The sequence below is a fragment of the Zea mays genome, chromosome 10 (assembly GCF_902167145.1).
Source record: "Zea mays cultivar B73 chromosome 10, Zm-B73-REFERENCE-NAM-5.0, whole genome shotgun sequence".
NCBI classification, from domain to species: Eukaryota; Viridiplantae; Streptophyta; class Magnoliopsida; order Poales; family Poaceae; genus Zea; species Zea mays.
In genome coordinates, this window is record NC_050105.1 from 21,691,944 (window position 1) to 21,764,032 (window position 72,089).

Sequence of the window (72,089 nt, forward strand, 5' to 3'; positions counted from 1 at the left end):
TGAACGTACTAAACACATACCGAGAAATATGGTAAATCGGTAAGCCTAGTACCTGATTGAACCTGGCAGTAGACTTTGCCCCTCACGCGACCTGAGATGTGGTCTCCCATTCCGGTTATGGTGGGTACAAGTGCGGTCACTGCACGACGGCAGTCGGGGTCAGTGAGGCATTGTACGCCAAGGCGGTGAGCCCTGATCTGCTGATGGGGAATCGATGGGGACGGTTGATGTGTGTGGGGATGGAGTGCCCCTACATGTCGTGTGTTTAGGTTTACCTTGCAAGGTTTAAAAACTCGATTCGAATCGTCTGCTTCTCGCAGCTAATGAGACTAATTGATCCATGCTGCTACATTGAGTAACAAGTGGAAATATGATGAGTTGATATAAGATGTTGATTGCTAATAATGTTTGCTACTATGTATGAGTAGATAGTACACTTTTAGCCTTAAGAGAGTCACACTTAAATTTGACAAAGTTAAAACTTGACTTAGAAACTCAGCTAGTGCTTTTGGCAACCAAACCCCACAGCCAAACAGCTGCATGTCTAGAGGTAGAGGAGTAGACTCCTCACACCGGGTAAGTCTAGCTGAGTATTAGTATACTCAGCCTTGCTTGTGGCATAATTTTACAGGTTCTCTGGAGGACATGGTTGCTGGAGTGACTTGGCCGTCCATCTTGCCACTGGGATGGACTGTCGAGTGGGACCCTACCTCGGCTGAGGAGGAGCATGAGGAGTGATGGGACAGGCTTCCCCATCTCTCTGTTTATTTACCGTTAGTTTTATTCCGCTGCACTTCGAACAATGATGACTACTTTTGCAAAACTCCAATGATGATGTAATAATTTAATACTCTTTAATGCATGGTTTTATGCTTTATTGTATTTGCTCTGTGACTCACCATCGAGTGAGATTGTGGTACTTGATCCTGTCAGTGGCCTTGTCGGACTAGATCCGAGGGATTGACAGGTTATTCCCATTTAAGTGTGGTCTAGCCTCTAAGGCGGGACTTAGGCACTTAAGTTGGAATAATTCGGGCAGTTGCGCCACAGCTGGTATCGGAGCTTGTACCACCACAGAGGAATCAATAAAATATAAATACCATCCTTTTCCAAAGTAAAACTTGATAGAAACAAATGTTGGATAGGTCGTAGGACGATCAGGATAGACCTAGGACATGAAGCCTTAGGATGGTAGAGGGGTAGTTAGGTGGCTAAGTGATTAGGCCCTACAGGCCACTTTAAAGGATGGGAGTTCTTCCCTATTCCCTCTTACATTGTTGTGAGGTCGTTCAGGACGAGCATGCATGCATTTTTAATTAAACAAATGGAAAAATTTAGTAAGGACTTAAATTATGACCAACTAAGTTCCCTAGTACCATTTTGTTTTAATTAGAGAGAAGCTGAGTCTTATTTTTCTTGTTCTTTTTATAATTCTTTTATTTTACTTACGCTTAACCGTACACAGATGGCTTCCCACGGATCCTCAGACGACGGAAATGCACTATCCCACACTGACGGGCTTGCACATGAGGGCTTTCCCCGCATTTTGTGGGAAGTACTTCAGGGGGCCGGATACACGACGCCTCCTCAGTACGCGGTGCAGCAGTTCGAGAAGCACCGAGTGCCCCGTTGTAGGGTGAGGATGACTCTGGAGCCTCATCCCCTACAGCCAGGCTGGCGTTCGTTGGACTCTGAGTCTTTTGGATACCGGGCTGAGGACACGATAGAGGCGATTGCTCTGCACGGGTTGACCACTTTCCGCGGATTCCATCCCTTGGAGCTGGCTACCTGTCACACCCGGGTTTCAAGGGCACCAAGACCCGGGCGCGAACATAACCACCAGGTGTGCTGGGACCAAGTCTCACACATATGATGAATCATGGCACATGATCGAATGTCACATCTTTACTACATAATAGGAGTTCTATACAAAATAAATAAATAATTACATTATAAGGAGACAACGGTCTAGCAACCCAAAGTTGACTGGGAGACGACGGCCTAGACCTCTCACGAACTCATCACAGCATCCTCCATGCGCCTTATCCTGTGGTACCTGTTCTTGACCTGTGGGGGGGGTGTGAGACAGCAAGAGTGAGCTCACATACGTTCATCGCTCAACAAGTTGTGGGGAATAATGTGCATGAACTCGCCAAAGGTGGGAGCTCACGTGAAGTGTAAGGCTTACCAAAGAGGATGGTTAGAGCTGAGCATTGCTTTTAAAGTTGGTCAAAATTTTATTAGCAATTACTAAGTATAAGTAAATACCAACCCAATTAAGTAGTAGAACAAAAGTAACAACCTCACCTGCGATGCAATGCATATGACAAATTGAGTTTAGGTTCCATAATTTAATCATGTGAGGGTCCGAGCTGCTCATGACCGTGAGCACGGCTAGTATACCAGTTTTACACTCTGCAGAGGTTGCGCATCTTTACCCACAAGTCATGTTACCCATCTGCCAAGGGATCGCGACTTCCCATACACCTCTACCGAGGAGGCGAGGCAGGGTAACACTACGAGGTCTTTACAAAGTTCCACTAGCTTCAGAAAACCCGCTACAGTTTATAGGAAGCTCCAATGCAGGGTTCTTGTCTGACCGCCATCGCAGCAAAATCAACCAAGGACCTCCCTACACTGACCACTCCCCTACTGCCCTTGCCCCTTTCGGGTAAGGTAGTCCTCCACTAGCTTTCCTAATTAATCAGCTAAGGGCGTCCATAAACCCTTGTGGTAGCACTGTTTTCCCGGGTGGTCGCTCCATGTTCCAATTAACATAATGATCTTATCATGAACAGTAAATAACAACGGATAACAAAAGTATAATCATGAATAATGTATCTTCATACCCAAAACCACATAAAGCACTAGCAAGTACTACCCAAAAAGTTCAGTGGTAAACAAGGTATAAAGATAATCAAACTAGGGTAACCTATTGGGTCCCATCAAAATTAACCTATGCAGATCATTATGATTAATTAGAACATGAGTGGGTAAAAAGAAGTGATCAAGGGCACAACTTGCCTGGGACTTGAGATTCCAGGTACCAACTTGCTCTTCAGATGACACGTGTCCTCACTGCTAAACGTAGCAATACATACAAACATGTATAGGCAAAATTAACATCACACCAAACATAAAAATAAACTACGTAATAATAATCTACGCGAAGCTACGAGATCGTGGATTCGAGAATCGCTAAATTCGGAGCTACGATTATTGGGTTATGAACTTCTGAGTTATTTAGCACCTAAAATAGATTAATTCAAATGAACAATTTTAAGTCAAGTTTCATGGTTAAAAAAAGTACTAGGTGATAGACAATATTAAAATAAAATTATTGCAACTAAAACAGATTAAAAAGGAATTAAAATGGAATTTCTATGAATTAAATAAGATCATAGAATTATTTCTATATTAAAAACTGATTTCCATATTTAGTTTGCAATTTCTGGGTAACTTGTGGATTGCGCCATTAATTTCAGGAAGCACAGGGTCTTTCACGTAAATACTTGGACCTGGTTGTAATGATCTGAACATCGCCGAGGATGGCGGGTTTATTATCTAAATCCTTGGGGGCTCTAATGTAAAACACGCGCACTGAAAGGTCTCGATCCATATGATCCGTAGGATCGAGATCCTGCGCCTGTGATCAAACAAGGGTTTTGATGAAGCGGTATGCACTCCAGTCCACCCGATCTGGATCCAAGGATCTAGATTCCATCAAGCGAATGGGTTCGCGAGGCTCTAATCTGAGTCGTCCACATTTCGATCGACAGTCACGACATCATTTAATCCTCGTCGTCCACCATAAATCAACGGCATCCGGGTCTTCTCCCACCTCCCCGTCGGTCCGACCGCGGCGATGTCCACATGCCCCACCACGGAGGTTTGCCAGCGCGAACCCAACATCAATAGCCAGATGCATATACGCGAATCCATCTGGTGCGAAACGAAGCAGGGACAAGCGCGAACTGATTTGGGCACCACATACCTGGGTTGGCGACGGTGATGGCGACCTCCCTTCTGAGCGGAAGCCGGCGTGTGTATCTAGACTTCGCCGCCATCTCAAGGAGCTTGCGACGTAGAGGCAAACCACAGAACCGGAGATATGCGGTGCGAAGTGCGAACAGCAAGTTCGTAGTGTAGCGCGGCCAGCACCGTCGGGGCTTCTGCGGCGTACCAAAGCTACATCGAGCGATTGCTCCAGCTCTGGCAACTCTGCCCTGCTTGGCGTTGCAACACCCGAGACCCCCAGCCTATGGGGCCATTGCCAGATCGATCCCCGAACCTCGCACGCAAGTTTAGACAGCCGTCGCAGACGGCGGATCTCGTGCTCCCCTGCCCGATTCTCTCTCTCCGGTGAGGGCTAAGCAATGGTGCAGTGCAACGTTGTCGACGGCAGCAACATATATATATATCTCTCTCTCTTAGTTCAGGGGTTACGACTAGAAATCCTGGTGCAGCACAGGCTTTCAGAGGAGAAGGCGACTAGGTTCTTATATCGGAAGCATCGATGGTCTAGCTGGCGCACGGCTGGCAAGATCCCTACGAGTTTGTTACGATGCACCAGCGAGTTTGTTACGAAGAGATTTGAATTCAGCGCTGGTTGTTACGAACAGGATGATGAAGATGATGTCATCATGAGGTTAAGTATAAAATGCAATGTCCGATTAATGGAATAATAAAAAAATGATAGAATGCAAGGGGATGTGGGCTTGTGCGGTGGGAACCTTGGGCCGGGATCGAACAAGTATTTTTCTTCTTTTTTTTGTCTTGTTTTTTTTATTTTCTTTTCCATATTTCCTTTTCTCTATTCCTTTTTCAGATTTGCAAATTTTCAAATTCAGTCTTGAGTTGGGTTTCCAAATTCAAATTAAATGCACAATTCAAAATCTAGCATGATATGCAATATATTTTATTTTGTTTAGTTATTTATAATAGGTGTTTCTCAACATATAGTTTATGGAGATGCAATTCATTCATCAAATAAAATTCTTTATTTATTTATCCTAGAATTCAGATTCAAAAGTTCAATTATCCAAATCTAAATTTGTAACGACCAAAATCTCCACCATGAATGTGAAAATATATTTTATGTGTATTTATTCCTTTCCCTTTACTCATGTATTTATTTTCATGTATGACATTCAATAAGCGAGAAGTTCACATTATTATATAATGAAATAGGTATTATTATGGTGAAATAATTCACTACCTATTGATTTAAAAGGAACACATCACAACACTTAGACACATACTAAAATAACTCTAATACTTTTTCTTGATTAACTAAAGTGTTATAGTTCCTTACAACCAGCTAAAATTCCTTAAAGCATTATTCAGGGTTTACACTACCCACCCCATTGGCTTGTTCCTCGCCAAAAGGGAGGACGACCCAATGTGGAAGGATCGGGTGGAGCATGCCAAGGACATCTGGGCCATCTACTCAGGTCAGACTGCGCACTTGATTGTACGGTGCATGAATGCTCTGTACCGTCTGCAAGTGATGCGCGTTGAGGCGATGTCCCATCTGATGGCATTGTTGGAGGCAACAAAGATCACCCTGGACAACAGAGAGGAGCTCATGGTTGATTTGTCCACTGAGATGGTGGAAAAGGACTTGCAGGTGGAGCAGCTATCCAATGATATCCAAGAGTTGGAGGAATTAGTGGGGACCAGGGAGAACACCATTGAGGTCCTCGAGGATAAGCTTATTAACACTCAGCAGCAGCTGGCTGAGGCTAATGAGCACCTGGATATGCATCACCAGGAGATCCAGGATATGGAGGCCAACGAGGACGTCGACATCGAGGAAGGAGATGAGCCTGCCTCCAGCGTGGACACTGCTGGCTCTGGGAGACCACCTTCCCCCGAGTCGAGTGTTGCCTCGTTCGCTCACTAGATATCAGGGATAGAGTTAGAAGTTGGTGATGGTAGGACTCCTCGCAGCTAGCTTAGCTTTTGCACCCTTAGGGTACTAGGCTAGGTAGAGTCGAGTCTTTTTGGGACCATTGATGTAGCCGTGATAAACTCTTTTGGATGCATGGTTGATGATGTTGTTAGTTTTAAATTTGGAAGGAAAGTTATGCCTCTTGAAATCCTTTTTGTTTATGTCGGAATCTAAAAATTGCTTTTGACTCCTTCACCGCGATTAAACCTTGAACTTGAAGATATGGTATTAAGAATATATGTGATTTTTCAGATGGCTGGGAGACACCGTCGTGGCCAGAATGAGCGTGTTCCTCCACCGCCGCCACCGCCTCCCACTCTACAGGAGCTAATGGCTCAGCAGAATGAGATCTTGAGACAGCTAGCTCAGCGTCAGCCACCACCTCAGCATTATGGTGGTGGAGACCATCAGCGTCATCTCGCGACAGCTACCTACCAGGAGTTCCTCAGTACCCAGCCTCCATTGTTCACAAGGGCAGAGGACCCACTTGATGCAGATGTATGGTTAAGAGTAGTGGAATCCAAATTCCCGCTACTCCATGGAGCTTGTTCAGAGGTCACTAAAGTCAGGTTCGCCACCCAGCAGCTTCGCGGACCCGCAAGGACTTGGTGGGACCATTTTCTTGCCATGCAGCCAGAGGATCGAGAGGTGGAATGGAGAGAGTTCAAGGCAGCTTTCCGGGGACACCACATCCCAGCCGGGATTATGGACCGAAAGCTCAATGAGTTTCTGGCACTCACTCAGGGCAACAGGACAGTGTTGCAGTATGCTCAGGCTTTTAATGACCTGTGCCAGTATGCTGGGTATCATACAGATACGGACGAGAAGAAGAGAGACAGGTTCAGGAGGGGGCTCAGCACTAAGCTCCGTGACCGTCTCAACACCGTCAGGGCCAACAGCTACAATGAGTTGGTCAACATGGCTATCTCCCAGGAGGACTGCATTATAGCTCGACAGGCAGAAAAGAAGAGGAAGACCCCTGTGGCAGGACCCTCAGCTCAGCCACAACGCTTCAGGATTGTGTCTGACACTCAGAACAGGGGACCCCAGCAGCAGCAAGGGAGATGGGTGATCTGACCACAGCAGCAGCAGCAGCAGGCACCCAATCGCACACAGTTTCCAGCTCAGAGAAACAATCAGCAGCAGCAGCAGCAGTATCGCCAGGCAAATGACAATAGGTGTTTCACGTGCGGCAACACCGGACATTATGCCAAGAATTGCCCCAGGAACCAGCAGAGGCAGGGGCAAAATGTTAATCGGAATCAAGGCAAGAGACAGAAGGTGCAAGTGAGGCAGGGCAGGCTAAACTTCACCACCATGGCTGATATTCCAGAGGGAGCACCCGTCTTGACTGGTATCTTTATAGTTTTGAATTATCCTGCTATTGTTCTTTTTGATTCTGGTGCATCACACAGTTTTATCAGTACCAAATTTAGTGCCAAGTGTCAATTGCCTTTTCACCACACCAATGGGGGCATTACAATCTCAACACCAGGAGGCAGGGTTGCCACCTATCAGATCAATAGACACGTACCGATTAAGCTGGGTAGTTTCATTTTCAAAACCACTCTCTTAATAATGGGATTGGATAGTGTGGATATCATCCTAGGGACTGATTGGTTATCACGACACCACGCGGTGATTGATGTTGCAGCCAGAGCCATATAAATCCACTCCCCTTTGGATGGCGAGATCACCTTATATCTACCTGACCAGGGTTGTACCCGTTCCTGTGCCTTCGTTATGATAGAATCCCCAGTGGAAAAGATCCCAGTGGTCTGTGACTACCCAGATGTTTTCCCAGATGAATTGCCAGGGATGCCACCTGACCGAGACATTGAGTTCGCAATCGAATTGCAACCCAGGACTGCTCCTATCTCCAAGAGACCCTATAGGATGCCTCCCGCGGAATTGGCAGAACTGAAAAAGCAATTGCAAGAGTTGTTGGACAAGGGGTTTATTCGCCCAAGTACTTCGCCTTGGGGATGTCCCGCCTTGTTCGTAATGAAAAAGGATGAGAGTTTGAGGATGTGTGTTGACTACCGCCCTCTCAATGCGGTGACTATCAAGAACAAATACCCACTGCCTCGCATTGATGTTCTGTTTGATCAGTTAGTAGGAGCCAAGGTGTTCTCCAAGATAGATCTTCGCTCAGGTTACCATCAGATCAAGATTCGAACCAGTGATATTCCCAAGACGGCCTTCTCAACCAGATATGGGCTGTATGAGTTTTTGGTGATGTCTTTTGGGCTGACCAATGCCCCGGCTTATTTTATGTACCTAATGAACTCAGTATTCATGCCAGAGTTGGATAAGTTCGTGGTCGTTTTCATTGATGATATTCTGGTCTATTCCAAGAATGAAGACGAACACGCTGAGCACCTGCACATCGTGCTTCAGCGACTGCACGATCATTGTCTTTATGCTAAGTTGTCTAAATGCGAATTCTGGCTGAAGGAGATTAAATTCTTGGGTCACACAATTTCTCAGGATGGGATATCAGTTGATCCTGAGAAGGTACAAGAGGTAATGGAGTGGAAACCCCCGACTACAGTGAAGCAAATTCGAAGTTTTCTGGGTTTGGCAGGGTATTATCGACGATTTATTCCGGATTTCTCCAGAATTGCCAAACCAATGACTGAACTGTTGAAGAAGGGAGTCAAGTATGATTGGAGCCAAAAGTGCGAAGATGCCTTTCATACTTTGAGGCAGCATTTGACAACAGCCCCAGTGCTGGCTCAACCTGATAACACCAAGCCATTTGAGGTTTATTGTGATGCTTCAGGTACTGGATTGGGATGTGTCTTGATGCAAGAGAACAGAGTCATTGCTTATGCTTCCCGAGCACTCAGGCCCCATGAGCAGAACTACCCTACACATGATCTGGAATTGGCCGCTGTGGTTCATGCTCTTAAGATATGGAGACACTACTTGATGGGAGCTCACTGTAACATCTACACCGATCACAAGAGTCTCAAATACATCTTCACTCAGGCAGATCTGAACATGAGGCAGAGGAGATGGTTGGAGTTGATCAAGGATTATGATTTAGAGGTGCATTACCATCCTGGTAAAGCCAATGTTGTGGCAGATGCCTTGAGCAGAAAGGCTCAGTGCAATTGTATGAGCATGGATGCAAGAGTTACCACCCTGTGCGATGAATTGTGCAAGCTGAACCTAGAAGTTGTTGCTTCAGGTGATTTAAGTTATATCTCGGTAGAGCCCACATTGCAAGAGCAAATAGTCAGGGCACAGATTGAGGATAAGGGTGTTCAGGTTATCAAAGAAATGATCAAGCAGGAGGCAGAGAAATACAAGTGCTTCCGGCAGGACAGCAAGGGAATTCTATGGTTTGGAGATCGATTGGTTGTTCCCAAGGACCCTGAGCTCAGAAAGAAGATATTGGATGAAGCTCACCTTTCCAAATTCTCCATGCACCCGGGTAGCAACAAAATGTATCATGATCTCAGATCTTTATATTAGTGGACCAGAATGAAGAGGGAAATTGCCAAGTACATATCCGAGTGTGACACCTGCCAGAGGATCAAAGCTAGTGATTTGAAGGCAGTAGGCCCTTTGCAACCCCTTCCCATACCATCTTGGAAATGGGAGGACATTTGCATGGACTTTATCGTAGGATTGCCCAATACCTCCAGGCACCATGATTCCATTTGGGTTATTGTGGACAGGTTGACCAAGACCGCTCACTTCTTGCCAGTACACACCACCCACAGGACAGAGAAGTATGCAGAGATTTACATCGACCAGGTAGTTCGTTTGCATGGGATACCAAGGACTATAGTCTCAGATAGAGGAGCACCATTTGTGGCGCGATTTTGGGAACAATTGCAGGAATCACTTGGGACCCATGTCATACGAAGCTCAACATACCATCCCCAAACCGATGGCCAGACAGAAAGGGTAAACTAGATTTTGGAAGATATGCTAAGGGCATGTGTACTGCACTACGGAAAAGATTGGGACAAGTGTCTTTCCTTGGCTGAGTTTTCCTATAATAACAGCTATCAGTCCAGTCTAAGGATGGCGCCTTTTGAAGCTTTATATGGGAGAAGATGCAGAACCCCGCTGAATTGGTCTCAAGCAGGAGAGAGGGAAATTTTTGGGCCAGATTTGGTACTTGAAGCAGAGGCAAAGGTCAGAATCATCAAGAAGAACTTAGAAGCTGCTCAGGCCAGACAAAAGAGCTATCATGACAAAAGGCGGAAGCCTCTGCAGTTCGAGGTGGGAGATCATGTTTATCTTAAGGTATCACCCACCAAGGGTGTCCAGAGATTCGGAATTAAGGGCAAGTTAGCTCCTCGCTACATTGGACCCTACGAGATCAAGGAAGCTTGTGGACCCGTAGCCTATCAATTGGAATTGCCACCTCACATGTCAGCAGTTCACAATGTATTTCATGTATCTCAGCTGCGGAAATGTGTTCGCCTACCCACTGAAGTGCTACCGGAACCAGATCTTGAGATAGAACCAGACTTATCTTATCAAGAGTACCCAGTCAAGGTATTGGATCAGAAGGAGAGATCAACATGGGCAAGGTCAATCAGAATGTATAAAGTCCAGTGGAGTCACCATTCAGCAGAAGAAGCTACATGGGAGACGGAGGATTTTCTACGCTCCCGCTTCCCCGACTTTCTGCCCAAAGGAGCCGGTACGTAACCCCAAAAACCCCACCCCCACCTGCCCTTTGAATACAATTATAAGAAAAAAAACTTAGATAGCAAGGATAGTCTAAGTTGTGATTTTAACTTAAAAAGGGCTTCCTTCTAAAGTTGCAAAGAGAATGACATTCGAAGAGCAGTTAACTGGAAAAACTTGAACGAAAGAAGGAGCATCACACCAACACGCTGTCGTAGCACCCTCTAGAGGACTCTGCCTAAAATCTCGGGACGAGATTCCTTTAAGGGGGGAGGGTTGTAACACCCCAGGTGTTACCATGGCTAGAGCACACCTTGGTACTAAGGACTGTGATCACATGTGGTAGAAAACTTAAGAAGAACATAAGAACCTTGGAAAACATGTGTTAATCAAGATTGTTAATGACCTAAGAGCATCACTCAAGCTTTTGTGCACTCACTACCTTGGGCAAGAGGAGGGAAGTCCCTAGACCTCTCTTAAACCCTATCTTCCAAAACCATGGTTAAGAGGGGGAGAGAATAAGCAATTGTGCAAACCATGAGTTAATCTTTAACCAAACCTTAAGTAACCTTATAACCAGCAATTGTGGGAAGGAAATATTGCAAAAAGACCCCTAGAGAAACCCCAAATCCATTCCCTAAGTAGAGAGAGAGCTAGAGCTCTCTAATTCTCTCTAAGTCAAAAACTACACCTACACTAAAGATCAACCGTGTTCACCTCGAAGCTGGCACCAAAACCACCTAAGTTCTATATCAAAAATGTGGCATACCACCTAGGGCACCCACTAGAAAAAGTTGAGCCCGAGACCCTGACGTTTGACATGCCTTAGCATGGTTTTTGTCGCGAGGTGGGCGGAGTGACATACCTAATTTGGCGACCGAAGATCTCCCTACCTAGGCCATATCTGCCATGGCAACTCACGGATAAGAGACAGCCCTAGGTGCCAGGAAAAGACTCGCGCCGGATTTTTGCCAAGATTCGCACGTTTGCGACTTGGGTGAGCTGTGGAACACGGGCAGAAGAAAAGCTCCACGTGTTCGACGCGCTCTGTGTGCGCCAGAGCATGCCTGCGCGCGCCCCGCGTCGCGCCAACGGCCAGCCGACGCCATGGCCCGCGCCCGCGCCTATAAAGCCCACTCCGGCGTCGACCACACTCTTCCGCGCACGCTCAAACCTCACCGGAGTTCAGCTCACCGTCGTTTGCCTGTGCACGGCGTGTCCGCGGCCACCCGAGCCCTTGCCGCCGTAGACCGGCTAGCCCAGCCTTTACCAACCCCGTCCGACCCTCGGAGACGGGTGAGCACACCTCGGTGAAGCTCCCCGAGCGAGGAATCGAAGCCTACTTCGCCGGAGAGGCCAGTCCACGGTCGCCGGAGTTCACAACCCCGCCGGAGTGCGTGGACCGGGTAATCCATTGAACCATTTTCCGATTCCTTGTGCACACGGTCTCTACGTCACCCCGTGAAGCTCATCATGCCATTGGATTGAACCAGATCGCCGTGATTTGGCCGGCACACCCGCCGCCGACGAGGACACCCGCCTGCGCACGTGGACCGAGCGATTCCGGCCATCCCCACCGTCGAGCCGTACATCGCCGTGACCGCCAGAGCCTCCCCGAGCCAACCCCGCCCCTCGCTGGACCTATCACGCCGCCGGTAAGCCGTGCCACCCTTTTCTTTCTTGCGGGCACTTTTTAAACCTAGGGAAGGACCGCGAGGGAGAAGGAAAGAAGTCTGGGGGTTTTGTGAAATGTCAGTGACTCAAATGAATAGTAGCGCGGGGGTATAACTGAGAGAGTTAGTTTGGTAATACCCCAGGGTCCTCGGTGTAAACTGCTTTTCCAGAAAACCTTTATTAAATCTGATTTTAAATTTGAACAGAAACTTTAATAATTCATAACTTCTGTTTAGTTCATCCAAATTTGGTCAAACCAATTTTGTCAGACTCTAAATAATGTAAACTACTTAGGAAAAATATAAAACCCCTATGTAATACAGAAAACTTTAGGGTTCTGATTTAATTATTGTTTTGACCAAAAGCTAAATAATAGGGATAAAAATAGTTTCACTATTTGACTAAGGTTAGAAAAATTTGGAGAAGTTTATATCCACCTACTGACCTGTTTAAAAATGCTAAACCTCTCTGTCCAACCCATTAAGTTAGCTTTTGCCATTTAATTTACAATATGCTTAAGGTTAAGAAAAATAGAAAAGGTGATTTAAATAATAAACCAGAGGGCACCCCTATTTTTGTTAGAGTACTTATTCAATGTAGTTTACTAGAAAAATCTATTATACCCTGGTTTAGTATGAAATAAGTAGGATCCCTTTTATTTCAAGAAAACAAAGAAAACTTAGAAAAACTCTACTAAAATAACCCCAAGGTGAAAGCACCCCAACCCTTGGGATAATTAATGTTTGGTTATTAAGAACTTAGGAAAAATATGAAATCTGTTATTTGACATTTTTCAAATAACAATGTAGTAGAAAGTTCCTTTTTGGCATTTAACTTTAGAAAATCATAACTAAATGACCATCCCTTAGCTTTCTGTGATTTTTGGCACAGAAGCCTATTATTACTGTTAGATGCCAACAAAAATAACCCTTAGGGCAGAACTCACCCCTAATTAAGAGATGTAGTGCAAAGTGTCCCATTTTACACAACTCTAGTTATTTTTGTCTAAAGCATAGCCTTTGTATTTTAAGCCTCAAATTCCTAGAACAGGCTAGAATGGCAATTGACAACCCACTGTAATTTTTACAGAATTTTTGGAAAATATTAAACAACTGTTGTAGTTCAAACCTACACTAGAAACCATGAATAGAAAATAAAGAAAGAGGAATATGAATAATAGAAAATTAGTGCCATCCTAAAACTCTTTATAACTTGCCCACTGAAATATATAAAGGTAATACCAATTCCCTACGTCTATCCCTAGCAAAACCTAAACCTAGAAGTGATAAGCCTAAACCATTAAAGGCCACGTATGACCCAGAAACTCTAATTTACTCATTAACGTAGTTTTTCTTCTCTTAGCATAATATTATAAAAATCATGCATAATCATGACATACATGTTCATTGCATTTCGATAGAATGTAACCTTGCTGACGGAGAGTACGTCCTCGTGCCGGAGCAAGGAGCTGCTCAGGAGGTAGCCCCGGATCCAGCACCCGAGTCTGCACCAGAGGATCTGCCTGCCACAGCTTTGGAAGGCAAGCCCCGGTTTTATGCATAACCTGTTATTTATGCTATTTTACTATACTTAATGATTGTAGGATTGATTGTGCACTTAAGTGTAGGAGTTGTTTGAAACCCTAGTTGCATGATCTCAGGAACCCCATTGAGATGGATGCTAGTATGCTAAGTCGAGTAGCTGCTTTATTAATTAGGATCTCGGTAGAAGTCGAGTGATTTTTCTAGCACTCGCGCGAGGTCAGGAATTGGCTGTATCCACTTTCTTATCATATTGATGTTGGTTTGTGGGCAACAATCCATGGGGACGTACTAAACACATACCGAGAAATATGGTAAATCGGTAAGCCTAGTACCTGATTGAACCTGGCAGTAGACTTTGCCCCTCACGCGACCTGAGACGTGGTCTCCCATTCCGGTTATGGTGGGTACAAGTGCGGTCACCGCACGACGGCAGTCGGGGTCAGTGAGGCATTGTACGCCAAGGGGGTGAGCCCTGATCTGCTGACGGGGAATCGATGGGGACGGTTGATGTGTGTGGGGACGGAGTGCCCCTACATGTCGTGTGTTTAGGTTTACCTTGCATGGTTTAAAAACTCGATTCGAATCGTCTGCTTCTCGCAGCTAATGAGACTGCTTGATCCATGCTGCTACATTGAGTAACAAGTGGAAATATGATGAGTTGATATAAGATGTTGATTGCTAATAATGTTTGCTACTATGTATGAGTAGATAGTACACTTTTAGCCTTAAGAGAGTCACACTTAAATTTGACAAAGTTAAAACTTGACTTAGAAACTCAGCTAGTGCTTTTGGCAACCAAACCCCACAGCCAAACAGCTGCATGTCTAGAGGTAGAGGAGTAGACTCCTCACACCGGGTAAGTCTAGCTGAGTATTAGTATACTCAGCCTTGCTTGTGGCATAATTTTACAGGTTCTCTGGAGGACATGGTTGCTGGAGTGACTTGGCCGTCCATCTTGCCACTGGGATGGACTGTCGAGTGGGACCCTACCTCGGCTGAGGAGGAGCATGAGGAGTGATGGGACAGGCTTCCCCATCTCTCTGTTTATTTACCGTTAGTTTTATTCCGCTGCACTTCGAACAATGATGACTACTTTTGCAAAACTCCAATGATGATGTAATAATTTAATACTCTTTAATGCATGGTTTTATGCTTTATTGTATTTGCTCTGTGACTCACCATCGAGTGAGATTGTGGTACTTGATCCTGTCAGTGGCCTTGTCGGACTAGATCCGAGGGATTGACGGGTTATTCCCATTTAAGTGTGGTCTAGCCTCTAAGGCGGGACTTAGGCACTTAAGTTGGAATAATTCGGGCAGTTCCGCCACATATGCTTCCTCTAGTGATGAAGATAACTCTAGTGAAAATGAGGAGGATAACTTGCGCACCCTTTTTGCCAACCTAAACATGCAACAAAAAGAAAAATTAAATGAATTAATTAGTGCTATTCATGAGAAGGATGAACTCTTGGACACCCAAGAGGACTTCCTAATTAAGGAAAATAAGAAGCATGTTAAGGTTAAAAATGCTTACGCTCTAGAAGTAGAAAAATGTGAGAAACTATCTAGTGAGCTAAGCACTTGCCATGATACTATTGTCAACCTTAGAAATGAGAATGCTAGTCTAATGGCTAAGGTTGATTCAAATGTATGTGATGATTCAATTTCCAATCTTAGAGATGATAATGCTAATTTGCTTGCTAGGATTGAAAAATTGAATGATTCTCTTGCTAGCCTTAGAAATGAAAATGAAAATTTGATTGCTAAGCTAAAGACTTAGATGTTTGCAATGCTTCCATTTCCAATCTTAGAAGTGAAAATGATATTTTACATGCTAAGATTGTTGAACTAAAATCTTGCAAACCCTCTACATCTACCATTGAGCATGTTTCTATTTGCACTAGATGTAGAGACATTAATGTTGATGCTATTCATGATCACCTAGCTTTAATTAAGAAACAAAATGATCACATAGCTCAACTTAATGCCAAAATTAATGAGCATGACTTAGAAAATGAAAAATTTAAATTTGCTAGAAGCATGCTCTATAGTGGGAGACGCCCTGGCATCAAGGATGGCATTGGCTTCCAAAAGGGGGACAATGTCAAACTTAATGCCCCTCCTAAAAGATTGTCTAACTTTGTAAAGGGCAAGGCTCCCATGCCTCAGGATAACTAGGGTTATATTTTGTACCCTGCCGGTTATCCCGAGAGCAAAATTAGGAGAATTCATTCTAGGAAGTCTCACTCTGGCCCTAATCATGCTTTTATGTATAAGGGCGAGACATCTAGTTCTAGGCAATCAACCCGTGCGGAATTGCCTAAGAAGAAAACTCCTATTGCATCAAATGATTCTAACATTTCATTTAAAACTTTTGATGCATCTTACGTTTTAACTAACAAATCCGGCAAGGTAGTTGCCAAGTATGTTGGGGGCAAACACAAGGGATCAAAGACTTGTGTTTGGGTACCCAAAGTTCTTGTATCTAATGTCAAAGGACCCAAAACCGTTTGGGTACCTAAAAACAAGAACTAAATTTGTTTTGTAGGTTTATGCATCCGGGGGCTCAAGTTGGATCATCGATAGCGGGTGCACAAACCACATGACAGGGGAGAAGAAGATGTTCTCCTCCTACGAGAAAAACCAAGATCTCCAACGAGCTATCACATTCGGGGATGGGAATCAAGGTTTGGTCAAAGGATTGGGTAAAATTGCTATATCACCTGACCATTCCATTTCAAATGTTTTTCTTGTAGATTCTTTAGATTACAACTTACTTTCAGTTTCGCAATTATGTAAAATGGGTTACAACTGTCTTTTTACGGATACAAGTGTTACTGTCTTTAGAAGAAGTGATGATTCAATAGCATTTAAGGGAGTGTTAGAGGGTCAACTATACTTAGTAGATTTTGATAGAGCTGAACTCGACACTTGCTTAATTGCTAAGACTAACATGGGCTGGCTCTGGCATCGCCGACTAGCACATGTTGGAATGAAGAATCTTCACAAGCTTCTAAAGGGAGAACACATTTTGGGACTAACAAATGTTCATTTTGAGAAAGACAGGACTTGTAGCGCATGTCAGGCAGGGAAGCAAGTTGGTGTTCATCATCCACACAAGAACGTCATGACGACTGATAGGCCACTCGAGCTCCTACACATGGACCTATTCGGCCCGATTGCTTACATAAGCATCGGCGGGAGTAAGTACTGTCTAGTTATTGTGGATGATTATTCTCGCTTCACTTGGGTGTTCTTTTTGCACGAAAAATCTCATACCCAAGAGACCTTAAAGGGATTCTTGAGACGGGCTCAAAATGAGTTCGGCTTAAGGATCAAAAAGATTAGAAGCGACAACGGGACGGAGTTCAAGAACTATCAAATTGAAGGCTTCCTTGAGGAGGAGGGCATCAAGCATGAGTTCTCTTCTCCCTACACACCACAACAAAATGGTGTAGTGGAGAGGAAGAATAGAACTCTATTGGACATGGCAAGGACCATGCTTGATGAGTACAAGACTTCGGATCGGTTTTGGGCGGAGGCGGTCAACACCGCTTGCTACGCCATCAACCGGTTGTATCTACACCGAATCCTCAAGAAGACATCATATGAACTCCTAACCGGTAAAGAGCCTAATGTTTCATATTTTAGAGTCTTTGGTAGCAAATGCTTTATTCTTGTTAAAAGAGGTAGAAAATCCAAATTTGCTCCTAAGGCTGTAGATGGCTTTTTACTAGGATATGATTCAAACACAAGGGCATATAGAGTTTTTAACAAGTCCTCTGGACAAGTTGAAGTTTCTTGTGACATTGTGTTTGATGAGACTAACAGCTCTCAAGTAGAGCAAGTTGATCTTGATGAGATAGGTGATGAAGAGGCTCTGTGCGTCACACTAAGGAACATGTCCATTGGGGATGTGTGTCCTAAGGAATCCGAAGAGCCACCACATGCACAAGATCAACCATCTTCCTCCACACAAGCATCTCCACCAACTCAAGATGAGGATAAGGCTCAAAATGATGAAGGAGAAGATCAAGAAGTTGAGCCACCTCAAGAGGAGAGCAATGATCAAGGGGGAGATGCCCATGATCAAGATGAGGAAGATGAACAAGTCCCAAGACCGCCACACCCAAGAGTCCACCAAGCAATCCAACGAGATCACCCCGTGAACACCATCCTCGTCGATATTCAAAAGGGGGTAACTACTCGATCTCGGGTTGCTCATTTTTGTGAACATTACTCTTTTGTTTCCTCTATTGAGCCACACAGGAAAGAGGAAGCACTTCAAGATTCGGATTGGGTAGTGGCGATGCAAGAGGAGCTCAATAACTTCACAAGGAATGAGGTATGGCATTTAGTTCAACGTCATAATCAAAATGTTGTAGGAACCAAATGGGTCTTCCGCAACAAACAAGATGAGCATGGTGTGGTGACAAGGAACAAAGCTCGACTTGTGGCCAAGGGGTATTCACAAGTCGAAGGTTTGGATTTCGATGAAACCTATGCACCCGTAGCTAGGCATGAGTCAATTCGCATTTTACTTGCCTATGCTACTTACCATGGCTTTAAGCTTTACCAAATGGACGTGAAAAGTGCCTTTCTCAATGGACCAATCAAGGAAGAGGTCTATGTTGAGCAACCTCCCGGCTTTGAAGATAGTGAGTACCCTAACCATGTATATAAACTCTCTAAGGCGCTTTATGGGCTCAAGCAAGCCCCAAGAGCATGGTATGAATGCCTTAGAGATTTCCTTATCACTAATGGTTTCAAAGTCGGAAAGGCCGATCCTACTCTATTCACTAAAACTCTTGACAATGATTTGTTTGTATGCCAAATTTATGCCGATGATATTATATTTGGGTCTACTAATGAATCTACATGTGAGGAATTTAGTAGGATCATGACACAGAAATTCGAGATGTCGATGATGGGGGAGTTGAAGTACTTCTTAGGATTTCAAGTGAAGCAACTCCAAGAGGGCACCTTCATTAGCCAAATGAAGTATATTCAAGACATTCTAAACAAGTTTGGGATGAAGGATGCCAAACCCATCAAGACACCCATGGGAACCAATGGGCATATCGACCTCGACACGGGAGGTAAATCCGTCGATCAAAAGGTATACCGGTCGATGATAGGCTCTTTACTCTATTTATGTGCATCTCGACCGGACATAATGCTTTCCGTATGCATGTGTGCAAGATTCCAAGCCGACCCTAAGGAAGCTCACCTTACGACCGTAAAACGAATCTTGAGATATTTAGTTTATACTCCTAAGTTTGGGCTTTGGTACCCTCGGGGATCCACATTTGATTTAATTGGTTATTCGGATGCCGATTGGGCAGGGTGTAAAATTAATAGAAAGATCACATCGGGGACTTGCCAGTTCTTGGGAAGGTCTCTGGTGTCTTGGGCTTCAAAGAAGCAAAATTCCGTAGCTCTTTCTACCGCCGAAGCCGAGTACATTGCCGCAGGCCATTGTTGTGCGCAATTGCTTTGGATGAGGCAAACCCTTAGGGACTATGGTTACAAATTAACCAAAGCATCCTCTTCTATGTGATAATGAGAGTGCAATCCGCATGGCGGATAATCCCGTCGAACATAGACGCACTAAACACATAGCCATTCGGTATCATTTTCTAAGGGATCACCAACAAAAGGGGGATATCGAGATTGCATATATTAACACCAAGGAACAATTAGCCGATATCTTTACCAAGCCACTAGATGAACAAACTTTTAACAAACTTAGGCATGAGCTAAATATTCTTGATTCTCGGAATTTCTTTTGATGTTTTGCATACATAGCTCTTTATTATACCTTTGATCATGTCTCTTTCATGTGCTATGACTAATGAGTTTTCAAGTGTATTTCAAACCAAGTCATAGATTGAAAGGGCATAGGAGTCTTCGGCAAAGACAAAGGCTTCCACTCCACTCCACTCCATCAAATTACTCATCCTTCACCGTCGCTCCAAGCCACTCTCCAACTTTGGTATAATCTTCACTCATATTTTGTTCGCCAAAGGGGGAGAAATCAGTCACAAAGGGCTTATATTTCACTCAAGTATCCGTTTTTGGCGATTCATGCTAAAGGGGGAGAAAGTATTAGCCCAAAGCAAAAGGACCGCACCACCACCAATTTTCAAAAGTTAAAAGGTCTTGAAATGATGAATTTTTCAATTGATATCTTATTTTTGATAGAATTTCAAATTGGATCACCCTCTTCAAAAACTAATATCTAAAACCCTCTTGAACTCTAAGAGGAGGATTTAATTGAGGGGGAGTTTTGTTTAGTCAAAGGAAAAGCATTTGAAACAGGGGAAGAAAATTTCAAATCTTGAAAATGCTTCTCAAAATATTATTCATTTACCTTTGACTATTTTGCAAAAGGATCTTGAAAAGAATTTACAAAAGAATTTGCAAAAACAAAACATGTGGTGCAAGCATGGTCCAAAATGTTAAAAATAAAGAAACAATCCATGTATATCTTATGAAAATATTTATTGGCTCAATTCTGAGTAACCTTTGCACTTACATTATGCAAACTAGTTCAATTATGCACTTCTATACTTGCTTTGGTTTGTGTTGGCATCAATCGCCAAAAAGGGGGAGATTGAAAGGGAATTAGGCTTACACCTTTTTCCTAATTGATTTTGGTGGTTGAATTGCCCAACACAAATAATTGGACTAACTAGTTTGCTCTAGTCTATAAGTCTTACAGGTGCCAAAAGTTCACAACAAGCCAATAAAAAGACCAAAGATGGGTTCAAATTAAGAGAGCTAAAGACATCCCAAAAGGCACCCTGGTCTGGCGCACCGGACAGTGTCCGGTGCACCAGGGCACTCGAAGCTGAACTTGCCACCTTTGGGAAAATGGGAGGCCGCTCCGCTATAATTCACCGGACTATCCAGTGTGCCAGCGGAGCAACGACTACTTCACGTGCAACGGTCGACTGCAATGCATTTAATGCGCGCCTGCGCACGCAGAGGACAGAGCACAAGCAGTTGGCGCACCGGACAGTCTACAGGACCTATCTGGTGCACCACCGGACAGCCCAGAGGCCCCACCAGTCAGAGCTCCAACGGTCAGAACCCAATGACCGGCTGACGTGGCTGGCGCACCGGACAGTGTTCGGTGGCGCACTGGACTGTCCGGTGCACCATGCGACAGCAGCCTTCCAACGGCCACTTTTTGGTGGTTGGGGCTATAAATACCCCAACCACCCCACATTCAATAGCATCCAAGTTTTCCACCTTCAACACATTACAAGAGCTATAGCATTCAATTCTAGACACAACCAAAGAGATCAAAATCCTCTCCCAAGTACGGAATCACTCCAAATCAAATAGTGACTAGAGAGAGTGACATTTGTGTTCATTTGAGCTCTTGCGCTTGGATTGCTTCTTTTCTTTCTCATTCTTCTTGTGATCAACTCAATTGTAACCGAGGCAAGAGACACCAATTGTGTGGTGGTCCTTGCGGGAACTTTGTGTTCCGTTTGATTGAGAAGAGAAGCTCACTCGGTCTAAGTGACTGTTTGAGAGAGGGAAAGGGTTGAAAGAGACCCGGTCTTTGTGACCACCTCAACGGGGAGTAGGTTTGCAAGAACCGAACCTTGGTAAAACAAATCCTTGTGTCTCACGCTTTATTTGCTCACGATTTGTTTTTCGCCCTCTCTCTCGGACTCGTTTATATTTCTAACGCTAACCCGGCTTGTAGTTGTGCTTTAGTTTATAAATTTCAGATTCGCCCTATTCACCCCCCTCTAGGCGCTTTCAGTTCCCGACGAGGGCTCGAGGTGCTGCATGGTGACCGCAAGCCCCCGAGTGTATCTCTTGCAATAGCTCCTGTCCTTCGGTGATGGATATGCATCGTTGGAGAATGCCCGAGGGGCTGCGGTGGTAGAGCTCCTTTTCATCACCCAGTAAGACGAACGACTTGGCACGCCGCGCTAGTCGTCGAGCTTCGGCTTTGTTGAGGGGGAGCTCCCCTCGGTGGAGATATTGCAGGTACGGGGTCTGTCGGTTTCGGTTAGGCGTGACCCCATTCCGCTCTCCCTCGATGCGCAGTGCCTCACCCTCGGCGGCCGAGGGTGCCTCGAGCTGGGCCAAGGCCTCCTCAGGCCGTGGCGTGTCATCGGTCTTGACGGAGGGTTGATGTATGTCTCTAGAGAAGACGTCCGGGGGAATCGTTGTCCGCCCCAAGGCTATTTTAGCTAGCTCATCCGCAGTCTCGTTGTACCGTCGAGCGATGTGGTTGAGCTCGAGCCCATAGAACTTGTCTTCCAAGCGCCGAACTTTGTCGCAGTAGGCCTCCATCTTCCGGTCGCGGTAGTGGGAGTTCTTCATGACTTGGTCAATGACAAGCTGTGAGTCGCCACGAGCGTCGAGGCGCCGAACCCCTAGCTCGATGGCGATGTGCAACCCGTTAACCAGAGCCTCGTACTCGGCCACGTTGTTTGACACCGGGAAATGGAGGCGCAGCACGTAGCAGAGGTGCTTTCCGAGGGATGAGATGAAGAGCAGGCCCGCGCCGGCTCCTGTTTTCATCAGCGACCCATCGAAGTACATGGTCCAGAGTTCCGGTTGGATCGGAGCTGTTGGTAGCTAGGTGTCGACCCATTCAGCCATGAAGTCCATCAAGACTTGGGACTTGATGGCCTTCCGAGGAGCGAACGAGATTGTCTCGCCCATGATCTCCACTGCCCACTTTGCTATCCTACCTGAGGCCTCTCGGCACTGGATGATCTCCCCCAGGGGGAAGGATGACACCACAGTCACCGGATGAGACTCGAAGTAGTGTCACAACTTTCGCCGCGTCAGGATTACTGTGTATAGCAGCTTCTAAATTTGCGGGTAGCGGATCTTAGTCTCGGACAGCACTTCACTGATGAAGTAGACCAGCCTCTGGACGGGCAGTGCATGCCCTTCTTCTCGTCTCTCGACTATGATCGCGGCGCTGACCACCTGAGTGGTTGCGGCTACGTAGATGAAGAGGGCTTCTCCCACAGCCGGGGGGGGGGGCACCAAGATGGGCGCGTTTGAAAGGAGAGCCTTTAAGTTTCCGAGGGCTTCCTCGGCCTCGGGGGTCCGAGTGAAGCGCTCGGTCTTCCTTAAGAGGCGGTACAAGGGTAGGCCTTTTTCGCCGAGGCGCGAGATGAAGCGGCTCAGAGCCGCAAGGCATCCCATGACCCTTTGTACTCCTTTCAAGTCTTTGATAGGCCCCATGTTGCTGATGGCTGCGATTTTCTTCGGGTTGGCCTCGATGCCCCGCTCGGAGACAATGAACCCTAGGAGCATGCCTCGGGGGACTCCGAAGACACACTTCTCAGGATTGAGTTTCACGCCCTTCGCTCTCAGACACTTGAATGTCGTTTCAAGGTCAGAAAGGAGGTCAGAGGCTTTCCTCGTCTTGACTATGATGTCATCGACGTAAGCCTTGACCGTTCGACCGATGTGCTCTTCGAACACGTGTTTCATGCACCTTTGGTATGTTGCACCTGCATTCCTCAAACCAAATGGAATAGTAGTATAGCAGTACATGCCAAAAGGTGTGATGAAAGAAGTCGCGAGCTGGTCAGACTCTTTCATCTTGATTTGTTGATACCCTGAATAGGCGTCGAGGAATGACAGGGTTTCGCACCCAGCAGTGGAATCCACAATTTGATCGATGCGAGGCAGAGGGTAGGGAACCTTTGGACATGCTTTGTTTAGACCAGTGTAGTCTACACACATCCTCCACTTCCCATCTTTCTTTTTCACAAGAACAGGGTTGGCTAACCATTCAGGATGGAATACCTCTTTGATGAACCCTGCAGCCATCAGCTTGTGGATCTCCTCGCTTATGGCTCTGCGCTTTTCTTCGTCGAAACGGCGCAGAGGCTGCTTCACGGGTTGGGCACCGGCTCGGATATCCAGTGAGTGCTCGGCGACATCCCTCGGTATGCCGGGCATGTCCGAGGGACTCCACGCAAACACCTCGGCGTTCGCACGGAGAAAGTCGACGAGCACTGCTTCCTATTTGGGGTCGAGCTCGGAGCCGATCCGGACTTGCTTGCAGGCGTCGTTGCTGGGGTCGAGGGGGACAGACTTAACCGCCTCTGCCGGCTCGAAGTTGTCGGTGTGGCGCTTTGCATCTGGCACCTCCTTGGAGAGGCATTCCAGGTCGGCGATGAGGGTCTCGGACTCACCGAGAGCCTCAGCGTACTCCACACACTCCACATTGCATTCATACGCGTGTCGGTACGTGGATCCGACGGTGATGACCCCGTTGGGCCGGGCATCTTGAGCTTGAGGTAGGTGTAGTTGGGGACGGCCATGAACTTGGCATAGCACGGTCTCCCCAGCACCGCGTGGTAGGTTCCTCAGAACCTGACCACCTCGAACGTGAGGGTTTCCTTTCGGAAGTTGGAGGGAGTCCCGAAGCAGACGGGTAGATCGAGTTGTCCAAGGGGCTGGACGCGCTTCCTAGGGATGATCCCGTGAAAGGGCGTCGCACCGGCCCGGATCATGGACAGATCGATTTCCAAGAGCCTGAGGGTCTCAGCGTAGATGATGTTGAGGCTACTGCCTCCATCCATGAGGACCTTGGTGAGCCTGATGTTGCCGATGATGGGGTCAACAACGAGCAGTTACTTTCCTAGGCTCGGCACACGGTCGGGGTAGTCGCCTTGGTCTAAGGTGATGGGCTTGTCGGACCAGTCTAGGTAGACTGGCGCCGCCACCTTTACCGAGCAGACCTCCCGGCGCTCCTGCTTGCAGTGCTGAGCCGAGGAATTCGTCACTTGCCCACCGTAGATCATGAAACAGTCGTGGACCTCGGGAAACTCCTCTGCCTTGTCGCCCTCCTTCTTGTCGTTGTTCTGGCCTTTGCCACCTTCCACCGGGGGCCCGGCCTTACGGAAGTAGCGCCGAAGCATGACACATTCCTCAAGGGTGTGCTTGACGGGACCCTGGTGGTAGGGGCATGACTCCTTGAGCATCTTGTCGAACAGGTTGGCCCCTCCTGGGGGCTTCCGAAGGTTCCTATGCTCGACGGCAACGACAAGATCTGCGTCGGCGGCGTCGTGTTTCGCTTGCAACTTCTTCTTGGCCTTCTTCTTCGTGCAGCGCTGGGCGGACGCCTCGGGGACGTCTTCCTGCTGGCGTCCCTGAGGCTGCTTGTCCTTTCGGAAGATGGCCTCGACCGCCTCCTGACCAGAGGCCAACTTGGTGGCGATGTCCATCAACTCGCTCGCCTTGGTGGGAGTCTTGTGACCCAGTTTGCTCACCAGGTCGCGGCAAGTGGTGCCGGCGAGGAACGCCCCGATGACATCCGAGTCGGTGATGTTGGGCAGCTCGGTGCGCTGCTTCGAAAATCGCCGGATGTACTCCCGCAGGGATTCCCCTGGCTGCTGGCGGCAGCTTCGGAGATCCCAGGAGTTCCCAGGGCGCACGTACGTGCCCTGGAAGTTTGCAGCGAAGGCTTTGACCAGATCGTCCCAGTTGGAGATCTGCGAAGGAGGCAAATGCTCCAGCCAGGCTCGGGCTGCGTCAGAGAGGAACAGGGGGAGATTGCGGATGATGAGGTTGTCATCGTCCGTTCCACCCAGCTGGCAGGCCAACCGATAGTCCGCAAGCCACAGTTCCGGCCTTGTTTCCCCCGAGTACTTGGCGATGGTAGTCGGGGCTCAGAACCGGGTCGAGAACGGCGCCCGTCGTATGGCCCGGCTGAAGGCTTGCGGAACTAGTGGTTCGGGTGAGGGGCTCCGATCCTCCTCGCTGTCATAGCGTCCCCACGCCTGGGTGGTAGCCTCGGCGCACCTTCTCGTCGAGGCGGGCTCGACGGTCATGGCGGCGGTGCTCGTTGCCGAGGCGACCCGGGGCTGTAGGCGTCTTGTCCCGCGTGCGCCCGGTGTGGACCGAGGCTTCCTGCATGAATCGGGAAGTCGCGGCGCGATGCTCCAGGGGGTACCCTTGCCTTCGGGAGGCAGAGCTCTCGGCCCATCGGACCGCGACATCCTCCAGGAGATTCTTGAGTTCTCTCTAGATACGCCGCCCCTCGGTGGTGGATGGCTCCGGCATCGCTCGGAGCAGCATTGTCGCTGTAGCCAGATTCTGGCCGACCCCGCTGGAGGCTGGGGGCAGCTTTGCCCTGGCATCGTCAGCGATACGACACTAGACGTCTTGGGGCTGATGACGCGCTTCCCCAGCTAGTGCTCGGCCTGCCCACTCCTGCTCGATGTTTTGCCGGAGCTGCACAAGTTGTCCTTCTTCCTCATCGAGCTTGGCCTGCATCTCGCGGATTTGCTCGAGCTGTGTGTCCTGACCCCCCGCAGGATGTCAACGTGAGGCGCAAGCCCAGGGGGACCGTCATCCTCTGGCATACCAAGGTGGTTGCCTTCATCGTGACCCCCTAGATCGACGTGGAAAAATTCGTGACTTGGGCCACAACCCTCGTCGTCAAGGCTATGGCCATCATCGGAGCAATGGGAGAGGCAGTAGTCACATGCGGTCATGAAGTCTCGCATGGCACTGGGATTACCGAGCCTGGAGAAATCCCAACTAGAGTCGGGCTCGTCTTCTTCCTCGGAACCCGAGGGCCCGTAGGTCGAGACAGCCGTCATTCGGTCCCAGGTCGACCACATATGGTACCCCGGAAGGTTAGGATATGCCTTTATGAAAGCGCTCATCGAAGCGGGGTTGCTTGGTAGATCAAAGCTGAATCTAAAAGGCACAAGGTGGAAAACGAACGGTACCTCTCGATCGGTGGACGGTGACGAAGTCGCGTCGGGGACGGACTGCACCGTTATCTCAGGTATGAGGCTAACGCCCAGCAAGTCCTCCGCGAAAGTGCTGGCGTCATCTGTCCGCTTGAGGTCGTCGTCTCAGGCGCGAGGGCAACGCCCGACATGTCCCCCACTGGGGTGCCAGCGTCGTCGACTCGCTCGACAGCCGACGAGATGTCGCCTCCCGCCTGGCCACGGTTGCCCCGCCTCCTCCTCCTGCGGCGAGGAAGGCGGCGGGACAAACCCGGTGCTGCTCTTCCCCCACGGGGGGAAGATGTCGTCGAGTTCGCCACCGCCGGGCGAGCTAACGGCCGTCATCGTCGTTGTCGCGTTGTGGGGGAAGGAGTACCATGTCGTAGCTGCCGTCGAGGGACATGAACTCGAGACTCCCGAAACGGAGCAGCGTCCCGGGTTGAAGAGGTTGCTGGAGACTACCCATCTGGAACTCAACAGGAAGTTGTTCGTCAACACGCAGCAGGCCCCTACCTGGCGCGCCAACTGTCGGCGTTTCGACCCGGGGGGTCCCTGGACCGACGAGTAAAATTGTCGTTGCGTGCCCCAGCCCAGATGGGTTGGCGCGAGACGGAACACAAGGGGGGAAAAACTGCGGCTCGTGTTATCCTGCGCCAAGGGGGGATGCGCTTGCAGTAGGGGTTACAAGCGTTCGCGAGGGAGAGAGAGAGAGTGAGTCAGTTCGTCAGCCCGTCCTCCCGCGTGACCACCCTCCTCCCTGCATGAGGGCCCTGGACCTTCCTTTTATAGATGAAAGGAGAGGGTCCAGGTGTATAATGGGGGCATAGCTATGCGCTAACGTGTCCGACAGAGAGGTGCCAGAGCCCTATGTACATGCCAACGTGGCTGTCGGAGAGGTGCTGGGGCCCTGTGTGCGTGGGGTCGTGGCCGTCGGAGGAGCGCTTGAGCCCTGTAGAAGCACAGCTGTCGGGGCTACTGGGACCTTGCTGACGTCTCCTTGCTTCCGTAGGGGGCTGAGAACCACCGTCTTCATGGATGCACGCGGGGAGCCATCATTACCTGTTACCGGGGCGAGCCTGGATGGGACGCCGGTCTTGTTCCCCCGTAGCCTGAGCTAGCTAGGGGTAGGGTAATGATGCATCCTTCGTGGTGTGGTCGGTCCGAGCCCAAGGTCGGGCGAGGCGGAGACTCCTCCTGAGGTCGAGGCCGGGGTCGGGCGAGGGCGCGATTCCTCCCGAGGTCGAGGTTGAGGCCGAGCCCTAGGGTCGGTCGAAGCAGAGACCACCTTTCGAGGCCGAGGCGGGGCCGAGCCCTGGGGTCGGGCGAGGCGGAGACCTCCTCCTGAGGCCAAGGCCCAAGGTCGGGTGAGGCGGAGCTTCCTGTTGCGCTTGAGGCTGGACTCAGCTGCTGTCAGCCTCACCCTGGCGGGTGGCACAGCAGTCGGAGACGGGCGAGCGGCGCTGTTTTCTTGTAAGGTCGGTCAGTGGAAGGGCGAAGTGACTGTGGTCACTTCGACCTTGCCGACTGAGGCACGCGTGTCAGGATAAGGTGTCAGGCGATCCTTGCATTGAATGCGCCTGTGATACGGTCGGTTGGTGAGGCGATTTGGCCAAGGTTGCTTCACAACGAAGCCTGCTCGAGCTGGTCTTCAGGCGAGTCGAGGGTGCGCCCGTTGCTTGGGGAGGCCCTCGGGCGAGGCGTGAACTCGCCTAGGACTACTGTTCCCGCCCGAGGCTTGGCTCGGGCGAGGCGAGATCGCGTCCCTTGAGTAGACGAAGCCTTGACCAGAATTGCGCCCATCAGTCTCTGCAGTTTGTGCTGATGGTGATTACCAGCCGAGTTTAAAAGTGTTGGGGGTACCCCTAATTATGGTACCCGACAATACCAAACCATAATAAATAATAGAACAACATTAATAAATAATCCCATGCAAATTCATATGACAAATTGAGTTTTAATTCCATAGATTAATCATGTGAGGGTCCGATCCGCTCATGACCGTGAGCACGACTAGTATACCAGTTTTACACTCTGCAGAGATTGCACATCTTTACCCACAAGCCGTGTTATCCATATGCCAAGGGGTCATGAATCCCATACACCTCTACCAAGGAAGCGAGGCAGGGTAACACTACGAGGCCTTTACAAAGTTCCACTAGCTTCAGAAAACCCGCTACAGTTTATAGGAAGCTCCAGTGCAGGAATCCCTCGCCTGACCGCTATCGCAGCAAAATCCATCCAAGGACCTCCCTACACTGACCACTCCCTTATTGCCCTTGCCCCTTTCGGGTAAGGTAGTCATCCACTAGCTTTCCTAGTTAATCAGCCAAGGACGTCCCATTAAACCCTTGTTGTAGCACTGTTTTCCCGGGTGGTCGCTCCATGTTCCCATTAACATAATGATCTTATCATGAACATAAATAACATAACAGAATAATAGGAACATGGATATAATGAAATATTAACCCGAAACCACATAATGCAATAGCATAACTACCCAAGTGAATCAGAGGTAAACAAGGTAAACATGATAAACAGACTAGGGTGACCTATTGGGTCCCATCAAAATTAAACCTATGCATGAATAGTGATAATAAAGAATTTTATTGGGTAACAAAAGTGGATCAAGGGCACAACTTGCCTGGCACTTGAGATTCCAGGTACCAACTTGCTTTTCAAGTGACACGTTGTAAGTGCAATCAACCCTAATTGAGGGTTTTGGTGATTAATGACAAAACAAACTAAGATTCTAACAAGTTTGCTCCTAGTATGTACACAGTATTTCTACAGACAGGAGAAGCACAGATCTTACGAGCATAAAAGTATAAAGCACAGCGGATTTAAAATTCCACATCAAATGGCGTGCTCCAAGTGCTAAGAAACAACGGCGGTGCTAAGTTTATAATTCTTGAGTCATAGGAATCGCCGTACAATTAAGAGGGATCCGCGACGGTTAAGTAAATTGTGAAACGAGCCAAGTTCAAAATCTTTTGAAAACTCCTTGGAGATCATTTTCCCAGATCATGAACGCCCTTGGGAAAAACAAATTTTACTTCCCATAGAGTCTCCCCTTTTTGTTCTCTTCAAAATTCTCAAAGTTTGGTTTCAGCCCCCAAAACCGGTTCAACCGGTCCTAAAACCGGTTCAACCGGTTTCGGTACTGTTCATCTGTCACCTCTGCTCTGACCTGTCTGACAGTCAGAGCTGTCAAAAAAAGTCGCAGCAGATATTTTTCCAAAACCGGTTGAGCCGAATTTTGTCCCTACTCAGCCGGTTTTGAAACCGGTCGAGTGTCCGGCTGAGTAGCCCAGTGGACCGGGATCCCCCTGGTAGAAACCGGTTCAACCGGTTTGAAAACCGGTTCAACCGGTTTTTGCCCATTTTCTCCCAACGGCTGCCAGCTTTTGGGGGATCCTTTATATACCCCCTCACTCTCTCTCTCTCATTTACTCCTGCCTCTCCCACGAATCCTTGGCTGACCAACCTTCAAACAAGAGCATTCACTTCACCTTTCACACCCGCAATCGCATCTCCTTCAATCATTTGAAGGACCCTTGGTGTGAGGTGAACTCGATCGAACTCGCTGTCAATTTCATCTCGATTCTCCCATTCTCTTGTTCTTGAGCTCGTTGCAAACTTAACCGTGTGCGGATTTGTTACTCTTGGAACCTCGTGTTCCTTGACGGTTAGAGGTTGCTTGGGAGTCTCCAAATTTGTGGACGACCCCAAGAAGTTTGTATCACCCGCTCCTTGAGCTGATTTGAGAAGAGATTGCCTTGACCTTTGTGGTCGGCTTGTGGAGGATTAGGGTTGGAAAAGACCTGGCCCTTTGTGGGTTCCTCAACGAGGAGTAGGACACCTTTGTGGTGGTTGCCGAACCTCGGGTTATATCGCGTGTTCTTGTGTGTTCTTGTCAAGCGCTTTATATTCAATGGTTAGTTCATATTATTCATTTGAGTAGTTTTTGTGTAGGGCAAATCTCTAGCTATATTCTTCACTACTTCGCATTTGTTCAATAGATTATCAAATTTAAGTTGAGCGGGTTCAAACTTGTTCAGTTGTGATTAAAATCGACTGAACCGGTTTGCACCCGTGCAACTTTAATTTAACCTATTTCGAAGTTTTTAGTGAAAATTTTCAGGTGTAGCCTATTCACCCCCCTCTAGGCTACTTTCAATTGGTATCAGAGCTTCGTGCCTCGTTTTACGCTTAACCGCGTGAGGAAACGATCATGTCTACACAACGGGACCATGTGGATCCTCTCCTCGAGGAAATCCCCGTCACATCTTCCGGTGAGGAAGTGGACCCCAAGGTCCTCGACCTCGCCATGAAGATTGCCGAGAGAATGTTCCTCAAAATGAAAGAGGAAGATGCTAAGAAAAAGGCCGAAGAAGAAGAATCAAGAAGAAAGGCCGAAGAAGATAAAGGTAAGGGAACATTTGATTATAATGACGATCTAGTGGATCTTTTGGTGTCTAAGGTATTGAGCAAGGTAAGTCTCAACACCGAAGGATCATCTACCAAAAGCAAAGGTAATGACTTTAGCAAAGTTCAATTCGATTACTCTAGAAATTATATTCCCAACTTCTCTTCCGCCCCACTTGGAAAGTTACCAACTCTTAGTGAGTTGAACTATGATGAGTGGGCCGACAAGATGAAGTCACATTTAATCGGTGTGCATCCTAGTCTTTGGGAGATTGTTAATGTAGGTATGTATAAGCCCGCCCAAGGAGAAGAGATGACTCCGAAAATGATGCAAGAGGTTCATCAAAATGCTCAAGCAGTGAGCATAATTAAAGGAAGTCTTTGTCCGGAAGAATACTGGAAAGTTCAAGGAAGAGAAGATGCCCGTGACATTTGGAATATTCTTAAAATGTCACATGAAGGAGATCCCAAAGCTAAAAGACATAAAGTTGAAGCTTTGGAAAGTGAGCTTGCAAGATATGATTGGACAAAGGGTGAGTCGCTCCAATCACTCTTTGATCGGTTGATGGTGTTGGTCAACAAAATAAGAGTTCTTGGGAGTGAAGATTGGAGTGACTCCAAGGTCACAAGATTGTTCATGAGAGCTTATAAATAGAAGGATAAAAGTCTTGCAAGGATGATAAGGGATCGTGATGACTATGAGGATATGACGCCTCATCAATTATTTGCAAAAATTCAACAACACGAGTCCGAAGAAGCCCCCATCAAGACAAGAGACTCTCATGCCTTGATCACAAATGAACAAGACAACCTCAAGAAGAACAAAGACCACAAAGCAAAGAAAGTGGTCGAGACCTCAAGTGATGAAGATAGCTCAAGTGATGAAGACACAGCTATGTTCATCAAAACATTCAAGAAATTTGTAAGGAAGAATGACAAGTTCCAAAGGAAAGGAAAGAAGAGGGCATGCTATGAATGTGGCCAAACCGGTCATTTCATAGCGGATTGTCCTAACAAGAAGGAACAAGAAGCCAAGAAGGAATACAAGAAGGACAAGTTTAAAAAGGGAGGCAAGACCAAGGGATACTTCAAGAAGAAGAAGTATGGTCAAGCTCATATTGGTGAAGAATGGAACTCCGATGAAGAGAGTTCTAGCTCCGAGGAAGAGGAAGTGGTGGCAAATGTGGCCATCCAATCTAAATCAAGCGCGCAACTCTTCACCAACCTACAAGACGACCCCTACACTCCAACTTGCCTCATGGCAAAGGGAGATAAGGTAACCTTATTTAGTAATGATTTTTCAAATGATGATGATGATGATCAAATTGCCATGAAAAATAAAATGATTAAAGAATTTGGCTTAAATGGATACAATGTTATCACCAAATTAATGGAAAAGCTAGATAAAAGAAAAGCAACTCTTGATGCTCAAGAAGACTTGCTTATCCTTGAAAAGGAAAGAAACCTAGAGCTTCAAGAGTTGATTCACAATAAAGATAAAGAAGTAATTAACATGAAAACCTCTATAGATAATCTTGCAAATGAAAAGAATGCACTTGAATCAAGCATGTTGAGCTTGAATGTTCAAAATCAAGAACTTCAAGTGCAACTTGAAAATTGCAAGAACATCAATGCCTCATGTTTAGTTCTTGAATCTAAGTCTAGCTTAAATGATAATTCTTGCAAACATTGTGCCAAATATCATGCTTCTTGTTGTCTAACTAACCATGCAAGGAAGAATAGCCCACATGTGAAGGTCAAAGAAATTTTTAAAAGATGCTCTAGCAATGATGGGTTAAAGAAAGTTGAACCCAAGTACAAGTCCCTTAAGCCCAACAATGGAATAAAGGGGCTTGGGTTCAACTCATCCAAGGAAAACCCTAGCACAGTGCATAAGGGGTGGAGATCCCCCAAGTTCATAGAGGGAACCACCCTATATGATGCCTTGGGGAGGATTCACTCCTCAAATGACAAGTCACCTCAGGTAAAGGTTAACTTGAGTTCCACAAAGAGTAAGATGAAGGAAGTGGGATCCTCAAGTGGACAAAAATCTAATGCTCCCATTTCCCACTCATATCTTTGTGATTATATGTTGACTTGGGATTCAGGGAAATTGGTTGTGAAATATGTGGGTGCCTACACTAAACGAAAAGTCATGAAAAGAAGTGTGTGGGTACCCAAGGCTATAACTAACATTGTAGGACCCAATTCAATTTGGGTACCTAAGAGCATAGCCTAAAACTTGTTTTGCAGGTCTACTCCTCTGGTGGGTCAAGTTGGGTGCTTGACAGTGGATGTACAAATCACATGACCGGGGAGAAAGACATGTTTCATACATTGCAACTAACTCAAGAAGCACAAGAAACTGTGTTTGGAGATAGTGGCAAGAGTAAGGTGATTGGTATTGGTAAAATTCCTATCTCTGACCAACAATCACTTTCAAATGTTTTATTAGTAGATTCTTTAAGCTATAATTTGTTGTCCGTTTCACAACTTTGTGGAATGAGTTATAATTGCCTATTTTCGGATGTGGATGTGAAGATCCTTAGAAGGGAGGACTCCTCAGTTGCCTTTACCGGTCGCTTGAAGGGCAAGCTTTATCTTGTTGATTTCACAACAAGTAAAGTGACGCCTGAGACTTGTTTAGTGGCAAAATCCGACAAGGGTTGGCTATGGCATCGCCGGCTAGCCCATGTCGGTATGAGAAATTTGGCCAAACTTCAAAAGGATAATCACATCATTGGACTAACAAATGTTGTATTTGAGAAAGATAGGGTTTGTGGCGCATGCCAAGCAGGAAAGCAACATGGAGTCCCACATCAATCAAAGAATGTGGTCACAACAAAGAGGCCATTGGAGCTTCTTCACATGGACCTCTTCGGACCTGTGGCCTACATTAGCATTGGTGGTAGTAAGTATGGTTTAGTTATTGTTGATGATTTTTCTCGATTCACCTGGGTTTTCTTTTTAAGTGACAAAGGTGAAACTCAAGAAATTTTGAAGAAATTCATGAGGAGAGCTCAAAATGAATTCGAGCTCAAAATCAAGAAAGTGAGAAGCGATAATGGGACGGAATTCAAGAACACAGGTGTCGAAGAATTCTTAGGAGAAGAGGGAATCAAACATGAGTTCTCGGTGCCTTACACTCCACAACAAAATGGTGTTGTGGAAAGAAAGAACCGAACTCTAATTGAAGCTGCAAGAACCATGTTGGATGAATACAAGACACCTGACAACTTCTGGGCAGAGGCAGTCAACACCGCCTGTCATGCAATCAACCGTCTCTATCTTCATAAGATCTACAAAAAGACTGCTTATGAGCTTCTCACTGGTAACAAACCTAAAGTTGATTATTTTAGAGTATTTGGTTGTAAATGTTTTATTCTTAACAAGAAAGTCAAGAGCTCAAAGTTTGCTCCTAGAGTGGACGAGGGCTTCTTGCTTGGTTATGCATCAAATGCGCATGGATATCGTGTTTTCAACAATACCACCGGTCTTGTTGAAATAGCGATAGACGTGACATTTGATGAGTCTAATGGCTCGCAAGGGCATGTTTCTAATGACACTGCAGGAAATGAAGAACTACCTTGTGAGGCCATAAAGAAACTTGCAATAGGTGAGGTGAGACCTCAAGAAAGGGATGATGAAGAAGGAACCTTATGGATGACCAATGAGGTAGTTGATGTGGGTGCAAGGGTGGTGAGTGACAAAGTCTCCACCCAAGCAAACCCATCAACCTCAAGTCATCCAAGCCACGAAGAAAATCATCAAAGGATGCCAACAGTGGTAGAAGATGAACAAGAAAGTATTGATGGTGAAGTGCCTCTTGATCAAGTAATTGATGAGGAGGAACAAATACAAAGACATCCATCAGTGCCTCATCCTAGAGTCCATCAAACAATTCAAAGGGATCATCCAGTGGACAACATCCTGGGTAGCATCAGGAGAGGGGTAACAACTCGTTCTCGTTTAGCTAATTTTTGTGAATTTTACTCGTTTGTTTCCTCTCTTGAGCCACTTAAGGTTGAAGAAGCATTGGGTGATCCGGATTGGATAATTGCCATGCAAGAGGAGTTGAACAACTTCACTAGGAATGAAGTCTGGTCCTTAGTCCAAAGACCCAAACAAAATGTGATTGGGACTAAATGGGTCTTTAGGAACAAGCAAGATGAAAATGGCGTGGTTACAAGAAACAAGGCACGGTTGGTTGCTCAAGGCTATACTCAAGTGGAAGGACTTGATTTTGGTGAAACATATGCGCCGGTAGCAAGGTTAGAATCAATTAGAATATTAATTGCCTATGCTACTAACCATGATTTCAAGCTATATCAAATGGATGTCAAGAGCGCTTTTCTAAATGGACCACTACAAGAGAGAGTATATGTGGAGCAACCACCGGGCTTTGAAGACCCAAAGAAGCCAAATCATGTTTATCTTCTTCACAAGGCACTCTACGGGCTTAAACAAGCCCTTAGAGCTTGGTATGAGTGTCTTAAAGATTTTTTAATTAAAAATGGGTTTACAATAGGAAAAGCTGACTCTACTTTATTTACTCGAAAAGTTGATAATGAATTATTTGTGTGCCAAATATATGTTGATGACATTATATTTGGTAGTACTAATGAAAAATTTTGTGAAGAGTTTAGCAAAGTAATGACAAACAGGTTTGAGATGTCTATGATGGGCGAGCTTAAATACTTCCTGGGATTTCAAGTCAAACAACTCAAGGAAGGTACCTTTCTATGCCAAACTAAATATACTCAAGATATGCTCAAGACGTTTGGCATGGAAAAAGCAAAGCACGCCAAGACTCCAATGTCATCAAATGGACATCTCGACCTAAATGAGGAAGGTAAACCTGTAGATCAAAAATTATATAGATCAATGATAGGATCACTGCTTTACTTATGTGCATCTAGACCTGATATAATGTTGAGTGTTTGCATGTGTGCACGTTTTCAAGCAAATCCTAAAGATTGTCATCTTGTAGCCGTTAAGAGAATTCTAAGATACTTAGTCCACACCCAAAACCTAGGATTATGGTATCCTAAAGGCTCCCTTTTCGATTTGCTTGGCTACTCTGACTCAGATTATGCCGGTTGCAAAGTAGATCGAAAAAGCACTACAGGGACTTGCCAATTCCTTGGGCGGTCCTTAGTGTCATGGAGTTCCAAGAAACAAAATTGTGTTGCACTTTCCACTGCAGAAGCTGAATACATAGCAGCTGGGGCATGTTGTGCACAGTTGTTATGGATGAAGCAAACCCTTAGAGATTTTGGTTGTGAGTTTAACAAAATTCCACTTTTGTGTGACAATGAGAGTGCCATAAAACTTGCAAACAATCCGGTGCAACACTCTAGAACTAAACATATTGACATCAGACACCATTTCTTGAGAGACCACGAAGCCAAAGGAGATATCGAACTATTTCATGTGAGCACCGAAAATCAACTAGCCGATATCTTCACAAAACCCCTTGATGAGACTAGGTTTTTTTTTCTTAGGAGTGAGCTAAATATCTTGGATTCTCGAAACGTGGCTTAATAACTAAAATTTTGATCAAACTTGACGGTTGAAAATTGATTGTTTGAGCAATATGAAATGAGAAATATCATTTTTATCTTTAAAATATTTCATGTCATATTTGCTAAGTGCTATTACAGCCCTTCCGGGCAATATCTGGAAACTGGTTGAGTAAACCGGCTGAGTAGGCCACTCAACCGGTTTCTCCCTGGTGGAAACCGGTTGAACCGGTATAAAAACCGGTTGAACCAGTTTTGGCCGTCGCGCCGTCAGTCAGCGCGTAGTCTGCGCTGACAGCTGCGCAGTCTGCGCTGTCAGTTTTGCAGTCTGTGCTGTCAGACTGCCAGAATTTTCGCGCAGTCAACACCGTTTTCTGCGCGCTTTTACTGCGCAGTTTGACCAGAAACCGGTTGAACCGGTTTTGGAACCGGTTCAACCGGTTTTCGATTTTCTGGCGGCCGACTCCTCCCCTTTTTATGTCTCTCCCTCTCTCCTCTTCCCTTCTCAGACTCATTTTCCAGCCGCCGCCGCCCTCTCATTCTCCTCTCTCTCACCTTCACACTCCACTCCAAAAACTCTCTCGTGCCCTCACACTTTTGGAAGAGTGGTTGCAGATCCGTTCTTCCCGGCGTGTTTCCACCATCTTCCTCCATCTCGTTGGGAGTTCTTGACCCAATCTTCGGATCGAGGTATTGCTCTATGTTATTTCCTTGTACTCGATCCTACGCGTTCTTGATTATCTAATGTATCATTCGTTGGGTACATTTTAGTTTAAGTGATTGCAACACTTAGATTATCTTCATTTTGTCACAAACATTGTTAGAGATTAGCGATTTGATATTGTTCGTTGTAGTTGAACCGCTCATATGAACGGTTGAAGTGCATGCTCAATATCTTATGTGTTTCTACTCAAACGTGTTTGATCCTTGCTCATCATAGGTTCTATTTCTTATTTCTTAGAATGGTGCGTCGAAGGAACCCGTCGGTGGTCGAATCCGACTCCTCGGATGACCAGGAAATCCACGGAGATACTCCACCTCGCTCTCGATCCAAGCGAGGGCGCGGAAGCGGCAATGTCATGCCGGGTGCTGAGGCCTTTGGGTCTCAAAGTGCTCGTGGTCAGACTTCCCGGAATCCTTCCGGTCGGTCTCAACCTGCGACGAATCCGCAGGCGTGGGAGCCTGCAAGTGATGATGATGGCGGGAAGGACGACGAAGTCGATCTTCCCCCGGCCCACGCTCCTGTGATTCGCGGCTTGGTCCTCCACCGGGCAGAGTCTCGGCGTGCTGGCAATGAGCCAGACACTGACTTCACTGCCAGTGGAGGCTCTGCTCTTCTCCAGGATCTTCGTTTCCAAAATCCTGTATTGTGTATTCGCGATGCCAGGATCGATGGAAATCGCTTTTGGACTCTTCACCACGTGGATTTCTATAATTCCGTCATTCTCCCCAAGAAGCATCAACCCATCCTGCATCAACGGTATATCAACTGGGAAGGTTGTGAAGCCATTGGGGACCCAGAAATGTCACAGGCACTGAGGGCCTGTGAAAGGAAACAAATGAAGAATATCATGACATTCCAATATGATTGGAATGATGAAGTGATTGCTCAATTCTACTCCACTCTCTGGATAAAGCTTGCTGACGAGGAGAGTCATTACAACTACCCCTATCTGAACTTCTTCATTGAAGGTAGTTGGTACAAGGTGAGCTATCGTCGATTTGCTCACATTCTTGGCTTTTCTGACGATGATATATCTGGAGACAAGATCAAGATTCATGATTTCCGGCAGCCCACAAGAGATGAAGCCAAGGATCTTCATCTGTCTGAGTCTGGAAAGTATTGGGAGTCGACCAACATTCATAAGTATTATCGTTATATCAACTCCCTCTGCAGGATAACCCTCATTCCAAAAGGGGGAAATCAGATGAACATCCTTGGGGAGAGCAAGGTCTTGCTCTCTTTTATGAAACCCAACAGCTCAGAAAGGATTAATGTCTTTGACATGATATGGCAGGAAATTATTCATGCAGCCTGCTTTCCTTTGAAGGGGTGTCTTCATGCTCCATTCATTATGAAGATAATTGAGGTCGTGACCCAGTTTAGATTTAACAAAGGTACCCGACATCAGTCATACACCCCTTTCTGGATTGATTCCAACAATCCAGCTGGGCGCCTCAGGAAAGCCCCCTCCAGTTCTCGTGGTCATACATCTGCGGGTCCGTCTGCTGGTGCTGGTGCTGCTGCTGCTGCTGGTGCCTCGCGCCCTTCCCCTAGCCGCGGATCTCCCACACCACGTGGTCGTGGTCGTGGTCGAGGTCGTGGCCGTGGGATGGGTGCCCGCTTGGCCCACGGGTTGCGGCTTTCTTCTCCATGTGCCGAAATATTGCTGCAGATGTCCATGAGGTGGCTCGACGTCAGCAGGAGACCGACGACAACCTACGTCGTCAAGCTTCCGCTTTGGGTACTCCCTTCGCCCCTCGCTCTCCTGATGTACCTCTCCACCCTCCTCCTCCAGATGTCAACGAGTGGTACCAGCAGGCATATGGGGTACCTTTTTCAACAGCTGATGACGTCGAAGAAGAAGAAACTTATTTTGATGATCCGGAGCAGTTTGTCCCGCCCCCATATCACGGGGATCCGGGCCAATCGTCCTCTTATCCTCCGCCCCAGGACCCGTCTGGCAGTGCTCCTCCTCCGGCCCAGTCTAGAGAGGAACACTTTGCCTCCGACCTGGCGCAACACCTCTTCGCTCCTCATCATCCTCCTCCCCACTGGTGATCATTGGATCGGCGCTTTTCTCTCTCTTTTTGGTTCTTATTGCCAAAAAGGGGGAGAAAGTTTATTATGCCCCTTTATTTTTGTAATGAACACTTGGTCTGTAATAACTATTTGATGCATGCATGGCTTGAATGCCATAAACACTTTTATGATGTGATGAGATGAGCTCTCGTTATTGTAATAGCTGTAGAACTTTTTTTCATATCATATGCTATGCAATAATGAGCTTGAATGTGCTTTTACTCTTTCTATTCAATTATGTTTCATACCTCATCATTTTTGTGTATGGTGTTGATTGTTCTCTCTCTCTAAATATGTTGCAGATTGACATATCAAGTCAATGTTAATATCGCAAAACTCATGCACATATTTAGGGGGAGATACACATACACAAAAGATTTTATATCGCAAGTACTTGTAACTTTTAATTCTTATTTCCATTCTAGTTTGTTTTGGCATCAATCACCAAAAAGGGGGAGATTGTAAGTGCAATCAACCCTAATTGAGGGTTTTGGTGATTAATGACAAAACAAACTAAGATTCTAACAAGTTTGCTCCTAGTATGTACACAGTATTTCTACAGACAGGAGAAGCACAGATCTTACGAGCATAAAAGTATAAAGCACAGCGGATTTAAAATTCCACATCAAATGGCGTGCTCCAAGTGCTAAGAAACAACGGCGGTGCTAAGTTTATAATTCTTGAGTCATAGGAATCGCCGTACAATTAAGAGGGATCCGCGACGGTTAAGTAAGTTGTGAAACGAGCCAAGTTCAAAATCTTTTGAAAACTCCTTGGAGATCATTTTCCCAGATCATGAATGCCCTTGGGAAAAACAAATTTTACTTCCCACAGAGTCTCCCCTTTTTGTTCTCTTCAAAATTCTCAAAGTTTGGTTTCAGCCCCCAAAACCGGTTCAACCGGTCCTGAAACTGGTTCAACCGGTTTCGGTACTGTTCATCTGTCACCTCTGCTCTGACCTGTCTGACAGTCAGAGCTGTCAAAAAAAGTCGCAGCAGATATTTTTCCAAAACCGGTTGAGCCGAATTTTGTCCCTACTCAGCCGGTTTTGAAACCGGTCGAGTGTCCGGCTGAGTAGCCCAGTGGACCGGGATCCCCCTGGTAGAAACCGGTTCAACCGGTTTGAAAACCGGTTCAACCGGTTTTTGCCCATTTTCTCCCAACGGCTGCCAGCTTTTGGGGGATCCTTTATGTACCCCCTCACACTCTCTCTCTCATTTACTCCTGCCTCTCCCACGAATCCTTGGCTGACCAACCTTCAAACAAGAGCATTCACTTCACCTTTCACACCCGCAATCGCATCTCCTTCAATCATTTGAAGGACCCTTGGTGTGAGGTGAACTCGATCGAACTCGCTGTCAATTTCATCTCGATTCTCCCATTCTCTTGTTCTTGAGCTCGTTGCAAACTTAACCGTGTGCGGATTTGTTACTCTTGGAACCTCGTGTTCCTTAACGGTTAGAGGTTGCTTGGGAGTCTCCAAATTTGTGGACGACCCCAAGAAGTTTGTATCACCCGCTCCTTGAGCTGATTTGAGAAGAGATTGCCTTGACCTTTGTGGTCGGCTTGTGGAGGATTAGGGTTGGAAAAGACCCGGCCCTTTGTGGGTTCCTCAACGAGGAGTAGGACACCTTTGTGGTGGTTGCCGAACCTCGGGTTATATCGCGTGTTCTTGTGTGTTCTTGTCAAGCGCTTTATATTCAGTGGTTAGTTCATATTATTCATTTGAGTAGTTTTTGTGTAGGGCAAATCTCTAGCTATATTCTTCACTACTTCGCATTTGTTCAATAGATTATCAAATTTAAGTTGAGCGGGTTCAAACTTGTTCAGTTGTGATTAAAATCGACTGAACCGGTTTGCACCTGTGCAACTTTAATTTAACCTATTTCGAAGTTTTTAGTGAAAATTTTCAGGTGTAGCCTATTCACCCCCCCTCTAGGCTACTTTCACACGTGTCCTCGCGCTAGTCGTAGCAACACAAACAAACATGGTATAGATAAAATTAACATCACACCAAACATAAGAACAAACTAAATTATAATGATCTACGCGTCGTAACGAGATCGTGGGATCGAGAACTACTAAGATCGGGATTACGATTAAGGAGTTATGATTTTATAGAAGATCTGGGTGATTAAAATATTAAACTATATTACAAATTGGTTAGTATAAATCATATGAGAGGTTATTCTATAAATAATTATCTCAACTTTAATCTAGTAGATTATAATGATCATAGATCATATTCTAGTAGATTATAATGATAAGCAGTTTAATCAGTCTAACCAATATCAGTTAAATACAGATCTAATTATAAAATAATGAGACATGGTATAATAAATATTGTTACTGCGTAGTAAATAGTTATATAAAACTAATGCAACTCAAACGGATCTAATCGGAGTTAAAACGAAGGAGTTATGAATTTCCTAAGGTTTTATGTATTTGATACAAAATTAATTAAGAATTAAATTTTAATATGGTTTCATGCTAAAACAGTGTTACAGAGTGATAAACAATATTAAAACAAAATCATAGGAACTGGAATGGGCCAATTTGGAATTAATATGAATTTTGTATGAATTAAACAAGTTCTAGAATTATTTTTGTATTGAAAATTAGTTTCTATACTTAGTTCTCCCATTTCACTGGTTCTTGTACTGCGCGCATGAATTCTGGAAAGAGCAGGGTCCCCGGTGCAAAACTTCTTAAGACTCAGCGTACAGTTAATGCAGACTGCGGGTTGATATAACAAAAGAATATGGGCTATTTTGTAAAGCTGGTCGGCTGAAGGGATATCCTGGAATCTGGGCCGCCCGATCCAAACCCGACGCACCGGATTAGATCGTGCATCATAAAACGTAGACATCCTTTTGACCGTTAGATCCAACATCCACGGATAAGGGTGATCTCGACCCGACTCATCCATCACCGTCCGATATCGCGCCAACGTTCCAGATTGCATTTGACCGAAGGGGTAAGCCGCTTTCTAATCCTGGCCGTTTTCACAAGATCCGACGGTCGCGACGCGTGTTGTCTTCTCCCCCCAACAGAGCAACCAGACGGCGCCGCCGCCTAGTGACACGGAAGATCCGCGCCGGAGACAAGCGAGCCAGCCACCCCGGATCCTAATTCTTTAACCGAACGGTGCTACATGTTGAGGGAAGCGAGGCGATTCGATTGGGGAGGACTTCACCGGTCGATTGTGTCGCGTAGGGGGTCGACCACGGTTGCCTGCGGAGCTGCGGCGACGGAGGAAACACGACAAGAAATCACCGACTCTCAGAGAATCCATCCCGCATAGCTCGGCCACGATCATCTTCAGTGCCGCCCAATGGAGCTCCCTGGATCCTTCCCCAAGGCTGAGAGCAGGTAGGGTCGTCGTTCCCGTGTGGCCTCCTCTCTCTCGGTGCGACACCGTATCCTCTGGCGCGACGGTGCCATTGCCGCAGCACACCCGCACGGTTCCCTAATTGAGTGAAGCTACACGATCCTGGGTGCTCAATGAACGCGATTCAGGACATACCGGAGACAGATATGGGTTCTGCAGCGACGCCCTCGCGCGATGGGGCATGGCGGCAGTGACAGAGCACCGGAGAGCAATTTATTGCCCCCGAGGCGACACCGGGTTTGTCCCGTTGGTGGGAGCTCCCATAGTCTCCCCGATTTCACCCGCTGCCAAGGATCAAGGTCAATTCAACGGGGAGGTGAGGGCGGCTTGCGGCAGGTTCCAAACCTGACTGCGGTGGCGATGGAGCTTGGGAAAAATAGTGGGGATGGATGGCCGCGGCAGCAGGGTGAATCGTGGTTGAGGTGCCAAGCAATGGAGGCGAAAGAGACGGGAAAAGGGGGCGCATGGGCGATACTTGTACACCCACGACGCGGAGTCCGCGGCCGGGCCTAGCACATCGACCACACGAGATCCATGGAGTTCCTTCGCCGCAAGACTCGGTCCGTAGTTGACGACGGGGACAAAGAGGTACTGACCAATAGGACCCACTAGTCAGTGTCGATTTCTCAATGTAGGCGCGTGTGAAGGGAGGTTGGGTAGTGGGGCCCGGTTGTCAGCGGATGAGAGGCTCGTGGTGGACGATGGGCCGCGCGAGAGAGGAATTACTGGGCCGCGCGTTAGAAGAAATCGGCCCAGACGCACAGTGTCGCGTCCCATTTTTATTCCATTTCAATTTCTTTTCTATACATTCAAATTCTCATATTTAAGCTTCAAACTTGAGTTGTGGATCCCTCATAAAAGTCAAGTGCATAAAATATACACTTCATCAATATGAAATAGTATTTTTATTTATATATTTTATTATATTTATTTAGTACTTCCCTTATCCTTCATCCCCTTTATTTTCTTTTTCTTATTTCAATTTCCTTTTCAAATTCCCATTTTGAGTTACAATTTAAAATTCAAACTTGTGGTAAACCTACCCTCAGATTATAAGTATGACTAGTGTAGGATTTATTTATTTATGAATTTATTTTGTATTTTATAACATTTCTTTCTCCTATTTTCATTCTCTTGATTTTCAAATCTAAATTTAAATTTTGTTATGAGTCACACCATGGATCAAAATGTACCAAATTCACATATTGGTGTAAAGAAATATATTCTTATTCATATATTTTATTTTAATTGATTTATTTGTTTGATAAATATTTGAAATATGAGATACGCTCATATTGTTCCTTTCTTTTATTTTAGGAGAATAATATTTTGAATGCGGGACAAGTAAAAATTACTTCAAAATTAATTATTCATGTAAATAAATGTTTATGGTGCATCATTTAATGATATGCATATTCTAAAATATTTCTTGGTTTTCAAAATTCAGTTCTCAATTTTCAACACTCAAGTATAATTTGAGACATCTGAATTTGCTATTTTATTTCTTCATATATTTATTTTATTATTATTTTTATATATACAAATTTTGGGCCCTACACTGGTGCACCATCGGACTGGGCCAATGATCGCCATGTCAGATGACCATTGTTAACTATCCATTGCCGACAGTTGAGCCAAGGTCCGGTGCACCACCCGCAAGGTCCGATGCGCAAATTGGCTTAGGTGCCCAAAAACAGCACCTCTACGCAAATGGTCTGGTTCACCAAGAAACAACTCGACTTGATTTCTTCAATTTCTTTCACTTGGGCTTGTTTTTTGTCTTGTGTCTTGGACTTTGCTTGATGTATTTGAGTCTTCTTTGAGCCTTCAAATGTCTTCTTTGAGGTGTTGCTTACTCAATGCCTCACCAAGTCACTTTTGCATCCTGTGAACTTTAATCATAAACTCTAGCAAACACATTAGTCCATGAGGTTATGTTGATCATCAAACACCAAAATTATTGTTGGGGGCCTTCGTCTTCCGAAGGTCCTCAAAAACATGATTAACAATGTTTCCCAAGCGTAATATATGTGCAGAACCTTCGGACTCGGGATGAAGCTGAACACAATATAGAAATCAGGGTCGGAACGAATGTTGAATCAGCGCCGAAGCTGCACGCAAGGGAGCTTCGGCTCAGTAGCAGAAAAAGGAACCGACTTAAGGAGGAAAAGGCTATCTAGTCCTCGATAGATTATTATTGAGTTAATAGTGAACATGAAGGGTATGAATGTAATTTCACACAGGCTGCGCCCTGTGCCTATAAATAGATGAACAGTACCCCATACTGTTCACGCTAACTTGTACTCGCTCATGCGTCATGCTCGTGCCTTTGCCTTCTGTCAAGCCGAAGGTACAAATGTAATCCAATATTGTTCTTATTCATTCATGATTATATAATAAAAGATATATTAACGGTGTCATATGATTATTCATGTTATTTCTCATGTATGATTATTCATGTTATTTCTCATGTTTCATATGCTTCATCTTTCATTAATATATGCTGTGATGATGAAGGTACGTCATTCATGACCTTCGTCCGAAGATCGTTATATCCTTAGGAAAATAATGCTTCGAAGGACGAAGGGCATTAACCATTAACCTATTTTTGTGTTGCCTTGTTCTTAACTCATAGCATTTGAGAACAAGTCCCCAACATTGATGCCCACCGTGGGTGTACTCACTTCCACAACTTTTAGCAAAGCATAAACCTTTGTCATGCCGCCGAAAAAGATAGCAGCACCAGCGGCTGCACTGCAGCCACTGGACACAAACCAAGACACACCCTCTCTCTCCGAGAGGCGAGAAGCCAAAAGAGGAAGGCCACCAGTCCAACACTTCAAGAGGAAGAGTTGGACCAGGAGATTAGGGACCTAGAAATCATTCACCAGCAGGTACAAAGGAAAAAGGAGAAGATGGCTCGGCTGGCCGACCTTCAGAAGAAGATCGACGAAGCTACCGAGGAAGTGCATCATCTTACTCAAGATGATCACGACCAAAGGCCCCAACACCGGAAGCTTCGTCAAGAGGTCTCATTCAATGAAGATGAATGGTACGATGATTTTAATCATGGTACCTTTGCTTTTGATAATGCTTCTCTGTTGGCAGCAGAATTGCAGGCTATCCCATGGCCACAATCCTACAAGCCACCCCAGCTACCCATGTACGATGGGCACTCAGACCCAAAACAGTTCTTGATGAGCTATGAGGCAACAATATCCTCATATGCAGGCAACGCAGCTGTCATGGCCAAGTCCTTCGTCATGGCAGTCCGAAACGTGGCCCAAACATGGTACTCTTCTCTTCGGCCAGGGACAATCACGTCATGGCAGAAGCTCAAGGACATGCTGGTTACCAGTTTTCAAGGCTTTCAGACGAAGCCAGTCACAGCTCAGGCCTTGTTCCACTGCACACAAGATCATGAGGAATACCTTCAGTCGTATGTCCGAAGGTTCTTACGACTGAGAGCACAAGCTCCCACAGTGCCCAATGAAATTGTCATTGAGGCCATGATCAAGGGTCTTCGGCCGGGACCTACGACTCAATACTTTGCCAGGAAGCCCCCCCAGACTCTGGAGAAGCTGCTTCAGAAAATGGATGAATACATCCGGGATGACAACGACTTCCGCCAAAGAAGGGAGGAAGCTTACAGATTCTCTGAGATGACTAGGGGCTTTGGAGGAAGAATCCATCCTAGGCATGTCAGATCAATCCACAACTACAGTCACAATGATGACAAAGGAAGCCAGCTTTAGAGGCCACAGCACACCTCACAGTCTTCGGGACAGCAGCAAAGCTCCTTCAAGGCACCAGCTCCAAGGGGCAGAGGCGGCATGGGCTTCGGAGGAAGATATGGCGATCATCCCAGGAAAATTTATTGCTTATTCTGTGGTGAGGACAAGGGCCACACTACAAGAATGTGCCAAATCACTATTTTGAAGCAGAAGGAGATCACCGAAGCCGAAGCTCGGTAGAATCAGCCGAAGTAGGTCTTGCACACTGCTTCGTGTCACTCTCCTGACATACCAGAATACGTGGGCAATCAACCTGTAGCCTCTGTTGCTTCGGCAAGCCATTCACAGGCTTCTTGGCCTTAGCTTCCACCGCCACCACCACTGCAACCCACTTATTCTCGAAGCCAGCAGCCAGAAGGGCGCCAACACTCCCAGCAACAACGTGACTTCAGGGAGGAGTCTGAAGCTCGTACAGTCAATAGTACTGTACCAGAGTCAAAGCACATATACTAAGCAATATCCTACTTCCTAAATGCTTTTATATTCTAGGTTATTTTGTTTTTGAATAAGGAGCAAGCAGTGAAAACTTAGTTTTATTTTACTTGTAATGATTTTGCTTCTACCAGAATGAAATATATCTTTTTCACAGACTTACGAAGTTCAAAAGTTACGAAGCTCAAAAGACGTTCCTAAGGGAATGCAGAGCTAAAATTACCGAAGCTACAAAAAGTCGTTCCTAAGGGAGCGCAGCGTAAGTCTTGTGCTCAAAAGACGTTCCTAAGGGAATGCAGAGCTAAAATTGCCGAAGCTACAAAAAGTCGTTCCTAAGGGAGCGCAGCGTAAGTTTTTTGCTCAAAAGTCGTTCCAAAGGGAATGCAGAGCCAAATACCACCGAAATATAAGGCAAAGAAGTTCAAAAGTCGTTCCTAAGGGGATGCAGAACTTATACCGCCGAAATAGAAGGCGAAGAAGTTCAAAAGACGTTCCTAAGGGGATGTAGAACTTATATAACCGAAATAAAAGGTGAAGAAGCTCAAAAGATGTTCCTAAGGGGATGCAGAGCTTGTGTGTTCCAGTGTGGGCGTATGGGTGTGTGTCTTCGGCATCCTCATCATTTTGCATCATATCATTACATCATTTCGCATAGCATCACATCATACATCATATTGCATCAATGATACGATAATTGAATATGAAGCTCATCTTCAGCAAATGCTTCATCAAAAAAGGTGCTAAGGCACAAAGTAAGTTTTGGGAGAAATAGTTTTATCAGCCTTGTTACAAGAAGGGGTCTCTTTTTAGAAAGCATGAATATCTTTCTTTATGAAGCATGGATTTTTTTTCTTTACGAAGCATGAAAAGAAGGGAAGGTGTTTTTTTCGCCGAATGCTCAAAAACGATATGTGTGTAAATTTCATGCATCGCAAAGAAATAAACTGCAATAATTTACATATTCAACTTAGCATTACATACTCCAGATATTACAAAGTTTTGTCATAATAGAAACCTAATCCTCCTTCATTTGTTACATACATCAAGCTTTTCAAAGTGTTTATTACAATAAAATCTATTCCTCTTTAAAGACTTTCTCTGCAACTTCGTTCAACAATTTGTTGACGACTTCGTCGACAATGGATTTAGCCATGTTTATGATGTTCAACGCTTCCTTCATTTTTGGATCAGCTAGAGGATCGAACGGTTCCGGTGGCGGAGATAATTCAGCTGAAGTAGGAAAAATTAATTAGTCTGAAGCTGCAAAAAACAAATGACGAAGCTAAAAACCAAAAATAATACCTATACGCTTTTCGTGCTCTGCAGCTTCTTCAGCTCGCCTTGCTTCTGCTCGAGTGTCATGGGTGTCTTTTTCACTTTTCTTTATAATTTCATGGGCCATCTCTCGGCCACCATTCACCCAGACATCATTGTAAAATTTCCCGCCCATCAAGGTTGCTTCAGTTGAAGGATCATTCGTGTCATCTACGGAGAAGACAGCTTTGGCCTGGGCCATGGTCTTAATGTGATCACATCCCGCCTTCTCCAAGATGGCTGAAATTCCCCGCGCACCGGAAAACACGCAAACATCCCCGCGATCACTCAAAATCTCTACGAAGGTTTTGGCTTCTCCACTTATCCATTCAACAACGCCTTCGGGGTCGCCTCTTATGAAGTTCTCTTCAATAGAATAGGCGCCCACTTTGGCGAAGCTAGCTTTTATTTTCTTTACACAGTCCAAAGACTTATCAAAGCACCTTTCCTTGGATGCGCGAAGTTCTTCAACATTTTTCTCTAGATAATTTTTCCAATATTCGCTGATTTCTTGATTAGATTGAGCGACTGCGCATTTTTCCTTAGCTTTGGCCAGTTGCCTGTAAAGATCTTCAATTTCTGTTTTCTGGGCTTCAGCCTCAGCTTTATAGCTAGGTTCGTCTTCCTTCACTTTGCTTACCAGAGAAATTAAGATTTTGTCTTTTTCAAGACCTTTGTTTCTCAATTCAATCACCTCTGAACGAAGGTTGTTCAGAGCCATCGTATAGCCTTCGTCTTCAATATTTTTCTGCGCCCTAAGGGCATTACTAAGAATTAAGCCCTACAAGAGGAGGAAAGAATTGAGTATGACAAATAAAATACCTCATTCTCATATTCAAAATTAGTTTTTATACCTTTATACTATTGTATGCTAGGCTATCATCAAGTTCATCCTTCGATAAAACTGAAAGACCGTCTTCCAGCTTCGGAAATCCTATGCTCTTATCCATCTCCCGGCAAACGGATATTTCTTTGTTATCCGGGAGACAGTACATAAAATCTTCTTCATTACTACCATTGAACACTAACGCCCCTTCGGATATTTCAATTTTTGGGCGTAGTGTTGGGATTCTAGTATTTCTTCTTGCGATAGCCTTTTTCCCGAAGCATGACGAATGATGTAATCAGCGCTTTTGTTCGAAGCCTTGGGAGCAGCAGCTTCGATCTTTTCAGATGCAATCTGCTCTGACGTCTTTTCCTCAGGCGCAGCAGACTCTGTCTCGGTGGGCACTAAAGGCCCAGCTTCGGATTCAGTTTGAATTTGCGCAGCTTCGGCTTCTGCTTGCCCAGTTTTGGCTTCAGCCTCCGTTTTTGTAGCTTCAGCAACTTTCTTTGTAGCAGCAGGGCTCAAGACCTTCGTAGTTTCAAGCACAGCATCTAGCACGTTGGCCATCCTTCTCCTCTTGGGAGTTGCGGTAGAAGTTTTTTGCACCTTCGAAAAACCTGCCGCTCCCGGTGGACTCAGAATTTCGAGCATTTTTGTCACTCTTTCCACCTGTGGCTTTTTGGCCTTATTATCTCCAGCCTTGGCTAGCCCAACTGTAGTTACCTTTGGTACTATAGTAGGCTCTTCAGTGCTCTGCATAATCAGAACAGTTTCTTTTACTTTGGCAGCTGAAGAAGTCCCTTCGCCAAATTCAGGTATCACGGCTGGTTCAATATAACGCAGCCGGTGAGTCAGAAACTTCATCTTCTTGCCCTTCGGCTCAGCTGTGATGGCCAAAGCAGCAATCTTTCTCTTTTTCCCTTGCCCTCGCAGCGAGTAGCAATAGTCAAGGTATACGAAGCCAATAGCATCAAATCCATGTTCAATCTTTTCTTGTTCCGACCCCCGAAAGCTGCGGACAAGGCATTGTCCTTGGCCTTGGAGTATGCCCCAAGTAGCTCGTCGCTAGTAGCTTCAATGCACTTCAGCCAGTCATCATTTGGCTCATCAAACTTATCCCCAAACCTGAAGGTATACATCAATCGGACTAAACCACCCTCACTGGAATCAGTGATGGTCTCCTTTGGCATTTCCCAGCTCTCCGCAAGCGGCCATACCCTGAAGGCTATATGTTCTTGAATCAAATCTCTGGTACCAATGAAGGAGCAAACAGTGCTAAAAGCCCTCCGACACGCTTCGACAGCGTCATCAATTTCCACCTTTGGCCTTTGCAGGCCGAAGTGGGACCAGATGGGGCGCTGGATGATTTCTTTAATATCTTCCCTTGCCTTTAAATCATTCTTCACATAAAACCATTCTTCCATTCAGGCTTTGGGCCATCTCTTCCAAAATGTTGGCACCGGGTGACTTGCGTTAGGGCGAGCGATAAATCCATAACAACCGAATTTGTTGTGGTACTGTTCTTTACCAATGACCTTTGTCTCATACAAAAGTTCGTGCATACTGCAGAAGCACTTCGCGCTTGGCTCTAGCCCTTGACTCCTTACTACCCAAACAAAAATCCCCATCCTTATTATAGCTTCAGGGGTGATCTCATGAAGGAAGACCTGGAATATCTTCAGCACTTCAACAACAAACTTGCTTAAAGGGAACCGAAGACCAGCCTTAAAAAAGCTTCGGTAGATAACAACTTCATTCTCCTCAGGGGCAGGGGTCATGTTGTCTCCACCAACTCTCACGATAGACATGTCGCGAAAGTACCTTCCTCTCATATTGTCAAAGTGACTCTGTTTAATAGTCGATTTCCCGAAGACAGTATGGCTTGGTCGCCAAGGCCGATCTTCGGAATCTTCGTCTCCACTCTCCATATCATAACTATCACTGTCATCAGTATCTTCACACAAACCTTCTAGAATCTCTTTGGTAATCTTCTCTGTGTTTGTTCTTGACATAGATTCAACAAACCCGACGATAAAAGGATCCACGGTTTTCCTTTCTTCAAACACCTTCGTCTCCTCAGTAAGTTTCGTTTCTGCAGTCATTTTCTTTTCCTCCTTCATCTTTTCCCCAGACATGGTTGAAGCGTCTCGATCCTTTGGGACTCAAATGTGATACAATTACTAGTCCCAGGAGGCTAGTAACCACATTCATTACTTCAAATAGTTACAGAGTCTGAATAATGTTATTACAGTACCGGGATACAAGCTCGAAAGTGAGCCGAAAAACATAAAGCGCAGTGGAAGATAAAATAGCCCAGGCCACAGGCAGAACTGGGTGAAGACACAGCCCCATCAATCAAGCATAGCAGAAAAGAAGTCTTCAGCCGCTGAAAAACATAAATAAATCTGGGTGAATACACTAGGTATTCCGCAAGCCCACCTGGCTCCCGTAAAGAGAAAGTGACCTATATTGTACATGCTTTATATGGTGGAGTTGAAGTCACTCATACTTTTTCATAGAAAGGCGGTACTCAATATTTAGGGTTTTCCCAAGACAAAAGAAGTAACACTTGCTTGACCACCACTGAGCTTCCCGCTCCCGTGGTACCATTTTCTTTCCAGAACATACACACGCATTTCCCTGTTCCCAGTTGTAGTAGAAACACTAATTGTCATACCATACCAGACTCGTCCATACCAGTGGACACGGACTATTCGAATAGGTTTAGACTCTGCGCAGAGGGGTACACTTTACCCACTAGTCCGGCTCTGCGATCTCATGGCCAATGAGACCCGAATCCGAAACTCTTTCCTTCCTTGTACGTCTGAACCTTAACGGTTATACCGGAAGGAGTCAGGCCACCACCATGTCCAAACCGGACAAAACATTCCCCCTCCTTATCCTCCCGGTGCTACCCCAGCCTTCATAACCCTGGGGTGGGACCGTACGAGTTCAGATTGAGTGGCTGCCCACACAGCCTCGAGTGGTTGTACTTTTTGGGAGTACAGGTAATGAAAGATGACAAACCGGTCCTTATATGAGAGGACGATCCTTCTGCTCACGCCTAAACCAGCTGAGCCAACACCTTAGGCCCTCCCCTAAACCAGGGAGTCCCTGATCATCCTACTTCACCAGGTGATGAGGGTGAGTACCCTTCATCGCACTCTTTTGGAAAACATTTCACTTATACCCCTTTTTACTTGTCCCATATCTTTTAATCGAAGTAATAGTTAATGCGGGCTCTCTCATTCTTACCATGCAATTCGATTCCCATCCCATAATCCAGGCTTAGGCAGTGGTAGAGAGAAATAGGTAAATAATGCATCAAGGGAAAGATGGACTTGCCTTCGTCGAAGCTTTCCTGGCACAAAAGGTTAATCTCGGAGGGCTCGGGTTCCTGCCCTTCTTCCGGAGCTAAGAGTTCCGGAGGATCGGATCCCTCTTCCGCTAATTAAACAAGACAATAACAATACATCAAACATAGTGACCTTTGTGGGGTGTGCAAATTATTATACTTTATTATTTTTGTGCCCTAATAATTTATTTAGACAATTTTTGGAGCATAAAATATTAGTATCTAAATATATATATGAAAATGGGAAAGGAAAATAGGAAAAAGAAAAAGAAAAGGGATTCTCCATTCAACCGGGCCGGGGGGGATTTTGGCCCACAAGGCGTGCGGGCGCGGGCGCGCTTTGCGGCCCAAATGGCCCAGCAGCGAGGGGACGGCGCCGTAGCGCGGGCCCACCAGCCAGGGAGAGAGGGGGGCTGACGGCGCTACTGGTAACGGAGGGGAAGGGGGGGCTCGACCGGGCCGGTCGGCGGCGAGCTCCGCGGCGGTTCTCCGCCGTCGGTTCGGTCCTCTAGCGGGGAAGGGGTGGCGAAGCACGGGCGGTTGGAGTGGGTCACGATGGTGGGGCGAATTTGGCCTGCGGGGGCCTATGGCGGCCGGTCCACGGCGCAGTGGCGGGCGCCCGCGGCGGCGAAGCCGCCGGTGAGGTTTCCGGCCATGACAGGGGGGCAAAGTGGTGTCGAGTGATCGCGAGTGTGTGGCGGAGCTTTGGCCATAGCTTAATTGAACAGAGAAACGCTAGAGAGGGGGAAGGGAGCTCACCTGAGCAAGGCAGGGGGCACGGCGGCGCTCGCTTGAACGGCTCGGGGAGGAGGGCAGTGAGGATGGCTGGTGTTGTGTGGCGAAGACGGTACTCGAGCGGGCCCTTTTATAGGCGCTCGAGGGAGGGAGGGGGATGGGGGAGACGGCGAGCACCGGCGAGCTCGCCATGGGTACGGGAATGGCGCTAACGCCGATTTGGACAGCTCGGGTAGGCCGGGGGGGTGAGTGGTCGGCTCAAGCACAGTGGCGAAGTTTGTCGCGGGGGCTGGCGGGCATTAATGGCGAGGCGACGAGGCGAGGGGCGTTCGGCGGCGATCGCGCCGGTGAGGGATGGGCAAGGGAGAAGGAGCTGACGGGTGGGGTCGGGCTGTCAGCGAGAGAGGTCCGCGCGAGAGAGAGAGCGGTGAGGCGCTGACTGGCGGGGCCCAGTGGTCAGGGGGCGGGAGCGGCGCGCGGGTTGGGCCGCCTGGGCCGGAAGAGAGGGGGGAAGAGCGGGCGCGCGCCAGCTGGGCTGGGATTCGGCCCAGCCGAGGGAGGGGAGAGGGTTTTTCCTTTTCCTTTTCTTATTCTATTCCTTTTTCTTTTTCTTTTCTACTTTTGTGTCTTTTTGTTTCTTTTCCTCTTATCAAAATTTCTCTAAATGAACTTGGTGATAAATATGGTCTATGTGAGGTGCTTCAAATCATTTTAAGTGCATGCAAATGATGGGGTGACCTAGGGGTAGGGTTAAGGGAGAAGAATAAAATGAAGGAGGGGGGGGAAATTAGGGGGGTTAGGGTTTCAAACCTGGGTTGGGATTTTGGGATGTTACAAACCTACCCCACTTAAAGGAATCTCGCCCTCGAGATTAGACTGGATTTGGGAAAAGATAAGGGTATTCCCTCCTCAAGAAGTCCTCACTCTCCCAGGTGGCTTCCTCTTCTCCTTCTCTGCTCCACTGAACTTTACAGAGCTTTACTTCTGAGGTGCGGGTCTTTCTGACTGCTGAATCAAGAAACTTGACTGGTTTCTCACGATATTGAAGATCTTTTTGAATCTGTACTGTCTCTTCTTCGAGGTGACTTTCTGGTGCTTGCAGGCATTTGCGGAGCTGGGATACGTGGAACACATTGTGGATGTCGGACATGGATTCTGGTAGTTCCAGGCGGTATGCTGCGGGTCCTACCTTGCCAATAATGGGATAGGGACCTACAAAACGTGGGGCTAGCTTCCCTTTGACTTGGAACCTCCTGACACCACGCATTGGAGAAACCTTGAGGTAGACGAAGTTTCCTTCCTCAAATCGGAGTTCCCTCCGCCTGTTGTCTGCGTAACTCTTCTGCCGACTTTGAGCTTCAAGCAACCTTCTTCGGATCAGTGCAACTTTCTCTTCTGCCTCTTTGACAAAGGCAGGTCCTTCTAGTGCCTTTTCCCCCACGTTGGACCACATGAGAGGGGTCTGGCATTTTCGTCCATACAGTGCTTCGAATGGTGACATCTTGATGCTGGACTGATAGCTATTGTTGTAGGAGAACTCTGCGTAGGGTAGACTGGACTCCCAACTTCTATCAAAAGCTAATACACATGCTCTTAACAGATCTTCAAGGACTTTGTTGACCCTTTCTGTCTGCCCATCTGTATGAGGGTGGTACGCGGTGTTGAAATCTAGCTTGGTGCCCATAGCTTTCTGAAGGCTTGTCCAGAATTTGGATGTGAACTGGGTTCCTCTGTCTGACACTATCTTCCTTGGGATGCCGTGGAGTCTGACTATCTCTTTGAGGTAAATCCGGGCAAGGGTGGCTCCTCCAAAGGTAGTTTTCACTGGAATGAAATGGGCTACCTTGGTGAGGCGGTCTATTATTACCCAGATGGAATCATTTCCTTTCTGTGTCCGGGGCAGTCCGGTTACGAAATCCATGCCTATTTCTTCCCACTTCCATTCAGGTATCGGGAGGGGTTGTAATAGGCCAGCAGGTTTTTGGTGTTCGGCTTTTGTTCGTTGGCAGATGTCACATCGGGCCACATACTGAGCTATTTCTTTCTTCATCCCCTTCCACCAGTATCTGGTCTTGAGGTCCAGGTACATCTTGGTAGTCCCGGGGTGGATGGAGTAGGCCGAGTCATGAGCTTCCTTGAGTAGGGCTTCTCGGGCCTCCCCTTTTGGTACACACAGAAGGTGTTTGAACCAAAGGACTCCTTGGTCATCCATCCTGAAGTCCGGGAGTTGTTCCTTGCGGGCTTTCTCCACAAGCCTTGCCGTCGCTGGGTCTAGATGTTGAGTTTTGCAGATGAGGTCTTCTAGCATTGGCTTGACTTCGAGACTGTCGTTGTTTCCCAGACATGCATTTAGTTGTGCTGATTCTTCCTTCTAGTCTTCTAGAAAGTTGGTCCCTTTTATTCCAAATGGTTTTCGACTGAGAGCGTCGGCCACCACATTGGCCTTCCCGGGGTGATAGTGAATTTCGAGGTCATAATCCTTAATCAGCTCTAACCATCTTCGCTGACGGAGGTTGAGATCAGGTTGAGTGAATATGTACCTCAGACTCTTGTGATCGGTGAAAATATGGCATTTGTTTCCGATTAGGTAATGCCTCCATATCTTTAAGGCATGCACTATGGCTGCCAATTCCAAATCATGGGTGGGGTAATTCTGCTCGTGTGGCTTGAGTAGGCGTGATGCGTAAGCAATGACTTTCTCGTTTTGCATTAGCACACACCCTAAACCTTGTCTCGAGGCATCACAGAAGACGACAAAATCTTGATGAATATCGGGCAGTGATAGAACGGGTGCCGTTGTGAGTTTCTCCTTTATGATTTGGAAACTTCCTTCACATTTTGGGGTCCACACAAATTTGTGATCTTTCTTGAGAAGTTCTGTCATTGGTCTTGCTATGCTGGAGAATCCTTTGATGAAGCGGCGGTAATACCCTGCCATTCCTAGGAAGCTTCGAACTTCACTGACGTTGGTTGGTTGCCTCCATTTTGACACTGCTTCTACTTTGGAAGGGTCCACTTCTATCCCTTCTGCGGTTAAGATATGCCCAAGGAAGGCTATCTTTTCCAACCAGAATTCACATTTACTGAGTTTGGCATAAAGTTGGTGTGCTCTGAGTTTTCCAAGGACGATCCGAAGGTGACGCTTATGGTCTTCGCGGTTCCTGGAGTAAATAAGGATGTCGTCGATGAAGACTACGACAAACTTATCTAGCTCTTCCATAAACACTTTGTTCATGAGGTTCATGAAGAAGGCAGGTGCGTTTGTCAGTCCGAACGGCATTACTGTGAACTCATATTGCCCGTACCGGGTGACGAATGCAGTCTTTTGGATGTCCGCTTCCTTGATCCTCAATTGGTGGTAACCAGACCTTAGGTCTATCTTGGAGAAGTACTTGGCTCCTTGAAGCTGATCGAAGAGGTCGTCAATCCGAGGAAGTGGGTACTTGTTCTTGATGGTAACTTCATTTAACGATCGGTAATCAATACACATTCTCATGCTTCCATCCTTCTTGGAGACAAACAGGACTGGTGCTCCCCAAGGTGATGAGCTGGGACGAATGTACCCTTTTTGCTGAAGATCTGAGATTTGAAGCTTCAGTTCTGCTAACTCGGTTGGAGCCATGCGGTATGGTCTCTTTGCGATGGGTGTTGTTCCAGGAATTAGATCTATGTAAAACTCCACTTCTCTTTCTGGTGGCATTCCTGGCAATTCTTCTGGAAATACGTCCATGAATTCTTCCACTACTGATATACTTTCCGTTGTTAGATTGAACATCATTGGGTCACTGGCGGGTGGCTGTGCCTGGCAAGAGACTGACTTTCCCTGCTGGTCGGTGAGGAGGACTATCTTGTCTGCGCAACTGATGATGCCTTTGTGTTTAGTTAGCCAATCCATCCCTAGCATTACATCAATTCCCTTGGATGGCAAGACGGTTAAGTCTGCTAGGAATACTACCCCACTTAAAAGGATTCTGACTTGGGAACATTTTAGCTGGCATAGGAGGTTGGACCCTGGGGTTCGGGTGACCAAAGGAATCTCTAGGGGAGTAGAGGGAATGCCATATTTTTCCACAAAGCTAGTGGCTATGAAAGAGTGGGATGCTCCAGAATCGAAAAGTACGGTGGCGGGAGTAAATTCAACAAGGAACTCACCGAGTACTACTCCCGGAGCCTGCTGAGCTTCCTGGGCATCGACGTGATTTACACGTGCCCTCCCTTGGTACGGAGTCTTGTTCTGCTGGCTGACGGTGGAGGGCGCCTTGGGGGCGGTTGCCGAGGTATTCTTGGGGCCATTCACCGAGTTGGAGTAGGCGGGTCCCAGTGGCTTCAGCTGCGGACAGTTGTTCTTGAAGTGACTTGGATCACCGCAGTGCCAACATGCATTTGCCGGAGGTTGGTTGCTTGCCACTGAGGGAGAATGGAAAGAGCTCTGACTCTGCTGGCTGAATCGTGACGGAGTGGGTCCAGCTGGTCTACTGAAGCTGGCCCCCTTGGGTGGAAACCCAAATGGTCGAGTCTTCTGGTGCCGGTCCTGCTGTTGTGCCCGGAGAACCTGGAACTTCCTTTTGAGATGTCCTTTTTCTTCCTCCTTAGCTCTTTCAACTTGCATGGCCTTGTTGGAAAGGTGAGAGAAGTTGAGGAAGTCTTGGCTAGCCAGAATTGTCTTGAGTTCGGGCCTGAGTCCCTTAAGGAAACGAGCCATCTTCTTGCTCTCCGTATTGACATCATCTGGCGCGTAGCGGGCTAACTCCGTGAACTTGTGCACATATTCGCTGACAGATCTTCCGTCTTGAGTCAATTCTCGGAACTCGTCCTCCTTAAGCTGTACCAATCCTTGGGGCACATGGTGCTCCCGGAAAGCTGCTTCAAATTCCGCCTAGGTAGCATCTCTGATGGTGACGTTGAAGGTGTCCCACCAGGCTAAGGCCATCCCAGATAGTTGGTGGGCAGCCAGTTGAACACGCTGATTTTCTGGGCAACCAATGGCTTCCAGCTTCCTTTTGATCGTGCGCATCCAATCATCTGCATCGAGGGGGTTGCTTGATCCGGCGAACGTGGGAGGTTTGAGTCTCAGAAAGTCCCCCACTCTGTCTTGCGGTCTTCCACCATTTGGTCGTTGATTCTCCAGATTTCGAGTGAGGACCTCGATGAGTCGGGTCTGATTGGCTAGAACTTGGGCTAGGTCTAAGGGTAGGGGTGGAGGTGCAGGGAGGTGGGTTTCACTTTCCTCTCTAACGACTTCCCCTTCAGCTCTTCGGGGGAAACCTGCTCCAATCCCTAAGGCGGTAGGCGTGGTTTTATCTGAAGCCATCTGCCAGGGAAGAGAGTCACTATCATGCACATGCAAATTGTTTTCAACCAAGTTATTTTATTCATTACACCATCACATTACAAACATAAGACTACTACAGGGGGAGACTACACGAGAGCGTTCTTCGAGGTACTAGCGAGTTCCTTGTCTAAGGTGTCCCCAAATGCCTTGAGAAGATCATCGAGGCTGGCTAGGGATACATCTTCTTCGTCGGACCAGTCATCTATTCTGGGGGGAGGTAGGGCTAGAGGGGCCTTCTTCTTCTTCTTCTCTGTCTGGCATCCTTGGTTAGTGGTCTTCTTCTGGATCTTCTTTTTGGGGGCGAGTGCCTTTAGCTTCTTGTCAAAGTCTATCTTCAAGGTCCGATAGGCCTCACGGGTGTTGGCTTCCTCGCCTTCCACTATGCTGAGACTCTCCTGGAGAGATGCCTTCTCTTGCGTAAGCTCTTTGACTTGCTGCTCTAGGCTTTCCACTCGGAAGTTTAGGTGGGTACAATGGGAGGAGAGCTCATCGTAGTGGTTGTCGAGGGTGTGGAGGTATCCGGCCATGTAGACAATAGTGGGATCATCTTCTATGGGATCTCCTCCTGACAGAGCCTGGAGTCTTTTCTTCCAGGTTGGGGTGTTTTTGTTGCTGGGTGGGAAATGTCGGAGGGGAGTCTCAAAGATCTCTCGGCTATAGTTTTGGCACAGTTGTTTGAGGGCTTTTCGAGCAATGCTCTGGCATGTGTCTGGGAAGCGGTGCCCGATGAAGGTAATTTGGAAAGGAGGGTGGTTTGGGTAGTTCCGGCTTTCTCCCAAGTAGACCGCCATAGAGCACTTTTCCATTCCATTTTCACGGTACTCTTTCCAGACATATTCGGGCTTTTTGCGGATCCCCAAGCGCAGCGCGCAGCTTCGAAGAAGGTGAGGAAAGCCTTCCTCCTCTGAGCAATAGGAAGTCCTAATCACCCAGGGGTTTTCCATCTGGTAGACAAAAAGAAAGGTCTATTAATATCGGGGAAAAGGGGAAAGAGTGTTTCTTGGAGGTAAGAGGTGTTTTCTTGTTAAGGCAACTTTTAAGGTCAAGGCTGTGGTCTACGGCCAGTCCTATAGGCTCTGATACCACCAGAAGCGTCCCGATCCTTTGGGACTCAAATGTGATACAATTACTAGTCCCAGGAGGCTAGTAACCACATTCATTACTTCAAATAGTTACAAAGTCTGAATAATGTTATTACAGTACCGGGGATACAAGCTCGAAAGTGAGCCGAAAAACATAAAGCGCAGTGGAAGATAAAATAGCCCAGGCCACAGGCAGAACTGGGTGAAGACACAACCCCATCAATCAAGCATAGCAGAAAAGAAGTCTTCAGCCGCTGAAAAACATAAATAAATCTGGGTGAATACACTAGGTATTCCGCAAGCCCGCCCGGCTCCCGTAAAGAGAAAGTGACCTATATTGTACATGCTTTATATGGTGGAGTTGAAGTCACTCATACTTTTTCATAGAAAGGCGGTACTCAATGTTTAGGGTTTTCCCAAGACAAAAGAAGTAACACTTGCTTAACCACCACTGAGCATCCCGCTCCCGTGGTACCATTTTCTTTCCAGAACATACACACGCATTTCCCTGTTCCCAGTTGTAGTAGAAACACTAATTGTCATACCATACCAGACTCGTCCATACCAGTGGACACAGACTATTCGAATAGGTTTAGACTCTGCGCAGAGGGGTACACTTTACCCACTAGTCCGGCTCTGCGATCTCATGGCCAATGAGACCCGAATCCGAAACTCTTTCCTTCCTTGTACGTCCGAACCTTAACGGTTATACCGGAAGGAGTCAGGCCACCACCATGTCCAAACCGGACAAAACATTCCCCCTCCTTATCCTCCCGGTGCTACCCCAGCCTTCATAACCCTGGGGTGGGATCGTACGAGTTCAGATTGAGTGGCTGCCCACACAGCCTCGAGTGGTTGTACTTTTTGGGAGTACAGGTAATGAAAGATGACAAACCGGTCCTTATATGAGAGGACGATCCTTCTGCTCACGCCTAAACCAGCTGAGCCAACACCTTAGGCCCTCCCCTAAACCAGGGAGTCCCTGATCATCCTACTTCACCAGGTGATGAGGGTGAGTACCCTTCATCGCACTCTTTTGGAAAACATTTCACTTATACCCCTTTTTACTTGTCCCATATCTTTTAATCGAAGTAATAGTTAAAGCGGGCTCTCTCATGCTTACCATGCAATTCGATTCCCATCCCATAATCCAGGCTTAGGCAGTGGTAGAGAGAAATAGGTAAATAATGCATCAAGGGAAAGATGGACTTGCCTTCGTCGAAGCTTTCCTGGCACAAAAGGTTAATCTCGGAGGGGTCGGGTTCCTGCCCTTCTTCCGGAGCTAAGAGTTCCGGAGGATCGGATCCCTCTTCCGCTAATTAAACAAGACAATAACAATACATCAAACATAGTGACCTTTGTGGGGTGTGCAAATTATTATACTTTATTATTTTTGTGCCCTAATAATTTATTTAGACAATTTTTGGAGCATAAAATATTAGTATCTAAATATATATATGAAAATGGGAAAGGAAAATAGGAAAAAGAAAAAGAAAAGGGATTCTCCATTCAACCGGGCCGGGGGGGATTTTGGCCCACAAGGCGTGCGGGCGCGGGCGCGCTTTGCGGCCCAAACGGCCCAGCAGCGAGGGGACGGCGGCGGGGACGGCGCCGTAGCGCGGGCCCACCAGCCAGGGAGAGAGGGGGGCTGACGGCGCTACTGGTAACGGAGGGGAAGGGGGGGCTCGACCGGGCCGGTCGGCGGCGAGCTCCGCGGCGGTTCTCCGCCGTCGGTCCGGTCCTCTGGTGGGGAAGGGGTGGCGAAGCACGGGCGGTTGGAGTGGGTCACGATGGTGGGGCGAATTTGGCCTGCGGGGGCCTATGGCGGCCGGTCCACGGCGCAGTGGCGGGCGCCCGCGGCGGTGAAGCCGCCGGTGAGGTTTCCGGCCATGACAGGGGGGCAAAGTGGTGTCGAGTGATCGCGAGTGTGTGGCGGAGCTTTGGCCATAACTTAATTGAACAGAGAAACGCTAGAGAGGGGGAAGGGAGCTCACCGGAGCAAGGCAGGGGGCACGGCGGCGCTCGCTTGAACGGCTCGGGGAGGAGGGCAGCGAGGATGGCTGGTGTTGTGTGGCGAAGACGGTGCTCGAGTGGGCCCTTTTATAGGCGCTCGAGGGAGGGAGGGGGATGGGGGAGACGGCGAGCACCGGCGAGCTCGCCATGGGTACGGGAATGGCGCTAACGCCAATTTGGACGGCTCGGGTAGGCCGGGGGGTGAGTGGTCGGCTCAAGCACAGTGGCGGAGTTTGTCGCGGGGGCTGGCGGGCCTTAATGGCGAGGCGACGAGGCGAGGGGCGTTCGGCGGCGATCGTGCCGGTGAGGGATGGGCGAGGGAGAAGGCGCTGACGGGTGGGGTCGGGCTGTCAGCGAGAGAGGTCCGCGCGAGAGAGAGAGCGGTGAGGCGCTGACGGGCGGGGCCCAGTGGTCAGGGGGCGGGAGCGGCGCGCGGGTTGGGCCGCCTGGGCCGGAAGAGAGGGGGGAAGAGCGAGCGCGCGCCAGCTGGGCTGGGATTCGGCCCAGCCGAGGGAGGGGAGAGGGTTTTTCCTTTTCCTTTTCTTATTCTATTCCTTTTTCTTTTTCTTTTCTACTTTTGTGTCTTTTTGTTTCTTTTCCTCTTATCAAAATTTCTCTAAATGAACTTGGTGATAAATATGGTCTATGTGAGGTGCTTCAAATCATTTAAGTGCATGCAAATGATGGGGTGACCTAGGGGTAGGGTTAAGGGAGAAGAATAAAATGAAGGAGGGGGGGGAATTAGGGGGGTTAGGGTTTCAAACCTGGGTTGGGATTTTGGGATGTTACAATGGTGAAACGCGTCTTTTAACCGAAGCTCAAAAAGCTTGAAAATCTAGCGAGCGATTGTAAGCAAGAGCTAAGAGCTTGAGAAAAAAATGCAAATGGCAGAAACAACATATCAAATGCTGCCGGTGTGAGTTCATATTTATACGCCTAGCACGCTGTAACTTGGAGGGCCCCAGCTGTCATTGATTGTTGCTATTCTAGCAAAGGGAAGGTGTTTTTTCGGACCTTCGGCTTAAGGCCTTCGTTCACGTCGCAGTCTGAATTCGTTGTTATAACAAATTAATACTGTGAGGGACTACTGTTGGGGCCTTCGTCTTCTGAAGGTCCTCAAAAACATGATTAACAATGTTTGCCAAGCGTAATATATGTGCAGGAACCTTCAGACTCGGGATGAAGCTGAACACAATATGGAAATCAGGGTCGAAACGAAGGTTGAACCAGCGCCGAAACTGCACGCAAGGGAGCTTCGGCTCAGTAGCAGAAAAAAAACCGACTTAAGGAGGAAAAGGCTATCTAGTCCTCGATAGATTATTATTGAGTTAATAGTGAACATGAAGGGTATGAATGTAATTTCACATAGGCTACGCCCTATGCCTATTAATAGATGAACAATACCTTCGTACTGTTCACGCTGACTTGTACTCGCTCGTGAGTCATGCTCGTACCTTTGCCTTCTATCAAGTCGAAGGTACAAATGTAATCCAATATTGTTCTTATTCATTCATGATTATATAATAAAAGATATATTAACGGTGTCATATGATTATTCATGTTATTTCTCATGTTTCATATGCTTCATCTTTCATTAATATATGCTGTGATGATGAAGGTACGTCCTTCATGACCTTCGTCCGAAGATCGTTATATCCTTAGAGAAATAATGCTTCGAAGGACGAAGGGCATTAACCATTAACCTATTTTTGTGTTGCCTTGTTCTTAACTCATATCATTTGAGAACAAGTCCCCAACAATTATATAGTTTAATGGGTTGAGGTTCATTTTCCTTACAACTTTTATACTCTAGACACATGTCATATGTTAGTGGGTTCCTCATTGGGTAGTGGGTATGGGACAAGGGAGAAAAGGCCCACACCCACCATACCTGATGAGTATAGGAAATGACCCAACAACATATCCATGTATCAAAATTTGCCATACTTGTGCCCTAATATGGTTATTACCCATCGAGTATTGGGTACTCATTGACATCTTTAATGATGTGGGGAGTGGGCGTGCGAGCAGGGGTGTCAGAGGAGAGTCGAATATCCCATTCATGACTATCAATGTCCAGTTTTACACTATGCATCTATATGTAGGTGATGGAAGGAGACAGGAGGATCGACATCACTGCCACCACCGCAACATTCTTGTCCCTATTTCTCCTTATGAAAGTGTCACACCCGGTTTACAAAACTGAATTCTTCCATACATGCATCAAGATCTCACATGCATAGCTTCGTCATACATTGATATATATGAAAGGACTACGAACACCTAAGAGGGGGTGAATTAGAACATCTATTTTTCTCACTAATCTAGGCCATAAATGAGTCTTCTAAACAAAACCTATGCAAAATACTAATCAATAATGTGCAAACTAGGTTTTGTTTAAGTGTTTCTATCTCTACCGCAAAAGGAGTTTAGCAACCTAAGTTCCAATCCTATATTCTAAACTAGGAATAGAGAGATTGCAACTTAAGTAAACAATAAACATGGAAGCTTAAAGACAAAGGTAGAGAAAGCAAACTCTCGTGGACGCGCTGATATTTTTACCGAGGTATATAGAACCGCGCAAGGTTTTGACTAATCCACGTTGCTGCCTCTACGCAAAGGGAAGCCCACGCTAGAGCTGTCGCACCCGGGCTTTAAGGAACAAAGTCGGGTGCATCTCATATATGCACCAGAGAAGACAACACATATAATAACAGAGTGCATAGAGATAAATGTCAAAAATATCATAAATGTACTTATTACATAGCGGAAGTCTTACAAAAATAAATGATAAAATAAAGCGAACTAAATAATATTCACTGGCGCCACAAAGCTGACTGGGAAACGCCACCTAGATCAAGTCAAAAGCCTCAGTGTTAGGAGGCTCCTCTTCGACCATCTGTTCTTCTCTTGTGGGGGGTGAGACAGCAAGGGTGAGCTCACACATGTTCATCGCTCAACAAGTCGTGGGGAATAATGTGCATGAACTCACCAAAGGTGAGAGTTCATGTGAAGTGTAAGGCTGATCAATAAAATAAAGGTTGCAGCTGAGCATTGCTTTTATAAGTTGATCAAAATTTTAATAGCAATTACTAAGTGTAAGTAAATATCAAACCTTAGTAATAATAAATAAAAGTAATAATAAAATAATCCCAGATGCAATGAAATGACAAATTGAATTTAATTCCATAAGTTAATCATGTGAGTGTCCGAGCCGCTCATGACCGTGAGCATGACTAGTTTACCAGTTTTACACTCTGCAGAGGTTGCACATCTTTACGCACAAGTCGTGTTACCCATTTGCCACGGAGTTGATCAGACCCCATGCACCTCTACCAAGGAAGCGAGGCAGGGTACCACTACGAGGCCTTTACAAAGTTCCACTAGCTTCAGAAAACCCGCTACAGTTTCTAGGAAGCTCCAGTGCAGGAATCCCTCGTTTGACCACCATCGCAGCAAAATCAATCAAAGGACCTCCCTACACTGACCACTCCCCTACTGCCCTTGCCCCTTTCGGATAAGGTAGTCATCCACTAGCTTTCCTAGTTAATCAGCCAAGGGCATCCCATACTACCCTTGTGGTAGCACTGTTTTCCCGGGTGGTTCTCTATGTTCCCATTAACATAATGATCTTATCATGAACAATAAATAATAAGTGATAACAAAAGTATAACAATGAGTGATGTATATCTTCATACACAAAACCACATAAAGCAATAGCATATACTACCCAAAAAATATTCAGTGGTAAAACAAGGTATAAAGATAGCCAAAACTGGGGTAACTTATTGGATCTCATCAAAATTATCTTATGCAGATCATTATGATTAATAAGAACATGACTTGGTAAAAAGAAGTGATCAAGGGCACAACTTGTTTTCAATGAGCTCCTGCTCAACAACTCCTATCTGCTGGGCACCAGAGTCCTTAGTGACTTGCTCGTCTACTCGCATCAATACAAACATACATAGTATAAAGGAGGAATTAACATCACACCAAACATGTGAATAAATTGCACAATAAAAATCTACACAATAAAATAAGATCCTAGGAACATGAATCATTAATTTTGGAGTTATAGATTTTAATATATAAATTTCTCAAGGTTTTATGTATTTAATACAAGATTAAGTAATAGATACATTTTAGTGTGTATTTCATGCCAAAACAGAGACACTAATAGATAAACAATAATATTACAAAATTTTATGAACTGGAATGGACCAAATTGGAGTTCATCTGAATTTTCTACAAATTAAACAAGTTTCTGCAATTAATTTAATACCAAAAATCTATTTCTAATTTTTATTTCCCTGGTTTTCTAATCTATGAACTGGACCTCAAATTCCACAAAGCGTAGGGGCTTCCTCGGAAAAACCCCAGACTCAGGCTAAACCACGAAAGGACTACGGGTTGTTTCCTATAAAGTGCGGGGCCTCTTTAATAATTTGTACCCGCGACGGGGTATCGTAGAACACGAGCCGTTAGATTAGATCTGGACAGCCCAGATCCGTCTATAATCATTCCGAATCGGTACGCTACCCTAATCGTTAGATCATACAGACTCCGGACTCAACCCGATCCGTCCGATCTGATCGCACGGTTACGATTTCCCCCGCCTAAACGTTACGCCTGAATCAACCAGAGTCGCTAACAAAGATCCAACGGTGTACGTTTGTCCCTTCCAATCCCGGCGGCGGTCGCGGCGGCACGGTACGCATGCGGCGGCGCAGGTCAATTTCGCCCCTACGGTGCATCACCCCTAGTTCTGATACCCGCAAAATGAAATTGGCACGACGACGAACTTTGGAGGAAGGTTCATACCGATAGTTGCAGGGCGAACACCACTGGCCACGGCGCACAGCGGACCCACGGAGGATTTTGCGCTACGACGACGAATTCCGAGGTCACCGACCACCCTTCCTCCGCAGCGAGTCCCCGGTTCTGTCCCCGAAGCACGACGAGACACACAGGCACGAAATCGTGGACGCGACGACGGCAACACAGATTGAACTACGGCGGCAGAACTTTCCTCTCCAATGGCGGCGGCGCACTGAGAACCTAACAGTGGCGCGAATGCGGCTAGGTGGGGGCGAAGAGTGGCCACGGGGCACCGAGCGCAGGCTTTTATATGGTCAACTCCCCAAACGGCCGAGCGAGCTTCGCGGAGGTCGTGGCGGCGAGGACTGTTCACGCCGCGCGACTTTTACGGAGAAGAAGACGGCAACGAGGAGGGGTCCACATGCAGTGACGGCAGCGAGAACTAAAGAGCAGGTAACCGGCTGCTAAGCGGGCCCGAGCTGTCAGTCGGCTACCCGGGCGCGGTTGGAAAGGGGATTGGGCCGCGCAGGAGTGTTAGGGTATATGGGCCGAAATGGGGTAGTTCGGCCCAGGTGGATTTTTATTCTTCTCTTTTTCTTTCTTCTCCATTTTTCTAATTTTTTATTTCAAATTTGAATTCAACTTTGATTGTGGATTTCACATTTAGACTAATTGTACAAACTTAAGTCCCAACATGAATATTATTTATTTACATATTTTATTTATTTATTTTTATATCCTTCCTCTCTTTCTTTCTCTTATTTTGAATTCTTGAATTTGCCTTTAAATCTTATATTCAATTTTGAAATTTGATATATTTCTTTTTACCTGATTTTTTATATTGTCACAAAAAAATGCACACAAAATGGAAAACCAGCATGATGCATGATTTAGTGGTGTCCTTTGTTAGTCATTTATTTGTTTAAGTGAGGTGTCCACATGAAATGATAAAGAGAGATGGCACACATGCATATAAAGGAATATAATTTCTCCTTTTAGATTTTCTTACAAAGTGGGTATTACAAGAGTCAAGCACCCGGTTGAGTAACTTTGTAGAGAGACGTAGTCCTTCTCCATGCACAAGTGGTGCTCCTCTTCTGGCCTCCTCTCATATGCTCCCTGTCGTCTTCACTATCGAGCTTTTGGTCGAAACACTACATGCCTCGTTCCCTTCGATACACGGTGGCGGCCACACCACAAACTCGGTTGGTGTGGTCTCGCAAGACTCTCACCCACTCGGTACAATCTCTACTACTCTATAAGCCTATATTGTAGGCGTCCACACCCGTGCACCTGTTCTGCCCCGCGCCCGTGGTCATCACCCCCAAACCAGAGATCCTCCCCTCGTGCAGCTTCACCTCGGCGCCCTAAAACCCTCGCACAATCCCAAGAAAGCCTCTGTCGAGGGGATTGCGCCGTGCTAATGGATCCGCCCCAGCGCACCTTCCATCAACGAGGTGAATCATGGGCACAATCCCAGGAAGTCTTCCATCGGCGCTCGCCCCGCTCTCCGACCATTGGAAGGTGAAGCTGCAGGGATTGCGCTAATGGATCCACCCCAGCACACCTTCCATCAGCGAGGTGAACTGCGCTCGTGCTCCACCTCGCGCCCGTGGTCATCGCCCCCAAACCAGAGATCCTCCCCTCGTGCAGCTTCACCTCGGCGCCTCTCGTGCCCGTCGCATCATCGTCCTCTTCCACCTCCCAGCGGCCTCCAGCATGTCATCCCCTGCGTCGTCTTCTTCCGCGTCGGGCATGGCCACCCGATCGGCGGCAGCCAGCAAGCGGGAGGGGAGGTAGGTCACAACAGCAGCTAGATCCGGTCGGCGGCGAGGAGCGAGCGGGAGCGGACGACAGGCATGTATCACCCAACCTCTCTCATCCTCACGCCTCCCCCTCTCTTTGTCTTTCCTCAACAACACGCGAAACCCTAGCTCGATCCCCACTTTTTCCAGGTGTTCGCGCTCCCACCACCCACCTTCGTCCATATCTGCCTTCGTGCGCTTCGGGGTGGGGGCGACGATGGCGGTGCCACGGGCGCCGAGTCCCACGACTGCCGCGTCGACACCTCAAGCCCAACCCACCTCCTGCCTTCGGCCACGAGGTTGTAAAAGGTGTCGACGACGGCCGGCACCTTCTCCGCCAACGCCGCCTTGGTGGCCATCTCCTTGGGGCGGCGAAAGAAGGACCAGTACTGCGTGTTCTTGTCCTGCACCTTGTCCCGCGTGATGGATCCCATCTTGAGATCCACCGCCTTCTTGCCCTTCACCTCCGCTGTGCCCATCACCGAGACAAACCAGTACACCAGCCCCGCCCCGAGTTCTCAGTCGCCTCTGCTCACTGGATCTCCTCGACAATCTTCTCTTCCGCCATGCTGGTTGCAAGCTCGTCTTCTCTCTTTGGTGTTGTTGCAACTTATCCAACGACGACCGGTGAGCCATCGTCCGTGCGCCCATGGGCCTCCGTTTCTGTCTCCATGACCTCGCTGCTCTGCGGCCTCACCTCTTGCAGCTCCGGCATCTCCGCCTCCACATGTATGATCTTCTCCTCCACGGCTACGTCCTCCTCCTCCTCCTCTGCTTTTTCTTCGGCTGCCTTGCGCTGACCTGCTGCTCTTGACGTCTTACCTCCATGGTCGTGATGTCAGTGGAGGAGAAGATGATGGGTCCTATTCTTGGCAGGCCTTTGCGCTTCCTAGGTCCGTCCAGATGCGCAAGACCAGCAGTTCCTGAAGTTTTTTTATTCCAAAATCTGGAAGATCGAACATGTTACAGCTTTGGGTTAACCATGTCTTCATTTATATGTCCTCATTTCAGGGGTTGCCCTAAAGCCTACCATCCTTCTTGTGTTAACCGGGATGATGACTTCAAGTCAAAGGGTCGGTGGAACTGTGGTATGTGCAATAAATTTGTCTGACTGATCCTCATTTTCCTTACATAAATGCTTGCATTTGGATCATGTGGACATGCATTATTTCTTGAAGCTACATTTAAAGTGATCCTGTAATATTGGCCGTCTCACAGTTCCCTTCTCAATTTGTTTAATTTGTATGAAATATGGAATTTATAATGATCTTACAGCATTGGTCATCACGTGTTTTCCCTGTTCTTACTATCATATAGCTTACTTGAAAATGTTTTATCTATTCCTAAACATTGAGATTAGTGAGATCTTTCTATCATGCTCTTCTTGATTTGTTTAACTTGTTTAAATTTTACACTGATCCTGCAACATTGTTCATCACACGATTCCCATGTTCATAGTATCATTAGATTAGTGACATTGGCAGTTGCCTCCTTCGGTATGGCATTTACTGTACTTCTGTATTTTACACTAATTTGTATTTCTGTATTTTACACTAATCTGTATTTTACACTATAAACAGGGGAATCATGTAAGAAGAGGGTCCCTTGCAACATTAGATTAGCGATTGCTTACGTTTGAGAATGTTTTATTTGTTCTTTTTTCCTGAACCGGGGTCGACCCTATTTCTATTAATCGCAAGAGAAATACAGATGTTCGAGAGAGAGCCTAGATGAAAGAGACAGGGGCAACAAATGGTTGACCACTCTTGTCTGGACCAATAGTCCACTTCAGATGTCAGGCAGAAGAGAAATAGGTGCCTTGCAAAACATAGACTAAAAGCTAATGATACAACTGTCTACCAAACAAACCACTAAGTTAAACGTTCAACCAGTGCAACAAACTCCCTTATACATCACATGGTACATAACCATACCATCTTCAGGCAACCTTCAATTCTTGCCTTCACCCCTTCAAGGTGTGTCCTCCAGCTGCAGCATCGCCTGGCCCGAAGAAAGCTGATTCTGCCAGTAATCTTGTGTTGACATGCAGCATGACATTCACCCCTTCAACCATCATCTCCTGAATCTCTATTGGCTACAGATGCATACTTGATCTGAATGCTTTTTTGCTCGTAGAAGTCGAAGAACTCTGAACTTGTGAAGTTGGATCCTAGGTTAGTTATGTTGATGTTTGGTATCCCGAATCTGAATATTATGTCTTGTATGAATTCCACGGCCTTAGCTGAGGTTAAAGAAGCGATGGGCTTGAACTCTATCCATTTAGTGAATTTGTCGATCGCTACCAATACATGAGTGTATCCTCCTTGAGCTTTTTTGAAAGGTTCAATCATATCCAGTCCCCAGCATGAGAAAGGCTAAGTTACTGGTATGGTCTGCAGTTGCTGTGCTGGCAGATGTTGTTGTTTTGACAAGTATTGGCAAGCTTCGCACCTCTGAACTAACTCGGCTGCATCACTCTTCGCTGTTGGCCAATAGAATCCTGACCTGAAGACCTTCCCGACTAGTGTTCTGGATGCTGCATGTATTCCACATTGCCCAGCATGGACCTCCTCCAGAAGTCGTTTCCCAGTAGATGAGAGAATGCACTTCATGAGGACGCCTGATGCACCTCTTCTGTACAATGTCTCCCCAATGAGTGTGTAGTGAGCCGACTGTCTGGCAATGCGCTCGGCTGAATTCTTGTCATATGGTTCCTCTTCATTCTTTATATACTTGATGATTGGCCTTCTCCAGTCATTAGAGTCTGACTCGGGTTGATCTATAATATTACACTCTTCTGCTTGATCCATTGAGATGCTCGGCTGTAGTATTTCTTGCACAAAGACTCCAGGTGGGACCTGAGTTCGACTGGATCCTAGCTTGGACAATACATCGGCTGCTGTGTTCCGATCTCTTTCTACATGATGAAATTCCAGGCCCTCAAATTTGTCTTCCAGCTTTCGGACGGCAGTGCAGTATTTTCCCATTGAATCACTTGAACAATCCCACTCTTTGTTTATCTGGCTAATGACTACCAGAGAGTCTCCGTACACCATCAATCTCTTGATACCCAATGATATGGCGATGTTCAATCCATGAATCAGAGCTTCATACTCGGCTGCATTGTTGGAGGCCGGAAATAGCAACTGGAGGGCATATTTGAGGTGCTCGCCTCCAGGTGCGGTGAAGAGAATTCCCGCTCCTGCTCCCTGTAATTTCAGCGAGCCATCAAAATACATTCGCCACACTTCTGCAGTCTCTGGGTTATCTGGTACTTGTTGTTCAGTCCACTCTGATACGAAATCAACCAGTGCTTGAGTTTTGATGGCAGTACGAGGTCGGAATTCGATGTCATGAGATCCCAGCTCACAAGCCCACTTGGCTATTCGGCCAATGGCTTCCTTGTTGTGAAGAATATCCCCTATCGGAAAACCAGTGACTACTATGACTTTGTGGTCATCAAAGTAGTGACGTAGCTTGCGGGTAGTTAGAAGTACTGCATATAATAGCTTCTAAACTTGAGGATACTTTTTCTTTGAGGGGCCTAGAACTTCACTGATGAAGTAAACAGGATGTTGCACTGGGTAGGCATGTCCTTCTTCTGCTCGCTCGACTACCAACGCGGTGCTTACCACGTGAGTCGTGCAAGAGATATACAGTAGCAGATCTTCAGCTGGTTGAGTTGACGTAGCTCGTCGGGGTGGCTTCAGTATTGGTGGTGTGGTCAAGAATTTCTTCAGTGCATCTAGAGCTTCCTGTGCCTCCGAAGTCCACTAAAACTTATCCACCTTCTTGAGTAGCTTGTAAAATGGTAAACCTTTCTCCCCCAGCCTGGATATAAATCTGCTCAGAGCTGCCATACATCCAGTA